This window comes from Gallinula chloropus (assembly GCF_964237585.1).
Source record: "Gallinula chloropus genome assembly, chromosome: 3".
NCBI classification, from domain to species: Eukaryota; Metazoa; Chordata; class Aves; order Gruiformes; family Rallidae; genus Gallinula; species Gallinula chloropus.
This window is the reverse complement of record NC_140087.1, coordinates 70,573,508-70,644,913: the sequence shown is the minus strand read 5'-3', so window position 1 is coordinate 70,644,913 and position 71,406 is coordinate 70,573,508. Positions and strand designations below refer to the sequence as shown.

The following is a 71,406-nucleotide window of genomic DNA, read 5'->3' as shown; positions in this document are numbered from 1 at the left end:
TCTTAGCCAAAACCCAACTTGAGACACTTGGGTCACCAGGGCAGACTGGTCTGGACACAGAGTAAACCACTGAGTGATGGGAAGTCTCTTGAACTTGCAAGTAAGCCTCACTAATCTCAGAGCATTGAAGTGCCCAAGCAGCTTCCAAAGCACCTGTTTGCTTGGACAGCACCCAGCGAACAGGAATCTGCCCTTCTGGATACCCATGCCAACACCTCACACCTTCCCCCCCTTGCCCCCACCCAGCCACTTCTGCATTAGCACTCCTGAGTCTGCACACCGAGCTATCTCAGTCTGAGAATCTGAGATCTCATTTCCTGCTGCCAGTCAAGCTACACACGAGAACAGGCTCCTGCTCCAGCCTCTGTTGCTAGGAGGGAGGAGGCATGTGGCAGCCCAGCACCAGAGCAGTGCCGACCCTTGCAGCAAAGCTCTGCACCTCATGTTGTTCCAGGGCTGCAGCACCAGAACAAAAAGATAAGTTCAACTGCATTTTGGAGATAATTTTGGCAGCACTCTGCATGCTACAGCTGCTGTACATCAGCAGTGCAACTCAGCAGGACGCTCAGTTTGTGGAAGAGCTGGAGACCACACCATATTTCTTTGGGCAGGAGGTACCTGTGGCACAGCCAGCAGTTATGTACCCTGGTGCAAGGAGTATGAAGACACTTGCATTTCCACCCTCACCAAGGTTCAGAGAGGGTACCCTTACCTCTGCCCTTCCACCCATGGCTTGCCACAAGGATGCACATAGTCTGCAGCAGCACCAGGACCCAAGCACTGTCAGTAGGATATACTTTGATCCTGCTAGGAATGATGGCTACACCAAAGGTACAGGAAGAACTGTTGGTGCAGTGTTTGCAGTTCTGTGTGGCTGAATTGCAGCATGAACAGGAGATGTTGCTGTCACTTGCAGGGACATCCTGCTAGCGCAACAGCTTCAAACCCCAGCTCACCCAGAAGAGAACTGCTAGGTGACAAGAAACAACTGCTACATCAGATCCCCTGGTTGGTAACCAGAAGACTGAAGAGACAGCAATTCTTTAAGCAATTTTATCAGAGTGCACATTTCACATTACAGCAGCATTTAGAGCATCCCGAATGAGACAGTTGTAAAAAGGCATGTTCCCCTCCAGGTTGTAGATGAGGATAGTCAAGCACTGGGCTTTTCTCTGAAGGCCCACTGTAACTGAGCAGGCTGCCAGAGCATCCCTGCATCTGTCAGCCTCAGAACGGCACACTGCTCACAGGTACATCAGTTGGCAAGCAGGATCTCATCTGCTTTGACCTTTGTGGTTCCGGTTAGACAAAAGCAGGTTTCCCCCACCCAGGAGCATTAACCACAAAGCATCAGGGTCCTCATACCAATTATGATGGTACCCACCACCTTGCAAAGCCCTGGCACAAGCCCCAAAGTGAAAACATCATCCCATCAACTCAATCTTCAGCCTAGCAACTATTAGCCACACCACTACCCTCACCCCCCTGCTCCCCCCCCATCAGCATTCATAGAATGGTTTGGGTTGGAAGGGACCTTAAAGATCATCGAGTTCCAACCCCCCTGCCATGGCCAGGGACACCTCTCACTAGACCAGGCTGCTCAAGGGGCCATCCAACCTGGCCTTAAACACTGCCAGGGAGGGGGCAGCCACTACCTCCCTGAGCAACCTGTTCCAGTGTCCACCTTGTTCTATGCGTTCGACCCTTGTTATGAAGAGTTTCTTCCTAATATCCAATCTAAATTCACCCCCTTCCAATTTAAAACCATTTCCCCTCATCCTATCACTCCATGCCCTTCAAAAACATCCCTTCCCAGCAGGCGCCCTTCAGGTACTGGAAAGCTACTATGAGATCTCCCCAGAGCCTTCTCTTCTCCAGGCTGAACCACACCAGCTCTCTCAGCCTGTCCTTGTAGGAGAGGTGCTCCAGCCCTCTAATCATCGTCATGGCTCTTGTCTGGACCTGTTCCAACAGCTCCATGTCTTCTGATGTTGGGGACTCCAGAACAGGACACAACATTGTCTTCTACTGTTCAGCTGCATTTCTCCCTCTTATCTAAATCTTTGTGGCAACCAAGTGACCAACCTGAGAAAGCCACTGGGTTATGACTTAATGCAAAGTCAGGCAAGGTAAGTTGGGGAAGGGGAAGGGGGTACTCAGGAAAGCATCTCATTACAAAGGTACCACACAACAGGAGGGCTCTTTCCTGACAGCAGTGCAGCTCCCACCATCCATACCCTTCTCAAGTGCACAGGAGTGAGCACAGCCACCGTAACACCAACACTGAGGTATGAGCTACTTGCTATCAGTCACTCCAAGCATAAGCAAGCCAGTAACCATTGTCTTCGAGCTCTGCGGCTTCTACTTGGCCAAACACAGCTTGAGACACACAGTGTATTACTGGAAGTAGTCGGTGGTTCTTAAGCATCACCTCATTATCTAAACTTGGGACAGGAAAAAAAGTACCCCTGACATTACACGGTTTAGAAGGTTGCAATGGAAAAAGGAGTGCGGTTCAGGAGGTTACATAAGCTGATAATGTCAGGAAAATAGCCTCCTGTGCAAGAAAAATAGCAGTATAATAATTAAACTAACCTTTGGCTGCTGTAATTTTAAGCACATTAGGTCAAATTGGAGCAATTTCTTTGAAAACAGCCTGCCAGATTTTTTTTTTTCCAGAAACTAAGCAGTAGTCATTTCCTTACAAACAAATATCCCCAAAATGTGGTGCACAGCTTTTTTTAATAAAAAAAACCTAGCACAATCTTATCTCAAACAGCTGCAGGACAGGCCGAACCCAAGAAGGTCAGGATTTTTTCCACTAAGTCATGCTTTTTAATCATCAAGGCAGCATGAAGCAAGATGTTGCAACTGCACTTTCAAGGGGTGTGGACAGTCAATGGAAAAAGTACACAAAGACAGATTTCCTTGCATGTGATGAGCGGGGTGAAGCAGCAGCCAAGCACAGGAACCAAAGGAAAAAAGGGCTTTCAGATGAAGACACCATCCATACATCTGGAGAGGGCAGGTAGAAGAGTTACCCTGACCTGATTCCCCACCCACTGGAAAACAAGCTGTGCTGCCAAGCTTCAGCTCTCAGTGGTCCTACACTGCCACTGCCACACAGTGTTTGTTGGTACCATATGCCTAATCCTGGTCCCACTCCAGATTTAGACAATGGGAAATAAACAATTCTAAAGCTTGCAGCAAGGTCTCTGCTGGGAACACAGCAGCTCAGCTCCAACCTGCAAGTTCTGCACCCTTTTGCACATCAGCTGGGACAGTTTGCATTGCAAAGCCTGCCTACAAGCCTTTCTGCTCCAGTACCCAGCTCAGGTGTGGTGGAGGAAGGCTTGGCATCTCCCCACCACCCAAAGAGTACAGCAGCAATGGTTTAACCTCTCCCCATTTACCAGAGGAGCCACCTCACACGATGCTGAAGCAGATGCCTGTTTCTGGCTGGTCGCTCCATTGGGGACAAATGGAAACAAATGGCTGGTGGTAAAGGCTACCTAAGAAAGCAAGTTTAGCAGTAATTCAAAGGCATCTTCCTCCCACTTACATGACATGTGAGGGGCTGCAACTGTTTCTTCTGATGAGATCCCCCCCCACTTCTGTAGCTGAGACCCAACTCCTGCCCAAGGGCCCACAGAGGACACCTGTATTGCTTCTTAAGAATGCTATTCAACACAGTTTTTCTTTCACAGAAAGACTTAGCATTCACAGGCCTCTCCAGCTTACATTTTGGGAACCACTCTCCTCACAGACCGATCTAGATCATACACACGCCAATCAAACTCTTGCCTTGCAGCTAGAAAGGGCAGCAAAAAGCAAAAATTGAAATAAAAGCTTGGAATTCTTTTCTAAAGATCATGTTTGACCCTGTTTTGGATGACCTAAGTTCTACTATCCTTGAGTGAGTCCTGGCAACAAGAATGGAAAGGTTTCGTCGCCCTGGGAAGGCTCATACCTTCTCAGCATTCACAGGGATGAAACAGCAGAAGCAGGAGAGATGTCAGATAATTAAGAGGATTAGCTCAGAGCTACCATAATCCAAGTGACACCTGTAAATTTAAAACAGCCTCCACATGTACGCTCCTTACCAACACCCATAGTTAAAACATGCCCCCCCTCCACTCCCATGGGGCTGAAAACTACATCAGTTATCATACAGGGAGACTAAGGTAATGAGATCTTTCCAAATTAAGTTACTCTTTTGGGGAAGAGCTCTGCTTCACTGTAATACTGCACAAGACTGGAAAGTCTGCATGGGGAGGCACACCACTTCAGGTGTAGGATACACCCCGATGTACACATATCCCTCATCTTCCCAGCACCAAAAAGCTAAGCTTCACAGGTCTTCATGGTACCAAGTCAGTATTCCAAATCAGCACTCAAGTTCTTGAAATGAAGCATCACTGCCATTGAGAAGCACGGCAGGCTCACCGCAGGGAATGTTTACAGCAGCTCTCAGTGCTCTCTTTGGAAGATCTTTTTCTTCAGCTGTAACAAGCACTGCTAATACCTACATTTACTCATACAGTAGCTGTGACTCAAACTGAGCTCCATCTAGCATGCACATAGCAGCAGCCTGTGACTCAGGTTTACGAACTACCACATCTCCACACAGACACATTGCCCCATCTTGGGGGACAGCAGCTGGGAAACTTCATTCATTATAGCAATTTTCCAGAGTAACACCACATCAAGTAGGGGGGGGGAAAACATGTACCACAATGTTCCAATTAGCTGCTGTCTTCAGTTTACATTACAGCAGAATGCTTCTTTGTGCCACATAGATGCTAATATGACTGGTTCTGGCTCTTTTTATCCCATACCCTGCTCGTGTCTTCAGTCAAGGCCCCAAACTCTGGAACACACGTTGACTCAGCCTACTAATCTTGTCCAGTAGTCATGCATTGGATCTGCTGCGTAAACAAGTTATCCTCAATTTGCTTGCTAGCACCACCTTTTTGCAGCCTTCTACTGTAGAGAGCACCAGCTCTAATACAGGAGTTCTGCACAAATCCAGGTTGCACAAACAGATGAAGTGGCTTACAAGTAAAAAGGCCAATAACAGAGAAAGCTTAATTTCCATCCTTTGCCATCACCCCCAGGTCAGTAACACATTGGTCCCAGTTTAGCTGGGGAGATGCAACAGATGCAACCCAAACCCCTCAGTACCAGGCACCACAGCTCCTTGAAAAAGTCAGTGCTTCACCAGTGCTGGTGAAGAGGTATCACTGACCAAAAATGACACCCCCAACAAGACAGATGAACCAGGCTTTTGCCTTAGGCACTGGATGAAGATTTAAGCCTATTTACCTAGATTCAGTCTGACGTGATTCACAACTAGTTGTGGGTGTGATTAACCTAGACAGATCCCGTATGATGCAATCATGACTTAAAGAGCTCAAGCTCCCCATGACAACCAAAACCCAGCTGATGGCATGAAGCAAGCTCAGCCTCTACATGCCAATCTCCTAAAAAGGGAGCCTAAGGTCCCATAAGGACCAGCAAGCCAGCAGCAAAGCAGCTGTGTCCTGACTTGAGCATGCATTTGCCCAAAACCACTTTGGGCTAAGAGTTTTCAGCTGCACTCAGAACCTGCTCTACTTCCAAGAAGCAAGGCAGGATTCTGGTCAAGGTACTGTTTTGACAATAGCTCTGCAAAGCTATTAATTCAGATTAATTTTAAGTGGCATCATCCACACTGCTGCAAGATGGCACTGGAGGACAAGCTGTCAGAGTGCTGATGAGACTTTTCAGAGAACAGGTAATCCAGGGGCTGGAAAATAGTAAATGGTACATTAGCTCTGAATGGCAATGAAAAGGGCCTGGCTCAGAGACTGCCAGGCAGGAAGCACATGAAGACCTCCACAGGCAGATCTGTTCATAGCAGGGGCATCTTGAGCCATCAGCTGCATTTCAACAAGTTTTTTGTTTAGTAAGTCCCATGGGAATTATGGGACATCTATTAAAGATCCAGAAATAGCTCTTCACTGCAGGCACAAGACCCAGCATGACATCATCTCTTCAGCCGCATCTTCTGTTTTGTCTGTGCCACCCAGTTCTGAGACTCATGCCCCAATTCCAGCATTTGTTTCTGCCCAGGCCCTTTCAAGCTGTTGGCTGAAGCACCTTTGGGGTGCTCAGAGCAGCCCAGCTCAAGTACAGCAATAAACCCTGCTTTACACAAAGAAGTTTTGAAGTTAGCACATCGGCTTACCAGCATCCCGCACCTTAACTGGAAAAAGGCATCTCTCTGCTGAGAACACATTTTGCAAGTGAAACTGTACTAATTACTAAGCCTACACAGACAACTCTGTTCTCAGTGACATGACTTCTGCAGCCTGAGTTTCCACATCATCACTTCTGAAAGCTGTGATGGCCAGCCCATCAGAGGCCATGAGGCTTCGCTGGGGGGTCCACCCCTTCAGCTGATGGCTAGACAGACTCTCCAGAGCAAGAGGCAGAGACAAGGCAGGGGAGGAAGCAGAAAGACAGTCTACAAGCCAGGTCCCCTCCATAACCAGCAAGACACACAGGAGCCCTGAAGTTGTGTGACAGAGGAATCAGACTGCTGAAGTTCATATTCTGAGGTTGTTTCCTCAATTTGCTTCTAAGTAAAGGCAGAAATACTTAGAAACAACACTGTTAGCTGGACAAGTCTGACTGCAGCAGATACTGATGTGCTTTACAGCTCCAACAAAACTGCTGTACCATCTTCTCTGGTCCAGTTTCACATTTGCACATGGCAGCAGAAGCTGTCTCCACCTGAACCACTAGGATCCTGTGGGCCAGCTCCCAGGCATTCCTGGCTGTACACAGCCCAAAGAGGGACATTTTGAGGTCACCTCTGCAGGAAAATAAGTACACATTCTACTCCTACAACAAGAGAAACTTCTCTAACTAGAAGTTTGCCTTTCCCAGTTCCAACTCCAGTTTTGTGTGTCCCATAGCCAGCCAAGGGCTGTCACACACAACACAGCCACTCTGCTCCACAGATGAGGGGAGGAAGATGTTGCAGCTTAGAACAAGCAGCTTCAGTGTAGGAGCAGTCATGGTCCATTAGCCCTGTCTGGTTTTAAGTTATTGCACTACAGCCCTCAGACTAGCATACAATTTTCCATGTACCAAACTCTCTCAATCAGCAAGATGAAGCACAAAGCGCCAAAGTCGGAGGTAGAACAAAGAGTTCACGGTGCAGTTTGCATCAGATGTGTCCTCACAGCTCTTAACTTGAATTTTCAACCCTTTAAGAATGCTTTTCAGATAACCTTGGTGTCTGCTGTGACATTCTCAGTCTAGCAGCTGGAGGAGGAAGGCTGCCTCTCCCCAACCCTCTTCACACTAACCAGGTTTAGAAGACGACCTCACACACAGCCCACACGCTACATCTGCCTCATCAGGACCTTCCATTCCAACATCGCAGCCCTTTCTGCCATCAGCTTGGCTTACAACAAAGCTAAGTGCCAGCAGGCAGTTCCTACCTCTTGCAGGCATTTAGAAAAAAAGCCATCTATGACTAGACCACTACAGAGGAGAGATCCAGGATGCATAAGCCCTGCATAGATATGAGTCGTCAGCATTTATGACTCACCTTCAGGTTCAGATGATCCACTCAAAACTGAACAGGCCTGTTCCACTGTTGGCCCAAGCAGACCTACCAAGGTCATTAGCACTTGGGGAAAAACCTCACCAAAGCAGTCATTAAAACAAGCAGGGCACCTAGATTCTGCCCCCACTGGGAAAGTTGGACGGCATTTGACCTCACTGGGTTAAGCCTCTTCATATGGTGACCCATAAAGACAGCTGAGCATCCTAGGCAGGCTAGTTCAATTGCTTCAGATCATTCCCACTGATGCACACTTCCTCTATAGGAGAGGGGAAGAGAGACTACATGCTTTCCGCTAACTAAAGTGCTGAAGCACAGCTATTTCCATGCACACCAGCAATAAACCAAACAACTTGTACTATCCAGATCCAGCATTCTGACTGAAAAGAGAGCAATGCATCCCCTTCTCCTCCCACTGCTTTGGCTGCTGCTGGACACCTTAGCTATGGCCCAAAGTTCAGTTGATTTCACACTTCAGTGCACTGTTACAACCTTGTGGCTCATTTTTCAGATGCAAACATGCAAGCATAAGCCAGCACACCTTATTTGAATGCACACTTAGAGCAAGTGCCTCTGTGCAGGTTGTGTAACATCTGCAAAGGAAGAAGCCTGCATCAGGACCTGCCATTAAGAGTCAGTTGATGCAAAGACCAGATGCAAGTCATCCGCATGCACTCAGGACCCATGCTAAATCTCATCAAGAAGTCTCCTGGAAGAGCAGGAAAACATGGATCTGATGCACCACTCCCTGTTTGATTAACTGTAAGCTAGGAAATGAAATGGATTTTGAGACCAAAGAACTAAGGCTACACTAGTTTTGAAGACCACCTCCTCATCGCAGTCACTGATGTTGAGATTAGCAGCTAATTAAATTAATCACAACATTCACAGTGAATGCAGGTCTTGCTTTCAGGGATCTCCAGTAGCATTTTAAGGCCTGTTTAGGCTGTGCCCAGCCTCACTGCATCTCACCGTTTACCCACTCCAAAAGCCTATCAGTCAGGAAAGCCAAGAAACAGATCAAAACCCTTATGCACCATACACACACTTTCCCCCTGCTCCAGGCAGATTATGTGTATGCTGCATTACAGGCATCCCAAAACCCTTTTGGTCCAGTGAATGGGGAGAATGCCTCTCTAACCAAGCTCCCCACCTCCCACTGAACCCGCATGAATGCCAAGCAAGCTGGAGGGGCGGGGGAGGGTCCATCACTTCAGAAACAACCGAGTCTTTTGCCAATCTGGTCTGATACTGAGTGGTATCTTAGACAACCGGCTCCTGCCAAGCAAACATTCCAGTCTGTTGACTAGTTCTCACTATAGCAAGACCTGCTATTAGGTCAGGCTATGGAAAGATACATTAGACCAAGTTTGCAGTCCAGCCCAGGCAATTCCATAGGGAATTACTGCCTGAGCAGCTGGCAAAGCACTTACCTGATACGACAGGCTGTCCTTGCGGGGGCTTAGCCCAATCTCATCCATAGCTGGAGTGTTCATCATCACTTCAGTCATCTCAGCTGATCTCAGATAATCAGGGCTAGAAACAAACGACACCATTCAAACCATCTGAGTGGCTCCAGAAGGGCCGAGCAAGATTTAAGTAGCATCGGGAGGCAGAAGCACGCAGAGGAGGCTGTGGACGGTCTATTTCTGGTCCCTTCCTTCCTGCCCCTCCCCCTTGGAAGAGGGCAGAAGGAACTAGAGAGCCAGCGCTACGCCCCCTGCCCCCCAGGAGCGGCCCCCCCCGTCCCCGTCCCCAAGAGCACAGCTCCAAAACACCTCGGGAGGCCGTGGCGGCAGCTCCTGGCTCCTCACTCCCCTTCCTCCCGCTCTGCGCCCTAAGGGGGGAACGTAAAAAACCACCGTACGCAACCGAAAGCAAGCGCTGGGCTGTTTTGTTAAGGGTCTTTTGCTTGGTTTGGGTTTTGTTTTGGGTTTTTTTTTTTTTTTGACAAGCTGGCGTGCTTCAGCTCCCGCTGACGGATTTTACAGCCTCGGGGACCTGCACAGCAGCGGAGCGCACGGCGCCAACTCCAGCTCGGCTCTTACAGCCTTAATGGCATTTCCAGCCCGGGAAAGCGAAGCGAACTCCCCCAGCGCGCAGCTCTTCTCCTTCGCATCATCCCGCCGCGGCGCTCGGCCCGGCCCGGTGTGCGCGCCCCTTCCAGCCGCTCCTCTCCCCGCCCTCCGAAAATCACGTCCCGGGGCTCCACGCCGCCCCGCTGCATCGCCTCCTCCCGGGCGCAGCCAGGGCGGCCGAAGCCCCCGCAGACAAACACGCGGGGGGTGCTCCGCTTCGAGCACATCCCCACCCAACCACCCACCCCCCAGCCACAGCAGCAGCCCGATGGCTCGGAACCTTCGCCCCGCCCGCTATGCCAGCCCCCCCCCCTTCCCCTTCGGACGCGTGAAGCCCCCCCACTCACCAGGGCAGGGGACACAGCACAGACATGAAGTCCCGGCGGATGCTGCCCCGCGCCCTCAGGGGTGGGGGAGCGGGAGGGGCACCCAGGCGCTGCCCCGCGAGCAAAGCGGCACCGACGGACGCCGCGGGACGACGCGATACGATGCGCAGAGCCGCCCGGCACCGCGAAACACCCCCAGCTCCTACAGCCGCCGCCTCCCGTCTGAGCCGGGCAGCTGCGGCCACGCCGCCTTAAATGGCCCCGGGGGGCGGGACCCCGGCGAGTCCGCGCCCCCTGCCTTGACGTCAACATTTTCATGAATGGCTTCGGCTCGCCCCGCCGGGGAGGGGGAGGAAGAAAGCGGGGGGAGGGAGGGGGAGCGGCAGCGGCAGCATGCAGCGGCAGCGGTACCCGTCGCGGCTCCTGTGAGCGCCTCCTGTGCCCAGCACCTCTCGCTGGAGCAGCAGCAGAGTGAGAAGCTTCCCCGGGCCGAGCTATATTTAGCACGGCGATGTGAATCAATAACGGGAAGACGCAGGAGGGGATGGAGGCGAATCCATTTGCTGCCCGGGAAAAGCAAGCACCGTGGGCAGCTGGAGGTGAAGCGCGTTTCCTGCCTTCCCTTCCCAGTGTGAGAGTGCGAAACACATCTCTGGGTGAAAAGACCTGGGCACCCCCAAACCCAGCTGGAGCCTTGGCTGTGCACATCGATCTGCTCACAGTACTCATGCAGCCCCCTGAGGAACGGGCCATGCCCCAAGGCAGGTGCCTCCAGAGGTCGGTTCTTGGCCTCAGGGTGGGCCAGGCCCTCCAAGGCTGCTGAGAGAGGCTCGATGGTTTTGGGGACAGTTTGGCCCCCCCTGCTCCCCCAGTGTGTGATACCTTGCCCTGTGCTGGCAGGTAAAGTTTCATGCAGGGACTGGTGGTGTTCCTGAGACTTTGCCAGCAGAGTGGATAACCAAGCACACGGCGACAAGCGCTCCTCACGTCACTGTGTCTCACCTTCAAGTGCAGAGCGTACAGCTGCTTCAGATCTTCACCTATGTGCCTACACATGGGCTTATCCATGCTAATTGCCTCAGCATTTAAGTGCTTACGAGGGCAAGTGCAGTGTTTCCGAAGGGAAGCTTTGCCCTCCTCTCCACCCAGCCAGCCCCCAGACTGGATATAAGTGTGTACATACATACGTGTATGTGTTTCTTCAGACCGGATAATTTAATCTTCTTAGATTCATATTATATAATGGGAGCGCATGTGGGTGTTTTACATCAGGCTTCAGCAAGCTGCTGCTCTGTGCCAGATTAAAATGAATCACAAGGAGCTGATCAAGCCCCTGCAGACATGTGGAAATTCAGGTGGGTCCAGGTGAGCTTCCTGCGAAGGACCACCAGTAACCTTCTGCAAGTGTAATGGGAGGCAGGCAGCAGAGTGGATGTGGCGCACACAGTCCCCCCCCTTGCCCCTATCAAGTGTCCTGGCAATGTTTGGAGCCAGGGAGAGGAGTAAAAAGACAATCAAGTCTGAAAAGTGTTGTGGGAAGGGCTCCTCTGTGTTTCACTGGCCTGGTGGCCAGGACCCCCTCCCTCGTGTACCTTGGGATGCATCATGCTCGCACTTACTGGCTTTGCTAATTTCTGCCCCAGATAACTCAAAGATTCGACTTTTTAAAGTCTTTTTTTTCAAGTTGAGTGGTCTAAGTCAGCACCCGATGGTACGTACAAGGACTGGGAGACCACTCTGGGAGGAGGAGAGGGGCAGGGTGCTTCAAGGGATGTCAATCCATATTAGGAAGGCTCTTAAAACAAACTTTACAGCCTGCCCTGAAAGCCCTCATCTCCCACTGTGTCCAGCTGAAATGTGGGATGCGAGATGGGGCCACAGCTCAATTCCCTGGCATGTTCCATCAGAAACAGGCTTGCCTGTCTCCTGCAGACATACATGTACTTGCCATCAATTTCTTGGTCTGGCCCATAAAAAAAAATAAAAGCCAACAAAATCTCCACATCTTTCTTGCACCAGGCACACCGAGTTGTGTCTCTAAACACCCTCCTCTACATGGCAGAGCTGAAGGTCCAGGGTTTTCACCTCCTTGGAAAAGATGTTCCTTTAAACATCTACATCTCAATACACCCAAGTTGCCGAAGGAGACTTAGGGACAGGACCAGGGCTCGCACTCCCCTCCAGCCAACCTTCAGGGCTCCCACAACTATAGCAGAGACAGAGCAGCTCAGATCATCTCTTTACCCGTGTCCTCGGGACCCCTGGTTTGCCACCTCAGCTGGCACCGGCAGACAGTTTTGTAGTTCCACCTAGATAACAGCCTTCTTGGGGGAAAAAAACCCCACACAAAACAACAAACAAAACTCTCCAGGCGTGTACGTGCTGAGGGCACAGATTACTTCCCAGCAACTTGCTGAGAACATCGGCCCCGTCCCTGGCCAATTCCCATTGGGAGGCCCGGGGATCGGTGCTTTTATTGCTCGCTTTGGCTCTAAGCCACCTTGAGATTTATTCGTGTGATTAACCATAAGTGCATTAATAGTCCTTTTGAAAGAAAAGGCCCACCTCACATGATTTCTATCAACTGTGCTTGGGTGCTTTGCTGGATCAGGTGCAGCTTAAACACACACACACACCCCACACACACCCCGTAACACACACCAAGAAGTGTAATGTTTCTTGGGAGAGGTGTGTACCTGGAACTCCACACCTTTGGCCCTTCCCTTGGCGGAAGTCTTTGTGAAGGTATTCAGGTATCCTAGGGATGGGAGATATTTTTTAAGCCTGGGGAGGTATTCTTCATGCAGGGGAGTTGTTCTGGAAGGAACAACTTCTTCATCGCTTGCGCCAGCCAGGTATGAAAAGCTGGGTCTGCAGAGGTGGAGCAGGGTGAGTTGTTACTCCCTGTCTGCACCACCCACCTTCCTAAGAACAAGCTTTCCCTTGCAGGTCAGCTTATCCATCCATGCCTGGGCTGAAAAGCAAGGGATCCCCGTTAACTCTTGAGCTGCTTGGAAATCTATGTGCCCAAGCAACTGCTTTTCATTACATCACACACCCTAAAAGGCCAGAATCTCACTCCTCTCATGGGCAAAGCAAGAGGGGTTTCCTGCCACCTGTGGCTCCGTGGCTGTGGAGCAATACAGCAGAGAAGAGACTAAAATGGGATCAGATCAAAGTATTTCATTGCAATTGAGAATGAATCACTGAGCTCTTCCTCTGCTCTCCAGCAATGGGAGCACTTAAAAAATGTCATATTGTTTTGGCCTTTTGTTTTCAGCCAGTTCTAGTAGATGGAACCCAGCCTGCCCTGATTTCCACCTCTTCCCTCATCTCATGTGCTCACCAGACCCCTGTTTCACCGCTGCCTGTTTTTGCATTAACCACTTGGGACAACCTGGTCACCTGGGGGTAGAGGCAGCAGTGCTTGGACTCTCAGCTGCGGCAAACTCATTTCCAGGGTACTGAGCTGATTGAAACCAGATGAGCTCTCATGGCTGTTGGGGGTTTTTTTCTCCTTTCAGTTAATTTTATAAATCTCTATAATATTTTGGGACAGTATAAACCAATGGAAGGCCAACGAACGGTAACAGCCGTTCACTCTTACACTAGAAATCAGCACTGATTTAGCAGGAGCTAAATCTTTAGCCAGTGGAGAACAGACCCATCACTATCCCTGCTGCAGGTACTTGTGCGTAGCCAGAACCAAGGAGAAATAAAACTACTGGGGTGGGGGTGGTGTCATTTCCCCAGGTTTTCCCCTAAGCTGCTTGCAACATTGCATTTGCTTTCAACCTTGCAAATATAACCATTCCACACACCTAGATTTAGATCCACTGGCTGCCAATGGGGCCAGCAGCATGGTAGCCATGGGGTTGAGCATCCCTGCAGCAGAGCTGGCATCCCAGACCCACCGCAGTCTTAGGCGCTGCCACCTCCCTTTTGCCCAGGGGGTAAGTAAGACTGTGCAAAGCAACGTGACCGGCACAGGGTCACCCCTGCGGTCACCTCCATTCAGGAGCAGAGCTTGCTGGCTCCTGTCTCCCAGCCAGCGTCGCAAATCCTAGGGGGGAATTTTCCTAGTGAAAAAATAAACTCTTCCCACTCGGAATTTAAAAACAAACCCATGGAAACATTGCTCTCCATCTGAATGTTTTGCAAAAAGTTATTTTAACAAATTTAAATTTGGGGCTCGGTTTGACCGGCTGGTGCCCTTTGAAATAGTTGAATCCAGGCCATGGCCGCAACCATGTCCAAGTCAGACCTTGAGCTCCCGCTTGCCTGACACCCCTGCCAGCGCTTGGGACATTAAAGCCCCTCTCCTTAGCCAAAAGGGTGGTCAGCAGACACAGGAGCTTTCAAGCAGCATGCAGGAGCTTGCTTTGCTCCCCTGCGTTTTGCATGCCCGGTGACGCTACAGACAGGTTGGAACCACCGCTACCCGCAGCTTGCCACCTTGGTAGGATCACCAGAGACTGTCCCAGATGCCTCTGCCCAGCAAAATCTTCCTAAGATGTGGTGACTACCACTCAAACAAGCTCTGGGCTGTCCCTGCATGGCCCTACCTGCGCCTGACCCAGCACGAACCCTCTCCGCTCTGCGCTTGTGGCGCGCGGTCTATTTATTTCCTTGGAAAAAAAAATAGGCTCTCACAGTGTCATTCTTTCCAGCCGCTTTCCACACAGCATCGCATTTCGCAGTGACTTCCAGATGGTGCTTGAGGAAAAAAAAAGCGCCGCTTGACGCGCAGCCGTCCCGCCCTGCAGGCCTGGCCGCAAGGCCCGATGCAGAGCTGAGAAGAAAAACGGGGCTTGTGCCCCGTGTCAAGAAGCCAGGAGGATGGATACAGCTGGCAGAATGGAGGAGGTTGATTTTGTGGAGCCGGATGGGCCGCCAAGGGCCCAGGAATTGGATCTGAGTTTGCAATATTGCCTCTGGTTTTATTTTACGTTGACCCCCAGAAAGGAAGGGGCCATGGTGAGAGCAGACCCCACAGCCCTCTGGTGAGGCCGGGCCCTGGTCGCTAGGCAGGTTTCCATCCAGCTCTGCAGGCCCAATTCAGCAAAGCCTTTAAGCTTGTCCTGGTAATTAAGTTTGTGTTTAAGGGTTTTACTGAACTGGGGCCTTTTCTGGCACAGTGACAGCTGCTGTAGATAACCAGGAGGAGAGCAGAGGGGATGGCGATGAAAGTAGGGGAAAGACGGTGGACACCACCACACTTCTGGTTTAAGAAACTCAAGATATCACGACCCTGCTTTCTGCGTGTTTTTCCTCATTTTTCTTCTCGATTGCTAAAGACAGCACAGCTTGTTAGCCCCATGTCCATTCTGGCCAATGTTTCACCCTAACACCTGGTCCTGGCTGTGCCCCCACATGGTCTACAGGCTTCCCGAACACATCTATCGATACCTCAGGACTCATCTCTGTTATGGGGACAAAGGGAAGGTGACACCTGCAAAGCTCTTCCCAGACTTTCTGTGCTGACACAGTGTAAAAATCACAGAGGACGGGAGGAGGGGCAAAGGAAGGGGGTATAAAATCAGTCTGGGGCTTCATTTTCTGTGCTGTTAAAAACAAGCAATTGCTTGGTGGCTGTTTTTTTCTTGGAGTCAACTGCCAAGAGATTGCAGCAACAGCCTCTTTTCTCTTCCCTGGCACACTGCTCCCACCAGAAGGGCAAAGTTTCACAGCTATTTTGCAATAAGATAAAGTCCACTGAGCAGCAGAGCACTGGGCTCAAAACCCTGGGAGTGGGGGGTTGATGGAGACCTCACATGGCTTAGATGTCCCACTAGCACCTCCTTCAGGTTCCTGCAAAAGGACATGTCATCTCCAAGCCTTCTGCTGAACCCTGACTAGCCCTGTGTGGAGATCTGCTCTGAAACACCGTGGTTGAGCAGCAGAGCCTCCCATTCAGGGAAGGAGAAGGTCTCCTTGCTGGAATGCTCTGGAGATTCACTGAGCACCCAGTGTCCACAAAGAAGCCATCAGGAGATGCGGGCCCTCAGAGCAGCTCCAGATCATGCCAATATGAAAGGACACGTTAAGAACAAAGAGTCTGTGTTAATATTTATATTGTGTCAGGGGAAATGAAATGCATTTTGGCTGGAATCGGTGTACGGAAAATATTTTCATTTAAAAAATTGAATCCTTTACTGAATCACTGCACTTTGCCTTCTCACCAAGGCAGGCTTTCATTCATTAGCAGGTTTATTATTTGTTTTTTAACAGGGTGTCCCACTGATGTTTCTTTACCTTCTTTAATCTGTTGGTGAGATGAGTAGTTCCCTGAGAAGCGCTGACCCTAGAGGCTACACCAGGCCTCCCCACCTTCTGGCAGGCCACTTGTTAGCACCGGGGAGACCGTGAGGGCCTCAGAAACACAGAGGCGAGCCCACTGCCCAAGAGAGAGATGCAATGTGTAAATCCATGCATCAAGGAAGGCAAGAAAACACAGAAGCTGTCTGGGGACAATTTACTGCCCTGCTAGCCCTACTGCCATAATTAAAGCAGTGCAGCTCTCTTCTGTGGCTGCTGCTCTAATAGCACAAAGCAGCTTTTACACCACTAATGCTATTTTTGCACAGAAAGAGGACTAGTGTTATCAATGTCAGGCACATCTGTCCCAATACAACTGAGCCAATGCTCTAGCTTTAGCTGCTTTAAGTGCAGGTAAACCATCAAGTCCCCACCTTGAAGCGTGGGAGAGGCCGATGCAGTGGGTGCAAGGCAGCCCCCAGGAGTTCCTCCAGCAAGGTCAGCTTCACAAAGAAGAGTTGAAAGGAATAAGGAGAGAAAATTAGCACTGCAGGTTTAATGAAGTTAGGAGTATAGTTGCTCACCCAGCACTCAGCGCCAGTCTCCGCTGGGCAGACTAGGAAGAGCCGCAACCACAGTGCAGGTGAGTGGCATAGGATGGGATGCGCCAGGAGATCTGACTCCTTGCAGGCATCCAGCTCCTCTGGATTCATGGTATATCCAGGCTCAGGGAGAGGATCCAAGGCAGAGAGAGGCTCTGACTGCATGGGTCTAGGTGATGCTTGTTTCCCTGCGCTCACATACACGCATGTGCAAGGGCCAGCGTGGTCCCATATGGTCATGAGCCTTCCCATCCTGGTCTTAATGAAAGGTTCTTACTGGTGCCTACTAAATCAAACCGTGATGCTCAGCACCGACCTCAAGTCTGACCTGAAAAGACCGACATCTGTCAAGGAGCAAGAAGTAATCCTATAAAATCCTCAGCTTCCTACTTAAGAGCAGAGGCTAGTTATCCTTTTGCCTTCTGCCCCGAGAGCTCGCTAAGACAGGGATCGATGCAGTAATTGCCTCTTTGGGGACTCAAGGAGTGAATAGCTCAAGTAGCTCAGTGCTGCAGTCCTGCGCCTGCTCAGCAGCAGCTCTTCCCTCCCTTTCCAAAGGCTGTAACCTGGCCCCAATAAAGATGTGGGCTCCTCATGCTGGTGAGGCATCTTCCTCATCACTCACTGCCCAGAATAATGATGTCACAGGTCAGTTCCTCCCTGCCCTTGCCCACCACACTCCTGCCATTCTCAAAGCAGCAGGGAAAGGACCCTGGCCACAGCTCCTCACATCCAGTATAGTTACAGACACAGGTGTGGGACAGTCTTCACCACATAATGAACCCCAACAAGGGTCACTGTGGTTAGTTTTGCATGGCCCTGGGTACTTCCCATGGCAGGAAGCATCCGGACAGCTACTGTCGTCTGGCAGCTACATCATCTGGTCAGTCTGCAGGGGAAGACATGGGATTTATCTTAAATCTGTCACTTCTGTTGAAAAATTATGTTCAACCAGCTCAGTCATGCCACCACAGAAGAGACAAGTTCTCTGCTCACCTCTCTCTACTGACCTCTGTGCAGTTGCACGGTGGGGGAAACCCACCCCCTTTGCCTTGCTGTGGGCACTGCTCCCAGCTTCTGAGGGTACCCAGGACAGGCAGTGGTCCCCTGGCCCACCCCACACCTGTAGGTGGGGACAGCCCCCCTCCCTGGTGCTGAAACCTGGGCACTGAAGCTCCTGCAGATAGAGAATCGGGGAAAGATTACCTCCAGAGCTGCACCAGCAGCATGAGCTGATGCTCGCCCAGGGCTTTGAGTCATTTTGGAGTGACGTCAGGCACACCAAAGCTGCCTCTGCAGCTCTGGTGAGCAGGGCCCCAGCCTGGAAAGCGGCTGGCTGCTGAGGTCTGGATCCATGGCTCTCTTCCGCCTCCTCCTCCTCCTCCTCCTTGCGTGCCCGTCGCCTGCACTCGCCGGCGTGTGCGGGACACGCTCTCTGCCGGGAACGCGTGGCCCTGCAGCATCTCCTCGCCACTGCTTCTGCGGGAAGCAGCTGCAGCCTGGCCCTGGCTGCCAGGGCGGTGTGTGCACCCATGGGTGGTACTTGCACCCGTTTATCTTTGCGTGCAGGACAGGTAAGTCCCGCCCTATGCAGAGCTGCTCGGCATTTCGCAGCTACAGAGAATGCCTGAGCACCGGTTTTGTGGAGGGGGGCTCCCATTTAGCAGGCAGATGGTGCCAGAGGGTTTGTGGGTGGGAAGGTGTCTCTCCAAACACAGCCTCAGCCACCACCAGCTTTGTCTTGCAGTCAGGGTGTTTCTGCAATACGGAGAAATATCACGATGGCATCCTCCCCCCACCCCCCCACTCCCCCCCAAAAAAGGAGCATTCGACAGCTGAGGAAGCAGGTTGTGAGCACAGTCACAACTGATGCTATGAGAAGTAGCACTCATCCCACAAGCAGCCTCACAAAATGCTCCGTGAACCCCACACAAGCACATTGCCAACACCTCTGCGATGCACAGACAACCATGTGGGCGGGTTTGCTGATCAGGCCATGCTAGCTGGGCTCCATAGCAGTTTGACAGGTGTGGGGAAGGACAAGGATGGCCTTCTCCACTTGAAATTAAAGGCTACACAAGCAGGCAGGAGGCCTTGCAGTTGCCCCTGCCTGGGCTGTGGGAGGTGGCTAGAGCTAGCATTGGGTGGCAGACGTGCCTGGACCTTTAGAGAATCTTGGTTTGTATGGAGGAAGAATCATCCTCCACACCCAGGCATGGACCACAGAGCCTCACCACTGCAGGACATATGGGGCCAAGCTGGTTCACAGGTGGAGCCAGTAGATGCACTGGAGTACATTGGGCACAGTCAAAACCTGCAGCTCAGCTGCAGTGCCTGGAAGCGAGGAGTTGGATAGGGGCTTGACCAGGGATGATCTTTCTCATAGCAGTAACAGCTACTGCACCACCACCAAAACCAGCACCTTGATTGGAACATGATGTTCCCTGAGCTGGCAAAAATCACACTGGGCTTGCAAGGGTGGGGGGCTGGCTGTCTGAACACAGAGGTACAGGGGAGTCAGGTGCCCATGTCCATGTCTGCGAGGAAACTCCATTCCCTTATCAGTGCTTGGGTTGACCCAGCTTTGCTAGGACCTGCATCTTGAGAGCTATCACCCTGATGGTGAGCCTGGTGCAGAGCCAGATAACCTGACTCTGCAGCAGTGAGCACTGCCCGAGCTGATGCTGCCAGACACCACGGTAAGCCCCACTCCCTGCAGGGAGCCCTCGGACCAGCAGAGAGACCCATTGTTAGGGAGTTGGGAAGGAGGACGGTACCATGTCAGCGCTGGCCAAGCCTTGCTGCAGGACTGCATCAGTAGAAAATGATTACTCATGCCCCACCTAAAGGCCTGTGATTTAATCCTGGGGGACCAACAAGGAGAGATCCAAGATAAACAACATGTGTGCATTCACAAATAGGAAATGGAGTTGCTTTCATGTCCTGAGCCTGTTGATTAAGCGGGGTTATTGTTTGGCTTGGCGCTCACTGCTCGGTAACTTGGAAAGAGGGTAACTAAAAGGGATCATTTGGTTACACTCCCTAAATTCAAGTATCTCTAAATAGTGTGCGGGTTTGCGTTTTGCCTGCAGAAGACTGATGGGAAAAGGTAGCAGAAGAGTGCAGATGGCTATCAGAAAGGAACCTGTGTTTAGTCTGCTTGTGCCAGATGGGAATGGAAAGTTCGCTCCCTTGCCAAGTGTTTAAAAAAGGAAGTAGGATGTGATATTCTGCCTCCCACTCCTTTCTCTCCCCTGAAACCAGCCCGCTGCTCCACTTCCATTTGTTGTAAAAAGAAAAAAAAAAGACCACAGCTTGGCCCACATAAAGCTTTGGAGATGGTTAGAGACACACTGCGTTCCTTTTTAATGTGTTTATTACGTGGAGATGGATGGAACAATGTATTTTTATACACAGCTGGGTCCAGCACTGTGCAGCACCTTTCAGTCTTTCACAGCCATCTGTGTAACAGAAATGAAACCACAAAGTCTCCAAAGCACAGAGGTCCTCTGCTGTCTTCTCTCTATCTCTGGTAAGGAAGAGATGAAGTTCTACCTCAGGTCCAGGCTCGTGACAGACACATTGGCTGATAAACCTACCTGTGAGATGGACCAAAACTTCTCATCTGGAACTCCTGTGATTTCCCCTGGTTAATAAATCCAGGTCTGCCCTAAGCAGTGGCTGCCTGGGGGACTTGTGGAAGTGGTGGAGACTGAGGTCCTGTGGGGATGAGACTGGATTCAGGCATTGTTTTAGGGAGTCCTGAGGGTTAACCCTAACACTGCCCCTTTTGCATCAGTGCTGTAGCAGCCTTGGTGTCATGGTGCATCAGTGAACTCTCAGACTAAAATGTGTCATGGTTGTTGATGATGTGGATCCCAGAATCACAAAGCAGCTTTGGGCAGAAGGGACTTGGTCCAGGGTCTCCTGCTCAGCTCCTGCTCAGAACCAGGGTGACCTGCTAAGCTGGAGCAGGTTGCTGAGGGCTGGTCCAGCTGAGCTAGAAGCACTTCCCAGAGCAGAGATCCCACCGCCTCCCCAGGCGCCAGTTGCAGGCCCTCACCCTTCCCCTTTTCCCTTCTCTCTAAGCAGAATTTCCCTCACTGTGACTGGTGCTCGTTGCCTCTTGTTATGTGCCTCCAAGAAGGGTCCGGCTCCATCTTCTCACCAACCCCCTGTAGGCGGTGGATGACAGTAGTTAGGCTCCAGCCCCACTTTGCTTCTTCCTCTCCAGAAGAGACCAACCCACCTCCAAGTAACTTAACCCAGCGTCCTAAGGACAATAATACCCACCCAGCTGGTCTCAAGCACGGACGTTTCATCAGCGTCCTACAGCTGTAACTTCTGTAGGCCAGCTCTAATCACTGATTTCCCCAGATAAGTAAAGAATATTTCTATGGAACCTCTTCCTAGAGGTGAACAGCCTCGTGTGCTCCAGCCCCACTTTGTGTGCCCCCTCCCCCCTCCCCCCCCCCAAGAAATGAAGCCAGGAGGGAGCAGAGCAGACAGTGGGGACATCAGGAGAAAAGCAAGCACAGCTTCTATCTTATCTTCCCATACAGTCTCCAGGCCACCCCACAGACACGGCTGCCTCATTCACAACGTCTCAGGGTGCTGGGCCTGGGCACGTTCCCCCCCCACCACAAAGGGCCCTGAGAGGGAGGGGAGCAAAGCACAGCACTTGCCGGGCTGAGGACGCTGCAGCTGCCAGGCACTGACCACACAGACATCCTCAGCCCCAAAAGGACACGACTCTTTGGAAGGGCGACGGGGCACCCTGCTGCGAGGCGGAGGGCTGAGCGTGGTGGCTGGGGTGCGGGCAGGAGGGCAAGCGGCACAGTCCCCTGGTGCAGCCTGGTCCCCAGCCCCTGTGTGGGAAGCTGCCAGGCAGCTGCTGGGCTCGAAGGAGCCAGAGACTTAATGAGCAGTTTCAGGAAGGCTCTTGGCTTTTCTGCAAAGCTCTTTGCTATCTTCAGGACTAATTACTAAATGTTACAGAAGCTGAGATCTGCATGAAACGAAGCCCTTCGTTACAGCCACGCTGTGGGTAGCAGGGTGATACATGGCAGGTACCTGCTTTGACTGGGAGGGGTAGGGGTGGTATTCCTCTATTTTTCTCATGGGGGAAGAAAGAAGAAGGGCTCACTCTCATGCTGGAGAGAGGTGCTGGTGCTTTTCTTGCCAGGGGATGGGGTGCCCTGCTTCTGCTCTGGGAGGATGCAAGGCTCCCCATTGCAGGGTGCAAGGGAGGGGGCAGAAATAAGCCTGCCCTAGACACGTGTGACAACCTGCCTCAGACAGGCAGAAAATCCAGGCAGAGACTGGTGAGACCAGTTTAGTAGAGACAGGGTCCCAGGAGAGGAGCGGAGGAGGAAAGACAGGGCATGAGAGAGATGAACGTGAGCTGGCTGGTGGCTCACACATGACTGGCAAGAAATGAGAGCCGTGGAGTTAGGACAGGACTGGGTTCAAATGGGGGCAGCTGGGGGTGAGATGCTTGTGTAGTGCCGGCCTTTTCTGCAAAAGAGGTGCCATGGGGAGTTGCCATCCAAAGGGCAGCCTGACTTTCAGCAGAGGCAGGGCACAGGCCTGCGCAAGAGACAGTTTTTCTAAGCAAGGCTCCCCAGATCGTGGATGCCTCAAAGCTGCTGGGGGGTCACATCTGCCCCCAGCAAAGGGCATTCTGGCAGGGTTTCCCTCCCCAGCCACACACCTCACTCTCAGGTACAGAAAGGTGAAATCTTTCCCATTGCTCTGGGCTCCTGAAAGGCAAAATCCTGGTTGAGCAGATCTCGTGACAAGCTGTTTGATAAGCCAAGTTAGAAACATGGAAAGGACCAGCAGCCAAGTGGGGTAGATTTGAGCACGTGTGTGGGGGCTGAGTGCATCCCTGCAGCAGGGTTGCTGCTGGCTGCACTTAGGCAGGGAGGGGATTTAGCCCTAAGAGTCTTAGTGACGCATCTTGGGAGACTTAGGCTGAGCCTGGCTTGCAGAGATGTGACCTGTGCTGCATTTCCCGTGGCCACCTGCCAGCCTGCATTATGCGAGCTGTCATCCGCTCCCATACCCAACACGTGAGCACAGTGGCACAGGGGCTTGGGAGACAAGGAGAGGGGAAACCCAACCCAACTTCTTACTGGGTCCAGCCTTGCACCTGCTCTGAAGCTGCTGAGACAGAACATGGGACCAATCCCAAAGGACAAAACCCACTGCTTATAGCTGGCAGGGAGCCAGCGACCAGTTTGCTGTTGCTTCAACTGGGGAGAGGATTTGGCTCAGGGACCCCTCATCTTCCAGTCACCGATGGGAGAGTTGTTCTTGTGACCTTGGGGCAGTCAGCATTTGAGATGGGGGAGAGACAGGTCTGCAGGTGCTGAGCAATGGCTCCTGCTTGACCCATACTCATAAGAATTACAGTATGAGTCACTGCAAACAAAGCAGCAAAGACCAAGCAGGACTTAATAACATGTTATTAATGATAATCCCATCCATAAGTGTAGTCTTATAGCTGGGAAAACTGAGAAAAGGAAAGTAAATGTCTTATTTTGACTTGCAAAAAGGCAACCCCATGGCCGGCAGCAGCATTCAGAGCAAGGAGCACCCAGAGGGTGCACCAAGGTGGTTCTCCTACGCGGATTTACTCACATGGAGTCTGGCCTCCCTAAGAGCTGACCTGACTTTGGTGACCACACTGAGCTGAGATGAAAGTTGAAATAAGGCCGACTGTAATCCCCAAGAAACCAGGCCACTCTCAGGACTCAGGACAATCAGGTCCCATTAAAAAGCATCTGCCAGTCTCATGTCCCGAGGGTTTCATTATCTTTCTTAGCTAGAAGTCATCTGCGAGGACTGATCTCCTGCGGTCTTTGGAAGGAGAGCGAAAGCTGCTGCGTGGCAGTGTCAGCACCAGGCAGTTTTAGGTGTGGTGGCTTTCGTTTCCCAAATTTATCAGCTCCCAAAGGCGACAGGATGGCGCCCCTGGCAGGCGGCGTGTTTGGCTGCTGCACCCAGACACATGGAAGCTTAGGGAGAGAAATCTGACAATCTGGGAAGTGGGAACTGAAGTGCTTGGTAGGCGACAGGGCACAGCTAATAAGCAGCAAAGAGGGCACCAGGAAAATGCCTGCTGTTGTTTGCTTCTTTCTATGGTATCCATTTGTCTTCTGACTACTGCAAAGTCTCCGAGCCATAATTAGGAATGAAGTCGTTGCAAGAGTCCCCAGATCTAATTGAGCTCTTTAGAGACCAAACCATTTCTGACAACCTTTTGCAAGGACAAAACGCCATGTACTCTCCCTTTGTGCAGCTGAGAATATGCTGCCCTGCAGCCTGATGAGTCCCGCTGCCGCGCACGCGTGACAGGCAGCACCTCAGAGAGCCGCTCCTTGCTCCAGCGGGCAGGTGGCTTAGCAGCTCCAACCCCAGCCCATGGAAACGGGTAGGAAATTTAAGATCCCTTAGGCAGGAGTCCTGGGATGCAGCGCTCTGGTCTGGCTGCAGGGGAGATGGATAGTGGAGAGGAACCAGAGCAGACTGCGAGGAAGATGTTTTCATTTCCAGTACATCTGGCTTTCAGAAGGCAATGAGTGAGATCCCCAGCCCAGTCCTTAACTGTAGGGCACCTGATTGGACCCTTCTTTTCTTTTTTCTTTTAATTGACAGGGACACTAACTGCCTGGCCTCTGGGCAGGCCAGGAGAAAAGGCTCACATGGCAATTGTGGAAGCATGCGAGGCCAGATCCAGATATTGGCTCACGTTCTGGACTCCTTGCTCCTCTTGCCTTGTGAACAGCTAGGCCTGGGTGGCAGCCGAGGATTTCCAAGGGGAGAACTCTCCTAGCTGTCTAGAAATCGTCCATTCACCTGTCTGACTGTCTGTCTGGGGCAAGAGCACACCTTGCAGGAGTCACAAGCTGAACGTGGGTGACACTTGGGCATCCCTAGCTCACTGGCATGATGGGACCAACCATTTATCCACCAAAAAAACGGTTGGTTTGGACTAAAGAAGGATGTTTGCCAGTGCAAACCAGTGGATGGATACAGCAGTGCTGCAGACAGCAGTGAGGACGCCCTCCTGCCTGGCTTCAGGCAGCGTCTTTTGGGGAAGATTTTTCATTGTGCTGTGAAAATTAAACCACAGAGACAATCGCTTCAGATTGATCTAAAATGAACCCAATTGACCTTCTTTCTGATTTGATTAATAAGATGAAGAATTTATTATTTGCATGCTTTTATTAATAAGCCGTCAAGGAAAAGCCTTGAACTGTGGGTGAAGTATGGTGGGAGCCTCCTGGAGAAGGGAAAGATGTCCCAGCCTGACCCGTGGCTACAGCACCATGAGCTCAGCAGAGTTCCTCAAGGCTCACCAAGGCATCGCTTCATCCGACACCCGATCCCTGCATGTCGCAGCTGGATGGCACCCTTCATGGCTTAGGGGCGCTGCCAGGAGCATCCACCTGATCCAAAAAGTCCTGGCTGCAGCAGAGTGCACGAGAAAGAGCAAAGCCAGCCTGGAGCACTTGGAGAGGCAATGGAAAGAAGAAAGACTCACAGCATATTTTTACTATCGTAGTTATTTTAAAATGCTGAAATGTTTCTAAAATACAAAAGCCCACTCTGTATAACTGGCCAGACCAACACAATAATGCCATAGGAACTCATCTGGCCTCTTTTATGCCCTCTTGCCCTCCATCCTCAGCAGATAGAGCCCAAAGAGGTCACGATTTACAAAAGCAAAGGGACTTGGCAGAAGCTGCAGCCGCAGAGACATGTTGTGCAGCAGCAACTTGTTTCTGTGGGGGAAGAATGGGGCAGAAGGGGTGTGATTAAGTGATAACCTTTATGCCTCTAATCCTCATTTCACCCGTCTCACCTTGAATCCATTCCCTACAGGCAAATTTACCTGCCCTCACTCACCCAGGCGGCACAACGGTGATCAAGGCACAAGAGCCCTCAGACTGCAAGGGCGGCCTGAGGAGCAGCAACAGTGCATCTAAATCCAACAGTGGCCTTACCCCAGCGCCAGTGACTTCAGGTGCTGTTTTAAACGAGCAGAGGTTCGGTATGCTGGTTGTTCCTCTCTCCTGTTAGGAACAAAAACCCTAAAGAGAACCTTTTTTGTATGCTTTAGCTGGAAAAGGAGTCCAGTTGGGTGTGTTTTGCAGATAAGGTCACTGATCTACCCGGGTTTGGCTGGGTTTTTTTTGTTGGTTTGCGCCCGAGGGAGGGGGGGTTGGGGGAATAGCCGCGGGCGGTGCGGAGCCTCTGCGGTGTGGTTTGCAGACAGCAGAGGGGGGTATCGGGCTGCTTTTCCTCGCCGCCCGTGAGCAGCCCGGGCCGCATCGCATCCCGGGGGCTGCCCGGCATCCCGGGGCTCTGCGGGATTTGGCGTCCCGGCACTTTCCGTACCCGTGAGAGGGAGGGGAGCGGTCCCGAGGGTCCGGCTTCACCGGGGGGGGGTTAGTCCCCGTAAATCTGGTGTCCCTCCCGGGGGGGTACTTGCTGGCTCATTTCAGCCAAACCATACAGAAGGCTTGAAGTCTCTATTCCCGTAGGATGATTAGCAAAGGGAATGGTGGAAAAGCCCCCCGACCCAGCTAGTGACACAGGTGCAGGCACAGCAGGCACCTGGCAGGGTGGGCATGGATGTTCCTGGCCGCCGGAGAAGTTCTGAGCAGGGCAGCATCGCTGCTGGCAGAGGAGAGCTCAGCCATGGGATGGAACCCCATGAGAGTCCCAGCATCCTTAGTGCTGCTGCCCAAAGGATTCTTATATAAATACCTGTGAGGTATGAATTACCTGTTCATTACACGTTGGTTTTACTGCTCCTCCCTTCCCTGCTTTGTTGGTGTGTTTACTGCTTTATAAAGTCGGACCGAGTAGTTTTGGTTTAAGAATAAAGCCAGCCTCATCTGCAAAACAAGATGTTCCAAAATAAGATCTAATTTTCCTTTGCAGGAACCTAAGGCAAAAGTAAATTGATATCCACTCAAAAGGCAAACGCAAACAAGGACTTATTATTTTTCATTAAAACACCTTGAAAAGGCTCCAGAGCCCTAAAAGCAAAAGTTTGGGGCTATATAAAAGAATTATGTTTCTGAGAATGTATCAGTTCAATAATTAAAGCAGCATCTATGAAATATAAATGTGAGATATTAATAAATTAAATTAAAGCCACTGAAAGCCAATTATCTTGTAAAAGATCTCCGATAGCTAAACTAATGAGATATAGAAAGATTAATTTAGATCCCCGTTTTAGGAGGTGATTATAAATTGCTATAATGCCACATCCAGTTACTAGGTTGTTATTGAAACTTGTGAAATACATTTGGAAGGGCTTTTAAATATTTAGAATGAAGTGGAAATTAGAAAGGAGTTAGAAATAATTAAAAATTAGCTGTCTTGTCACATTGCAGCTTTAATCCTATTATATCTTCTAGTTTACCGAGCTTCAGATGTCTCTCATTGTGTTGATCTGCAGGGATGCTGGGGTTTAGGAGGAGGGATTTATGTGTTTTAATAATTACAGAACTTCAAATATTTGTCCTTGCTTCACTTATTTGGGCAGTTGTTTCTTTGTAGGATTGGCACATTTGCTGCCAGTGTTGCCTGAGAGATTTCTTTGTCAGGTCAGGACATTACATGTGGTCCCATCGAGTCCCCAGAGCTCCTGGTGAAAATGCTGAGGAGCATCAGTCACGGTCTTTTTGGTCAGGGAGAAGCATGTGGCCTTTGCTCCTTTATTCCTATGGCTCTTGTTAAAAAAGCACATGGATCTTGGGGAAATGAGGATAATGGTGGTCCAATGTATGCCTACAGCTCACGAAATACAGTCTCGCTGCTGCCAGCATTTGACCATGGAGGTTCACCAGCCTTGTTCTGGTTGGGACTTGGCATGAAGGGCGGCAATGCATGAGCTCTGCAGCTGTAGCAGCACCTGACTAATGACCTGGAACCCTCACCCACCAGAAACAGGCCACAGGCTGTGTACGAATTCACACAAATTAACACTGAGGTGCTCCAGCCTTGCTTTGGTTGGGACTTCCATGAGCTCTGTAGCTGTAACAGCAGCTGCCTAGTGACCCAGGGACCTCACTCTCCCACCCACACTCAGATTTGCCTGGTCCAAGGGGTGCTGAGAGGCCCCCAGCAGCATGGCTTGGCGGTATTTCTGCAGCTGCAGGCACAGCAATTGGTTCCTGAGGCAGGGGGAGAATCAGGGCGTGGGGGTGCAGGCAGGGGAGGGCAGCAGGGCCTTGAAACCTCCAGCGGCCCTGGCACTGTGGATGACTCCCCTGTGGGCAGCTGCTGCATCGAGGGAGGAACGTGACCTTGGGGCCGGGAAGCACCGCTCGCGAGCAGCACGGAGGGTGAGGAGCAGGCCTGCTCTAGGAGGGAGCACAGCTCTGCCGGGAGGGTCAGTGTGGATGTTCGCGGCTCTGGGGACCGAGGAGCACGGCGGGGAGAGCCTTGGAAACAGGGTGAAAGCGGCCCCAGGGGACTGGCAGAAGAGGAGGCAGAAAGTCCACCACCACCACCCTGGAGAGGCGTCAGCAGGGCTGTGCTGTTGGTACCACACTGCTGGGGGTGAAGGACTCGGTGGCCAGGACGGGTGCAGCCCTCTGCAGGCAGCGAGCTGGTGAGTGTGACCCTGGGAAAGCTGCAGCAGCAGCTAAGAGCGGGCGGGTTTGGTACGGGTACGGGACTCTTTCTTCTCCATTATTCTCAGTAATACTGTCTAGCACTGGAAGTGGATTGATAAGGACTCTCAGAGCAGACTGTCAAACCCTGTAATTACTCTTCCCTAGCCCACATAAAGGCACAAGCTGTGGTGTATCCAGCTAGAGGAGAAGGCAGCAGCCCTCCTGGGAACCCTTACCCTTACAGCGTTTTTGTGAGGAGCCCTTCTGGGAGAGCCTTTTTCAGGTGCCATCCTGTAGTGGTCACGTACAACCAACAACAAAGCTACCCCTCTTCCCATAGCCCCAGCAAGTATCTTGTTTAATGCATAGCACCCAGCTTTGGTGGGCACCCCTTTAAAGGCTCGTTGAAAAAACCTTGAAGCAGGAAATCCAGCAGGAGAGAAAGCCTTCTGCTTTCTGCCTAGGGAGAGAAATGCTCAAGAGATGCCTCTAACCATCCCTGGAGGGGGGAACAAAAGCCCTCTGCCTTGTCTGTGAGAAGACCTCTATTAGAAATTCCTGCCTGAGGGGATTTCTAGGTTGAGAAAACCTTCTGGAAGGAAGAAGTATACTAGCAGCCCAAACTTGTCTGAGCCTCTGCTATCTTCTCTCAGCCTGTTTGAGTTGCAATTTGGAAGCCAGCCTTTCTGTAAAGTCTGAAATACCTTTAAGGGAGCCAAAAAGATGTCAGAGCTGGCAAATTGGGTTATGCAGTGGGGACCAAACCCCTGGGGTCCAAACTCTTGCAAAAGTATCCAGCAGGCAGACCTTGAGTTTGCCAAATTAAGAGAGACGGCGAAGTCTAAACTCTTCTCTCGCAAATCCTTAAAATGTGCTGGAGTGTGGGCTGTGTGGTTAGTGGCCAAAAGTTTAGTTGAAGAAAACCAGGCAGCCCAGGTAGAAATTCAGAACCTACGGGAGCAAAATGACAAACTGAAAGCAGAAATAAAGGCTCAGCAACTTAAACCAGAGGAGGGTAAAACTCAAGAAGGAGTTGCGACTCTGGAGCAAGTGAGAAGTGTTCTCCAGTACCAAGAGGTGTGTCAACAAAAAAAGGCCATTTGGAATGAAAATCAGGTGCTGAAGGAAAAGCTAGCTGTCAGTACGAAAGCTGTAGAGGAGATGCAAGGAGTGGTTAGAGAATTAGTGCAAAAAATACAGATCCTAAGAGAGAAGGGAGCAGACCACCGAGCTTGCGAGGCCAAGATAGAAAAGTTAAAAGCAGCATTAGGGGCGAAGCACTGCGCCACCAGGGCCCTCACAAAACCACCCTGCCAAGGAGAGGTTGAGCAGCAGGACAGAAGAAGACAGTTTAATCGAGGCAGCATCCCCTCCGTAGAGGAGAGCAAGCCTGCAAGCTCTCCTTCACGAGTCTTTGAGACGCCAGCAAGGTTTAAAGTAAACCCTGTTTCACTTGCCAGTGCTCAGGGGGCTGTGAAAATGGGAGGTGGAGGAACAGAGGGGGAAAACAAGGGAAATGTGCAGCCCCAGGGAGATCAAGTCATTAAGGGGGAAACCACCACTGCTGCCCCAGCTCCACACCGGTTCAAACCGGGGAGCACTCCGGGAAGGAGCAAGCAGTCGGCAGGGAGTGCCTGTACAAGGGAGGATGGAGAGAGATCTGGGGGAGGAAAGGGCAGCAAAGGAAGGGAAAACCCCAGGGAGAGGGGGAATGCGGAGGTGCAGCAGACTGCTGCCTCCGACGGTGCGACCCCCCGGATTCCCTCCCTGGGAAAGGGGAAGAAGGGAAGGTGGCAGGGCCAGAGGCAGTGGCAGCACAGCGCAGCCCCCCGAGCTGCGGTACAAAACACTGTGGCCAGGAGGGAGTTAAGCACGATGCGAGTGGACATATGGAGGCAGCTTCGGAAGCACGGGGAGGATATGTCCCGCTGGGATAATGCTCCCACCAGGGTTCTGCTGGATCGCCTGCTGGAAATCAGTGGGAAAAGAGAGGGAAATGGGCCTGAGAACCCAGCCCTCCCCGTCATAGTCTAGGGCAGCCAGTCCCTCCCCTCCCCCGGGTCCGTGGTCAGACCAGAAACAGACTGCTGGGGAAAACCTCCATGCTGGGAGCACTGGGGGACCCACCTGTGTCACATGAAAAACTGAGCTACCCCGTGCAGGTTGCGGGCAACGCAAATTAAGATGTCTCCTCTGATGGAGAAAACACAGGAGGAGTGAAGCATTAAGGAGTTTTTTTTTGTTTGTTTTGTTTCCTTATTTTTACACGAGAAGCAAAGAGGGAGAAGTTGACTGTTCCAGCACAAGCAGCCAGGGCTGCAGTGAGCAGAGGATGCTTTAGCTCTACCACAACCCCCCTGGTGCTTGTTTTGCTGCAAGGAGTTGGGGCAGGGATACCGCATGCTGCTCAGGCTGGGTTAGTAGAGGCTGTTTTGGGAAAAAAGCAGGAGTCTTTAAGGCCTGATAAGCACTGGAGCAAGTTCCAGCTGTGACAGCGTGCCCAGCATTTGTGAGCGGTGATGTGCAGCAACTGGACGGAGAGCGAGCTATAGGTGTGATGGACTGTGCAAGGAACGGTACAGGTGGTTCCAAAGAATGTTTATCAATACGGTGATGGGTGCTTTATATATATAAATATATATATAAAAAACCCATATATATATATAAACCTGTCTCAAGCAGAGTACAAACCCTGAGGATGCAGCAAGGAGAAAAGAATCACATCTGTTTCTAGGTCTTCTGTAAGCTATCCAGAATGGTTTGGACCATAAAAAAAGGGGGGTACATGGACGGACGTGGAGCACACCATTAAAAAAGGTACTATCTGCCTGTTATCAGAGTTAAAGCAGCAAAATCAAGAGGCACGAGAAGGGCAAATTCAAAAGACACCAACTAGAATGAAACAGTTAAGCCTTTGCATTAATGCTGTTAATCTCAGAGGTGTGTTTTCACGTGAGCGAGTGGAAGTACCTATGGGAAAGAAATTTAGGAGCAGTGTCCAAAAAATAAGAAAAAGAAAGATTGAAACAGGAATGCTAGCTAAGTGCTTCCCATACATGAAAAGTTTAAAGATGGAAATATGGCAGATTAAGTATGTGTATGTAAAGGTTGGGGCGGGGGGAATTAATGATAAAATATTCTTATCGACTCTGGACAAAGTTCACTTTGAGAGCAAAAGGTTAAGCCTGTCATATATGATTCTAGCTGGTGTGTTAACACCAGAAATTGTTCTGGGTGAGCAGAAGGTAACATGAAAAAAAATTAAAAAGACTAACCACAGTAAAGAGTATGCATTAATGTAATGGATTTCTAATTAAACTATAAAGTTCTTTGTTACAGAGAAGAGACAGAACCAACCGAAAACAAATGCGACGGAGAATCGGTGAGCAGCAGTTTCAGAACACAAGCTAATGAATTGTATAAAATATACAAAGATGCAGTTTGCTAGATTCCTCTCTGGGTGTAAATGATCTACCTTGATTAAGCAAGGTAGCTATTAATAATAATCCTTGATGCTTTTCTCTCCCATAAGTAGCACAGAAGAATCAACAATCCACACTATGGATGTTATTAGTTCTGTGGTGCTTAACATTTTCTTTCCTGCTTTTATTTTGCTTTATTATCATATATAAATAGATGAAGGGGAAAATATAATATTTTAATTTTTTTTTTCACTTCACTTGCTGTTGCTGAAAGTCAAGCAAGAGAAAAGTATAGGCAAGCTGTGGTGACAAGGAAAAGAAAAACTGATCTGTTTTAAAGGAGTCACCATCTCCAAACAAGAGAAACCCTGTTTGCCTTTATGAGAACGGACGAACCTCCTTCTATCAATAGTGATCACCATGAACAGATCACCAGCATACAATGAGATGCCTGTATATGTAACACAGAAATATGTAGCTGCATCTGCAAAATATTATGGTATTTTGAGTACTACAATATGAAATATGGGCAAATTCAATGTAGAAATTTCTGATAAGTTACATTTTTTTAAAATACACCACTAGTGTAGCTTTACATTAGGAAAACTGCATAGCGTGGTTTTGAGTATAATTTAGAGTACCTATGTATGAACTGATGGTGATGGGATAGGTAGGAAACTATAGAGGCTCCCCAGTGATGGGGGTATCAACATACTACGTGTGTGCTACGTAATCATGTACCTGTCTGATGAAAAAGATTTATTTTGTTACGGAGGACACAGTAAGATGATTTTAGAAACTTAGAGCAGGAGGGTTTCTGAGATGAGAGCTGTACACCAGTAATGATGGGCAGCTCCCAGCCCCACCTCTGGAAGGACACCAGCAAGCAGGGGGCCCTTATGTGTGAAAATTGTATAGAAGAAGACATCGTTTTTCAATCCGTTAAGAACAGAGTTTAGCCAGAGGTGAATACAAAATGTGTCCTTTGGTTTCTGGTGGGCCTACGTGGACTCCAGCTATGTTTGCATGTATACCCAGCATCCAGAAGTCACCTCTACGTGCCTAAAGTTCTTTGATAACACATGTGCACATAACATAACTTTAGCAGTATGATTTTAATTACACAATGCTTTTAGAAGTGTCACTAAAATCACTAGAAACTTTTTAACTGTGTACTAAATGAAACCTAATAACATTTGGTTTAGTTTTTGAGTTGTTGTTGCAGGTAACAGAGCATCCAGCTGTAATGTTTGCATTCCCACAGGCAGTAAAACAAGCCACCAAAGCATGGTTTGCAGTATGTGACAAACATGAGCACGTTGTTCTTACTACCACCTCGACAAAAGGTGCTGAGCTTCATGCTTCGTGTAAAACCCTGCTCGGCAGGACTCCCATCAGCTACTGTTACCTAGGCTGTACAGCCCAGAAGTGTATTCCCAGGTATTGTAAGAGCTCGGTTATTTGCACATTTTCCTGGCTATAAAACCAAATATCTAAGCAAACCCAGCAAAAGCTACACAGCAAAGCCAAGACCTTCAGGTCCCACTCTGACTCACATGAGGCAAGACCAGATAGGAAAAAGCAAATGCCTCCAAGAAGATCAATTGCTCGGTCCTGGCAAGGAGCCTTGAGCCACAGGAGGATTTGCAACATCCTTGCTGGACTCATGTGTGACAGCCTATGTCCATGGACTGTCAGCAGAGGATCTATATGCTCATGGCCCACAAAATATGGTCTTGCCGCTGCCAGAAACAGGCCACAGGCTACATAAACTAAGATTGAGGTGCACCAGCCTTGCTTTGGTTGGGACTTCCATGAGCTCTGTAGCTGTAACAGCAGCTGTCTAGTGACCCGGAGCCCTCACTCTCCCACCTGCACTCAGATTTGCCTGGTCCAAGGGGTGCTGAGAGGCCCCCAGCAGCATGGCTTGGCTGTATTTCTGCAGCTGCAGGCACAGCAATCGGTTCCTGAGGCAGGGGGAGAATCAGGGCGTGGGGGTGCAGGCAGGGGAGGGCAGCAGGGCCTTGAAACCTCCAGCGGCCCTGGCACTGTGGATGACTCCCCTGTGGGCAGCTGCTGCATCGAGGGAGGAACGTGACCTTGGGGCTGGGAAGCACCACTCGCGAGCAGCACGGAGGGTGAGGAGCAGGCCTGCTCTAGGAGGGAGCACAGCTCTGCCGGGAGGGTCAGTGTGGATGTTCGCGGCTCTGGGGACCGAGGAGCATCACGGCGGGGAGAGCCTTGGAAACAGGGTGAAAGCGGCCCCAGGGGGACTGGCAGAAGAGGAGGCAGAAAGTCCACCACCACCACCCTGGAGAGGTGTCAGCAGGACTGCACCGTTGGCACCACACTGCTGGGGGTGAAGGACTTTGTGTGTCTTACAATACCTGCAGCCCTCACACCTTCTCCTACGGGACAGCCGGCACCCCTGAATCCAGTGCCTGGGCAGCAGAGGGGTGAGGACAACCTGTGGAAAGCTGCAGTGACTAAAAGGCTCTGTGTGTCTGTTAGGTTTTGCTTTGGTGTGTTAAGGGTTTTTTTTCTTTTATCTCCTTCTCTCTATAATATTCTACCTTATTGTTAGCATCATTGTAAGTGGATTGATGTGGACTCCTTGAGCACACTGTTAAAGCCTTTATGTAGACCAACAATAAATTGTATGCCTTCTCATGCAAGTTGTGTTTCTCTTACCAAGATAAACAGCACAAGCTGTGGTAAAGCCTTCTGTGAAGGCAATATTTACTAACCTAGATAGAAAGATGAGCATCCAATGGTAACCTCAGAAAACCTGTGTCTGGTTGAGCACCACCCTTTGCTGTCTTTCCAGGCTACAACACCCAGCTTGGGCCTTCTCAGCCTTTCCCTGCAGCGCTGCTACTCCTTCAGAATGTGACAAAGTGAGCCTTCTCACAGTACACATGAAGTAAGTGAAATGCCTGACTTTCAAAGCACAGCCTCACAGGCATTTGAAAATGGTGGGCACAAGCCCTGCTTCTGACATCAGCAGCCCCACTACAGTGTTGTATCTCAGATGTTCAAACATAGTGCAAGTGGCTAGCTCCTCCCTCATCCCATTGTGGAATAACCAGAGTACAAGTGTGGGTCTGGTCAGAAGAGCAGCATTTATTTGTGACAGCCACAGGAGAGAAGACCGAGCAGCAGAGGAACAGGCTCTGCCAGTGTGAAGGCCAAGCAGATACAGGCTTTGTATTCCCTCAGAAAGGCTATGCAAAAACACAGAGAGCAGGCTGCCAGGTGTACACATCTGTTGCACACACAAGGCTACAGGGCCACTCACAGACAGTCTGGATGCTGCTCTCTTCCATGTGGGAACTAGTTTATCACAAAGGTTACTCAGTGAGTACTCTTTCAGGAGACAGAGTGAATGTTCAGTCAAGAGGCCTACTTACACCCTAGCACTTCCAAAGGCTGTTTGTGACGTGCAGGGAGACTGACCATTACAGGGGAACAGAGAGCTGCTATCAGCTATGATGGTGAGGGGAGCGGTCCTTCCATCCCAGAATTGTCTCATCGAGATGACAGGAGACGCAGGCTTCACACTGTGACACTCAGATGCTGTATCACATATCTGATACTCGCAGGCATAAATACCCTCTAACAAAATTCCTGACTTCCCACTGCATTCCTAGTCTCTGCTGCTGGTGTCACCAGCCCTCAGAAGAGAAGAGTCACCCCAGGGGCTGGAGCACTGTGTGATACAGGTGGTACAGCTGGCACAGCACCATGAACCTCACCCTACCAACCACGGGCGGACACTGTTCCTTTTTTGCTTGCCAAGAAAGGGATTTGAAAAGATTTGCTTTACCTTGGTGACTGACTTTTGCATGCCTTCTCACTCAGGGTCCCACACACAGTTTTCATCAGCTCCTCATGAGTGTAGTTTCATCACAGGTTAATGTCCTGGTGGTGGATGGAGAGGTGACCAAGGCAGGCAAGCTCCCTTCCACAGACAGGAGGCTACAGTTCAGGGGAAGGGGAGGGGGGAGATTTTAATATAAAACATTACAAAAACAAGAAGAAATTGCCCTTTGCATAAGAACATCTCTAAATACTCCTGTACCAAGACAAGGCACCAAAACCAGCAAGGTCAGTATTTATGAAAACAGCTAGTCTGAGAACAGGAAAAACTGATTTTCAGAGCAAGCAGGTGCCCATACTCTCACTTCCCTCTGTGAGAGAAGATGCTACACCCCTGCAAACCTGGCCCTCAAGTCCCCATATCAGACACCGTAACAGCAGCACCTACTGTGTGCAACTGTGTGGGAACCAGCCAGGACGAGCCCAGCGAGCCCAGCACAGCCATGGCACTGGCAGGTGTATATAGGAGCCACAGTGGTTCCTCTTTCTCCTTCAAGGCTGCACATAATCCCATCCCCCTTCTCCGGCACAGTTAGTTGGTTCAGCCCTCAGACAACGATCTCCTAACAGCACTGCAGAGCCTTTATTTCTCTTTAAGGGGGCTTTAAACTCCCCTTAACACACACCCTAACTACAGCAGTTTGTGTTGATACTTTCTTTTATCATCCAAATTCCTCTGCTTGCTGGGTTGCTTTCCCGGCCTTGGGATTACACTTCCTGGCACGTCTTAAAAGCATTGAGTGTATCACACCGCCCTGCACACCTGACCCGTGAAACATTAGCACTCTGCCTTTCTTCTCGCTCATTATCTCAGACGGCCTTTGACTAAAAGAGTCTGGAGCCCTGTTTTCTAAACTTTCAAACCCTGGCTTTAGCTCAACATAATACCAGGTACAAATCACCAAACTGGCAGTTATTTCTGAAATTTGTTGAAGTGTGCAGGCATTTGCAATAAAGCTTCTGATTCAAAGCTTTCAGGAGTCAAGGTATCTATTAAAAGAACGGCACAATTATACGGTTGTCTGTTAGGCCCGACAGATAAATGATTTCAGTGCCTTCTGCCTAATTACAGTGCACCAGTGCAAGAGTGCCTAGAAGCAGACAAGGGGGGAAAAAAAAGGTTACTTACATGCAGTGCTGTTTGTTTCCTTTCTTCTTTTCCTTGGCCTTCGACTTGTTCTTTTCCTTTCGAGGTCTGAATAGAAAGGGAGGGAGAAAATGATGACTTCCACAGAAATAAATGCTGCAGGATTTATAGTGCAGCTGCTGGGTTGATTGTTCCCCATCACCTCCCCAGCCCACTAAAGCGCTCTGAGATAGCAGAGTGAAAAGCGTTGCAGAAAATTGTTTCTTCAATAAAAATCCTCCGTGCAGTTCACAGCTCTAAGCAAGCTCAGTGTGTGCAAGGGCATGCTGCCTTCACACAGGCAGGCCCTACACTGCCTGGTGTTGCTAGTCACATCACAGAGTCACGTCCAAAATGTTCTCCGCTACATCTCAGCTATTTCAGGTGCTTCAAATCTCACAGAGAAGCAGCTTTTTCCCATACAGGACCATACTTCTACATTTTTCCAGGTAAAATATCATCTGGTGACCTTATTCCCACATACCCCATCTCTAGATACATTCATTCCTGGAGCACTGGAGACTACAGGGAGGCTAGAAGTTAGCATAATGTAGGATAAAGGCAAAATGGGAACTGGCAGGTGTCTACATAAAGCCCTCTGGTACGATTCCTGCCATTTTCCATCTCTACAGAGGCAAGGGATGTGTAAATGCCCAGCTGCAGGTAACTCCTTGCAGGAATGTTTTTAGCATTAAGAAACTTAATGAGCGACTCAACAAGTGGTTCTGTTCATTATATTACAATTTAACAAATCCAGTAAACCCATGAGTTTGGCTGGGAAAAGAATACAACAACAGTAGCAAGGAAACTGTTGAAGCATTTCATAACTGCTGTTGCACTTGTGTGTGTGTGTGTCCCTTATCTGGTATTCCCCCTTCCCTCCCCCTATTTTGGGTTATTTTTGGGTAGTCCTTCAACATACTTCAAATTCTGGTAGGAATGTCTACTTTTAGCCCACACCACAGATGTCTCAAAGGCAGTAACTGACTCAAGTTAGTCTTGTGATGGGAACTGTGTTGTAGCTTTATGTTGCCATGGCTTCTCTAGTTGACAAAATAATACTTTTGGCAGACAACTTCTAGGTCTTTCTCAGCCCTCGTTTCACACAGGATGGATATAACTTGAAGGACAAAAAGTAAAATGACCTTGAAGGAAAGGAGTTGGAGGAGGAGTCTGGTGGCAGAACTGGGCATAGACCCGAGGCCTCTTCATTTCCAGGGCCGTGGCAGCTGCCCTCCTGACTCCACCTGACGCAAGTAGGATTTTCAACACCAAAATTAGGTGAATGCTAGTAAATGCTGATTCACTCAGTCTGTGAGGACATGCTGGGTTCACTGAAGCTTTACTGAGGTGTGTTCTGTGGTCCTCAACAGAATTTCTGGTGGGGGTGATGCTTCCAGCAGCTCCCCCTCCCCACAGTGCAATGCTTATGGTCTGCAAAGGGGACCTGGTTTTATACCAGAACCCACCCACATGTTTTGTGGCAAGGAGTTCAGTCCAGTGCTTATAGAAAGCTACAGTGACCACCAGCCATTAACTTCTGCTTCTTCCTCCTGGGGAGGGAGGAACTAGTTGGACACCAGTGTTTAGCACTGCAGTGCAGCCCTCTGCAGAGACAGAGACATTGTCTAAATTGGTTTCTGCCAGATGTAGGTGTTAAGTCACGTTTTCCTTCTGCACGGGCTGCGAATCCCAACTACACCAGCCAGAGGCTGGCTGCAGACCTGCCTCTATTCTCCTCCATAAAGCATCTTATTAAAAAACCCCAATCAGACAACAAAACCCAAAACATAATAATAACAATACAAATACTAATACTACTAAAGAATCAGTCAAAACATACCAGCAACTGCTTCCCTCTGCATTTGCATCTCAGCCTCATTATGTCACCTGAACAATAGGAATTCTCTTGGTCTATTTTAAGGCAGCAGCTTCCTTGGAAAGCTCCAAATCTGACATCCTTGGTGTGGAACCCTGGGGAAATAAAGTTGCTTTAGATTTCCTATAAATACCCTTTCAACCAACATGAGACTAACAACATCTGTTGCAAAACTTGATGCTGCATGAAACAGTGCCAAAGCACAGCTTTGAGAGGAACCTGACCTAAGTTTTCTTTTGGAAGGAAACAAATACAAACTTGGGGTCTAACCTGAGAACTTGAAATGACACAGATGTATTTTACCCCAAAGACTGTAGTCAGGTATCATATGTCCTTCAACTGAATCACAAACACTCATCCCCCTGCAACCCCATTGAGCTCTGGTTCAGCCAGGAACACTGGAATGCTCTGATCACAAATGACAACTGCAGCCTGAAGTCTGCAGTCTGAAGTTAATCTGTGAGAACAAATCAAGTCATCATTAGCAGCTCTGACCCACCAGAAAAATCAAATGAGAATTTTTTCAGGGGAAAAGCTTTTAAGGACACGTGTTTGTCTTGAGGCCCTGGTACACTTGTCAGAGAAAGGTTCTTCCCAGTAAGGCCACCCCTCAGCTAAAAGTTAGGCAAGGAGACCTGGCAAAGGCTAAGAAATCAGGCAGGACCACATCTCTAGGCTGTGGTGATTCGGTGAATGTCCCAGGTGATAACTAACTTGCAAGCTGCCAAATTTTGCTTCAGGTTTCACTCCCCAATATTTCCACATCTTGAAATTTTCAGAGTCCTTTGTGCTGTCAAAGAAGAGCTCCTCATTAAAATATGAGGTCAATAACAGATGGCATGTGATACATACCCAGCCATTAATGTTTTCCAAGCACAAGCATTGGCTATTCCATTGGTCACATCGCACCGTTACAGCTGCTGAAGGGGGAGTGAGATGCTGATGCCCTCAGATGAGTCAGCACTGGGCTGGATTCAGAGCACCCTAAGGGGTCAGCTCACACATGATGTTGGAAGGAGCCCAGCAGTGTTCTCTTAACAACAGAAACCTTTAAATGGAGCTGACCTGTGGAACACTGGTGCTTTGCAGAGAAGCTGCATTTATCCCACATGGACACACAAATGAAGCAACACTGGACAGTGGTTGGCATTCCTATTTGGAATCTGCTCACATCAGATATCAGAGGAGATATCAAAATACCCCTATCAAAGAGAGTATGGAAGGCAGTGCAGCATCTATGGATACATATTGCCAGGTTCAGCTGCAGCGTTTTCTTTTTCTATTCTTTCTTAGGCTGACAACAGAAAATAATGATATCTCTATGCAGGGGTCCCTGTCACTGCTTATTTCCTCTCCCTTAAATTGATTTTGTCACCTCTATCCCATACCAACAGCTGCAGCCAGGGCAGCTTGGGATTTTGTTAAAGGTAAGCTGGAGATAGGAACCAGATACACTTGAAACATTGAGGCAGCAGCCTAGTCAGAATCACTGTGCTTGCTGAGGAAGTGATGGAAATGGTCCTATATTAATCTTACAGACTTCCAGAATCAGTTTCAAAGCAGAGAGGTGGAATGTCTGTTGTGGATCCTTGTTCTAGTCTCTGGCATGCTCCACACCAATCCTACCTGCAACCTAGAAAAAAAATGGGAATCAGTAAGAGCTCTGAATACCACCTGATCTAAGAAACAACATGAATTTGGGGAAGTAGAAAGAGGAGACAGAGAGCAGCCAAGGCCAAACAAAGAAAGCCTATGACTGGATTGGAGAAGGGTGGAGTCTAGTCAGAGTACAGGGGAACAACAAGACGCAAAAGGTCTTCAGGAAAGAGGATGGTGGTTTGGTGGGAAGTCACAACGAGAAGTGATCAGCTTGTGGTGAACAGATGGAGACAGGGCTGAGGACAGAGAAGAAAAGAAGATGGCAGATCACCAAATCTGTTTATCTAAGAAAACCTAAAAGGAATCACTCTGGTGACTGAAAAATGACACCGTTTCATTGCTTGCTGTCCTTTTAATTCAGCATCAGCCTTGATAGAAGGCACAACTGAGTTAATCTTTGGGATAATATAACCTTACTGGCCATTACCCTCAGGTTACACATCCTCAGTGTGCCTTCAAGCCAGCACCTCCCTGCCACCAGCAATCCAAAGTTGATGGACAAAGGTTTTTACTCGGGGTCAACGCATTCCCAGAGTCACAAGCTGTAAGACCTCAGAAGTCTGGTGTAGACTCGGGGTGAATAATCTGAAGTCTCTGAGCATCAATACGCAGAAGTGAGTGGTCATTCTCAGCCTGTTTTGTAAGAGGCCTCGGGTCAAAGCCCTAGAGAATAATGCTGGGTAATATCATTCTCACTTGTCAAACAAACACATGCAGCACGTGGCATACAGCAAGGAAAACTCTGATTTACTACAGTTGTTCCAAAATGGAACACAGCTGTTTGTGAGCTTGGTAGTAGGAAAGGACACCACTTCCTCCTAATACTGCAGTGCAAAGCCTAAGCTGTGAGCTGTTAGAACATGCATTTCACCTGAGCTCCCAGTTCTTGGACCTCAAACCAGGATCTTATTTTGTACAGCCTAGAAGAAGAAAAAGAAATGGTTTAGTGTTCTTATAAACTGTTCCAGTCTGGTGCAGATGGGGAAATTTATGGCTAACAGCAGAGTCACAGGGAACAGCTACAGTGGTATTCTTTAGGGAAAAGGCAAGCGCTGTGCTTCAGGAGACTGGTGATCTCAGCATGTGCACACGATATCAAGTGAAACCAAAACCCACCAGTTACTATGATTTAATTTCTACTCTATATAGTTCCTCTCTTTATATGTACACATACTCTGCATATATACACAGAAGTATATATATTTCTACTCAGACCAAGCCTGTAGGTAACAAGTAGCTCAAAGTCAGCTGATGACAAGAGGAAAAAACAGCGTAAAATAGAGAAGAATCAGCTCCAGAGTCTTTCAAACGCTGATTATTTGGCAGCTAGTCAGTGCTAGAAAAGGTTACTGATCTAAGCCATTTCATTTCTAAGGCAATACTGTAAACAATTCTGCAGTGTTAAAAGATGGACAAAATCATGCATGTCTGCTAGATTTTATACAGCTACCCGTTTAAGAGAAGAAAAAACCAGATGCATGCACACATCCAGAAAAGAAACATCAAAGCACAATAAATGAAAGGTAATTTTCCATTCCTCTGTCCAAACTGATGCACTTCTTGGCAGCTGGGCTCTCCTGTATTTCCTGGCAAACTGCAGCGTCTGTATAAAAAGTGACACCTAAATTAAGGCTGCTTGGCACTCTCGAACACACAGCTCTGTTTTCAGCTGGTTATAATTTTATTTATTAAGCATTAAACAGTTGGGTTGAAGTTTTCCATGCTGGAGGTCTGCTTCAGGACAGGTTATTTTGTCCTTAAGTAGTTCATCTAGAAATTGTCAGGCATTTCTGAAAACAAGGCTCAGGGGATGTGTATCATTTTGCCTGTTTAAAACAAAGTGTCCAATTTGTTAAAGAAATTTGGTGACACTGTACTTTGGAACTGGGCCTTGAAAATTGGTAGGGTTGTCACACCCCTGCATGCCTTCTGCCCATTGCCTGTGTGTCTGTAGGGGGATGTGCCAGTGTTGCAGATCAGTTCCTAATCCCTGCTGGGTGCCAGCCTCATGCAGAAGAAATAAGCAGAATCTTCTCCATACCTGCCTCTCCCAAGCCACCAGAGCAGGAGCTGAGAACAGTCAGGTCACTTCATTTGTGTCTGTCTTCTTTCTGCCTTCCTGGCAGCATAGAAGGGACAAGGATAGAAACTTGATTTCAGAGGCAATGCCAGCAGCACAAGCAAGCCTTGGCTGCTCTTTGTGTCCCCCTGAGCAGCCTGCTAGTAGGGGTGCATGTGCTGCTTGTGTGACAGCCTGATGAATCAGACCAGCAACAGCTTTTCTCTCTCCCTGCACCAGTTCACCACATGGACACGCCACCAGCATTGCTGTCACAGTGGTGTGACAGGGGTGAGGAGTAGCCCACAGCAAAGAGCTGAGCCCCAAACCAGAGAACAGAAGCTTCTGATGCTATACTGGGAGGAACAAGGTCACCCGCTGAAAGCTCAGCAGGGATGCACAGAGCAGGGCAAGGAGAGGTAGGAATGAAGAGCAGTGTGGGGAGATGACAAGAGGCAGAAGCACACACTGCAGAAGGAGGAACAAAGCACAGCAGGGCTGCAGAGAACAGGCAGAGATGGGGTAGAAAAGAAAACAGGTAAAGGAGCCAGCAATAAGTATCACCTTCCCCAAGGCACCTGGAGACGATATCTAAGCACCAACATTGCCAGCAAGTAACAGCAAAACCTCTGGCGAAGTGTCCTTCTCTCCTTTGCCTTCCCCTCTCTCCCTATCGCAGATTTCCACCAGCTTCTCCTTCAGCCTTTTGACATAAAAATACCAATGCTGCTGAAGTGAGTTTTATGGGGAAAATAGCTTTCATGCTTATTTTTGGTTTCATACAAACATCAGAATTTTTTGTCCTAAATCTGCACTGGACTGGGTGTTAAAAGCTGTTGTTTTTCTTTGCCTTAGGTTTGTTTTGATAGGCAGCCAAAGTTTCCAGAAGCCCTGAGCTTACCTGCAGCTTGATAGAACAAATGAAGTGGGGTGAGATAGAGAGTAATCCACCTCCAACTGCTCCTCCCTTTCCCAGAAATTTGGCATATGAATCATGGATCATTTCTCTTCTTGACAGGGAATGTGCATGGAGCAGGAACTTTCCCAACTCAGGAGGCTAGAAGCAAGAGAGCCAGTTAGGCAGTCTGGGTAGGAAATACAGAGTGATTTTCATCTTCCCATCTCTTCCTCCAAAGTCTTACCTGGGGCAGGAAATTTACCAACTCCAGGCATCAAGAGGGTAAAAAAACCCCAAACAACCCTGAACAAACAAAACCAAACACCCAACAACATGCCCCCCCCCCCCCCCCCCATACGCCCTCCCCTAACCAGAACCAGCATGCAAAATAAAAGTAAATTCCCTATCCCATGCTGAGGCCTTACATCAAATGAAAATCTCTAAAGCTTAGCTCTGACATCTGCTCAGTCTTTGATGAAAAGCTTCCTGCAGCTGTTGGTTAAGTAGCAGTCAGCCTTGGAGCTTAAGCAGTAACAGTTACTGCACCAAATGGGGTTCCCAGTTCAAACCCTGGTCACGAGGAAGGTAGGAATTACAAATGCTTAATCCGAGTTTCTTCTACTTTTGCCACTTAAACCCACGTAAGACAGTTCATATCCAAACTACCTTTAGAAACAAAATTATTAGAGTCCAGACATAGGAACGGTGCAACAGAGGTTGTAAGTGCCAGTTCAATGTATACCTGTAAAAGGGTGATGTCAGTGCCAGCCTTACCCTTTTTATCACACACCACTTTCAGCCTGAGGGACAAGATAACCATGTGCTACCCATTGACCCATTGGAAACCTGGCATTTTTAAAGTGTTCTACTTTTGTGACCTAAATCATGTCTCTCTAATGCACCTTCTGCTACAGTAAGAAATCACGCTGAGAAACTTCATCCCAAGAGCGGAGGCTGATTGAACACATCACCAAGCTCATTCCACCTCAGCAAGGAGACAGGGAATAGACAATCCATCGATCCCTTCTGAGCTGGAATGACTAATCAATCACGCTGGCACAGTGATACTAGAAGTGACCCTCTAATATTGCCAAAAGCAGGCACTTAAAATCCTTTGATTGTGCTAATTCTGTAGGGAAGGCGCAGCAATCACTACTTCACACAGTTATTCACTTTGGTTTTTTGGGTTTTTTTAATGCTTTTCATCACAAACATCTGTGGGTGTTAATTGAGCCAAGGTAGGTTTTACTTTCCTGCTAATCCCCAAAGGACAAAGATTGCCCTAAGGAGGCCTAAACAACTTGAACAAGTGGAGGGCATGGGCAGCTGCACTGTGTGGACTAAAGCACATGGATTTCCAGACCAAACCTAAGAAAAAGAGGTAGGATGGGGAGAAAGATCTGCTGGCCAAATACCAGCCACAGCATAGCCACAGAGGCTGTTTCTGAACCCTGTGGGATGCACCCAAGTTTTCACCACCTCCCTCAGAGGACACCCCCCCCCCTTCCTGATGGTCTACCCCTGAAAACTAACAGACATCCTCTTTTTCCTTCTGTACTTACCATGTAGCTGCACTTAGACTAATATTCCTCAAACTCTTCCATGGACAGAGGATTGTCCTTCTCAGGTGGTCTAAAAGCACAGATGAAAGTCACCAGGCAGTTTTTTGGCTAAGCACCCTTGTATGAGCTAGCCATTCTGCTCTGTGTTCCCCTAGTAGGAAAGGAGTCTCCCTATTTCAGGAACTGCATCTATTGCAACATCTGCCATTAGTCGGCAAACAACTATGGCATGCAGACTGCTGCAATTCAGTGAACTTTCTGCTTTAAACAATTGCAAATGTTTACGACAGTCAAATCAAATGCTTCCAAAAGGCCAAAGCAAAATCCTGTATCTAAACATCCCTGAGGGAAACAGCACTGGATCCTGATGTCAGGCAAGAATGCACCTCTTATGGGCAGTCAAAATGTATGGTCTCAACACCCTTCTCTTTCCCACCCACCTAACAGACACTTAGGAAACACAAATTAATGCTGTAGCTTTTTGTTGTTCCTTCTATTTTAACTTCTCTAAGAAATGGAAGTGTCTGATAGTGTGTTAAACACTTCAGATAATGAGAACAAAAACAGAGCCTACTTTGAAGGACAAATACTTTCCATCTGCCTTCACCCAAACACAGTGAGGCCAGAAACTTAGCCCTGGGGCTGCACTTCCCCTTATGGGTGTCCTGCAGCGATGACACTCAATGCGGTTTCTCAAATGAAGCAGAAGTACACTCAGTCTCTTCCTCTATTTATCAGGGGACCTTAGATCCTCTACATTGCCCAAATGATTTCCACTTTCCCTGAACCCACACAAGTCATAAAGAAAAAAGTGCAAGCTTTACTTCTAAGATTTATCCCCTCTACTGCTTCTGAGCAAACGTCTGCCTCATAAGACTTAAACTCCCTCCCCTCCCATAAACACACAAATGTTTTCCTTCCTCTTTTATCTAGGTTTCTCTTCCATATCTGGGTTTCTCTTTTTTTGTTTAAAAAAAAAGAGTAGATGAGGTACTTAGGGATATGGTTTAGCATAGGGTGGGAATGGTTGGATTTGATGGTCTTTTCCAACCTTGTAATTCTGTGGTAAGCTGCCTCTCATTGCAGAGAGATTCTGGCCATTTCTTAGACAAGTGCCAGGGTTTATTTTTGCAGTAACAAGTCAAACAGGAACACAGCCACCCCTTCCAACCGGGCAGCAGAGAGCAGCCTGTACCAACCTGTAGGTATTCCAAGTTCTTAAGAGATAAATGCCACAGTTAAGAGGCACCGACTGCTGTCTCCCAGTCACGTCCCTTTTAAAAGGAGCTGTAATGCCAACTTAAGCAACCTACAATAACATCAGATGGAAAGAGATGTAGCACAGCAATAGAAGTGTCCTGAGAACATCTCTACCCAGAGCAGGATGTCCAGTCATGAGTACCATTCCCATAGAAACTCCACCTAGATTTGAGGATGAGAGAGACGGGGTGTCACTAACACTGCCAGAAGGGCAGGAGGCTGCCAGCAGTCTTGCTATTATCAAACAAATCCATTAAAAACAATCCTGTTAGTAAACAAACTGAAGATGGGAAGGCAAAGGTGAGATTTCTTCCTTTGTAATTTCCCACACCTACCAGAAATCCTTAGGGCAGAGAGAGGTGACGAGGGACTTAACAACGAGACCAAGAGCAGCTCCACACTGTCTTTGCTACAAAACATTCGAGACAGACAGGAGGAGCGCACGTTCGTTAGCCACAGTATTTCAGACTTCCTGAAAGAAGAAAAAGGCTTACACAGTGAATTCATCAATCAGGTCAGACTCTTCCACACAGAGATCTTTTTAAGTTATCGGGTACTTTTAGCTCCAGCTTACAGAGAGGAGTCTCAAAATTGCTTAATTCTGTAAAGCCCTACAAAACCAGGTCCCAGATTAGAAAGTGAACCTAATCAGTGCCCCAATCAAAGACAGTCTGAAGGATTTTGTACTTGTTAAGTATCAGGGAGCCCTCAAGATCCACAGGACACCAAGCCTCACTACATATTTTTCTTTACTGGTGATTGCTTTCTTGAAGAAGTGAAGGCAGGCCCCAGATGGAAACACAACACACTATTTCTGGCATTTGCACAACCGTACTGCAACACCACAGCTTAGGTTTCTCTTCTAAAATAGGGCTGATTAATCAGCTAGCCTTTTCCCACATCAGTGCCATAACCTTCCCAGTCACCTCGTCCTCCTAACTGCAGCTTCACCGTTTCCTTAACTGTTAATCCATTATTTGGGGACTTCATTCCCTGCAGCTCTGGCAGAAATGCAAAGAACCAGTCTGCCCTGTAAGAGCAAGCCTGTGACAGTAACATCCCAGAGCTCAGTGTAACGCCACCTTCTCCAACAGAGCCACAACACACAGATGCTATTTCAAAAGTTCTTCTGAATATCCACAGAAAGTCTAACTAGAATTCTTTTTTAGTCCACAAACACACCATCCAACCTTTGCATCTTTCCAAAGCTGTGTTTTGCTGAAACAGCAGTCAGATGTATGAAGTATTTCAGTTTTGGGGGTACCTACACTGCAACTACAGGATGAGACCATAGCACAGGTAATGTAACAGTACCTCTTGTACCAGTCATAGCACCGTTGCCAGCCCAAGCTGCAGTTTAAGCCCACAAATCCAGATATCTCCACACGTGCACAGTGGAGCCTCTGGTGCACTGTCATTTCCTTGCTACCTTCTTTGCCTGAGACAGCACACACACACTATCACACGCCAGCCCAAGCTTGTTGTCAGGACACATTTTGCTGTGCCAGATATGCCTCCTATGGGAATCCAAGGCTACTGCACGACTACAGAGTAACATTTAATGCTAAACAGCATTGTCCCCTCTGTCCCTAGTCAAACTGTAACCAATCCTGTCCTTCCCTACAGATAAGTTATCTGTATTCACACACAAAGCATCTCAAGGAGCAGTCAAAATTTATGAGGCTAAACTCTCCCACGGAGCCATCGAGATGATGTGGGAGGGAACAAACAGCACTTAGACAAAGAGAGCAACGCAGCCTACTGTTTAAAAGCTACAGTGGACTTGCTGAAGTTTCACAGGCTTGTAATGAATTCACCTCAGTGTTTTTCAATTCATAGACTTTGGGGAAAGTAATCTTCAACATCTCAGACTAACTTGCTACCAAAATTAGGAAGTCTTAATACAAGTTAAAATGAGCTCCTCAGGCTCCACTGCAGCAATATAATTATCTTCTCACCTCAGTTCTTCAGCTACAGCTTCTGAAGTTGATCAGCTGTTAGCAGAAGGCTCCCCCGTAATGTTTTCACATGAAGAAAAAAGGTCACAGCATTCCAGATATACAAATTCCCAATTCCTATATTCCTGAGCCATTTCAGAAGCTAAAACTTCAGATTTATTACAGAAGCTGGAGCTTTGCTTAGCCTGCTGTCTTTTCAAAGACAGGGAAAGATTTTTGGCACCCAGAATCCCATTAAATGACAAATTTCCTGGTTTTATTTTCTCTTCAACAGGACTAAATCAAAGGTCTTCATGTGTCCAAGTGGTATGCATGAAGCTTTACTTTGCACCTTCCAAAAATCAACAGTATTCTCTTCTGCCACCTATTCAGAGGGAGATGCTTGACAGCTTGTCACTGTGCTGTAGAACCACAACAATTTACTCAATATAGGGCACAGAAGAAAGGTTACAGCATTCAGCTGACAGACTTCATGAAAATTACTAAAAAGAACAGCAAATGATCAATTCAGGACAAAACATACTTTATTGTACTGTAATGTCAGAAGTACAAGAAAAGTACTGCAGAGAACCATGCTAATGGCGCTTTTAGGGTCTGTGAAGGACAGAAGTACAAGATAATGGGGTACTACTGTACTCAGTGCAAAAACTGATTCATTTGAGGCACAAGTACACTATTGTTTAAGCAGCTTGATTCAAGCACAGCTCTGGTATGTGATCTACTCTGTTTTCTTTCTATGTGGCAATTCTATAATAAAAGCTACTTTTACATGAAACAGGCAGTAGATTCAAGTCAGGGGTGTCCAAATTGCCACTTGGCAACCAAAAAAAATTTAAGAAAAATATTCTGCATACTCTGCACAAACTTGAGAAAAACACCCTCCACATTTTAGTTTCAGATATGGAGCTGTGGCTAGTGAAGGAAAGTTATTCTGAAAGGTCAGAGCCACGATCGGGCAGGTGAGGGGTTTTCCCCACTCCCGTCTTGTACGTCAGCGAGTAACTTATTTCACATTGACCACAACTTGTCCAATAAGAAAAAAAAAACAACCAAAACCAACTTGCATCTCTGATAAAGAATCATACATATCTAACATTCAAATAAATTTCAGCCCTTAAGATCGTAACTTATGGCTTAAGACACAATGAAAGTGTTCGGGCACCCTTGAGTTAAGTTAATGAAGAGCGTTTTTGCTAAAAAGGCAAGCAATATCGCTGTTTTAAACAGAGCTGACCTCTACAAGAAGAAAGCAGGAATCAAAGTCACTAGTTACCACTAGGCTGACAAGTACTGCTGCCCAGAGAGATAAAAACGTAACATCACAATGAAAAGGTTCAACAAAGTTGAAAGATAAAGGTTTCAACACCAGAAGCAGCATTTGAAAACAAGCTGTTTAAGTTAATCTTTTCAAGAGCTGCAGATTGCCTAACTCTAGGCATGAACAAACATGCTGGCAATCTTCTCCTTTTACACAGCAGCTGTGTTTAACATAGGAAGTTCTGGGTTTAAAGAAAGCTACTTGAAGAAGAATTAAGATCTGAAATTCCCTGTCTACTTAATGAGATTAGTAGAGTAATGAAAAAAAATTACAACTGAAACAGTAGTTTCTCAGTGGATCCCTATCATTACAAACACAGCTTGACTTGTAAGCAACGCAAGACTAAACAGACAACTATTATTTTATATTATTATGCTTATAAGTTACATCAGTTAAAGTTAAAAAAAAAAAGCCAAGCAGTCTTGCCCTATTTCAAGAATAGTTTCCAATCAACACCAGTTTACATGGTGAATGGGACTTCACAAATAAACAAGGAATGGTGACATCTTTGGGTCAAGAATGACAAGAAATAATGGGCTCTGTGCTACCAATCAACCTCAACAAGAATATGGCACAAGGGCCAGCCCAAGCTGTACCAACACTGAACCTTTAGCACTCGGCACAAATTCGGATCTCTTTACTTTAGCTAGCAAATCAGGTGAAAAGACTGGGTAAAAAAAACCAACCTAACTAAAAACTTCAGCCAAAAACTGGAATATACTTTTTAAAAAAACATCTGTAGTTTTAAAATAACTTTATGCTGACATCAGTTTGTGCAAACTAAAAAGAAACCTGATTTCTCTCTAACAAAAGACAAATCCCTCAAACATTTTCCTTTTAGCCCACTGTATCTGTAGATACAATCTCAAATCTAACAGATGTAAATGCAAGAGAGAAAAAGTTACAGCATCTGCACAACAAGGAGGGAAAGTAAAATATAAAAGGAATAAAGAAAGGAAGGTTCCATCTGAAATACTCTCACAATCTTTCCCACTCTGTAGTCCATGAATCCGACTCTGATGCTAAGGTGACAGTGTATGTAAGCAGATTTTTTTGTTGATTTTATTATTTTTGAGTTTCAATTGAAGAGAACCTGCAAGAAGACTCAAGTCTCTTCAGGAATTGTCGGATGGAACATGCTCCTCAAATCCTTCGCTCTCTCGGACCAACGCTCTTTCCAGGATAACACGGCCTTCCTTGTAGCGCTGGCTGTCTTCAGTGGCAAATTCATAGATCCACCCCAATTTGCTGTTGCAGTTTTTGCAGCTCACGTCTCGAACCATGTGGCGGCCAGTGAGCATGACCCGATCCTGAACTTCACTGTACTGCAGATTTACCACCTGGTACAGACATACAGGGGACAGGGAAGAGAAAGGATTAGTCTGCCTAGAGCAAAGCTTGCTCACAATGTGCATGACTGTCAACATGTTAAAAGTGAAGAGCCTGTGAGTAAAGTGAGGAGCCTGTAAGGAGAGTAAAGGCACTGCACTGGAACTGAAAACTGCAGTGTAAGAAGTCAACATCCCTTGAAAATCTCCTGCTTGAGATGGTAGCACTGTAAAGATGTGCTTCACAGGGATGGCAGACCCTCACTGCTTACCCGAGACACATCAAATGCCATCACAAGATACACGAGAGAGCAGAGTACTCCATTCAACTTTGGGTGAGAACTTCACAGTTAACGGCTTCTCTCAACTAATTGGCATGAATCCACTTACAATACGTATAACACATTTCTGCAACCCATGTCAGCACTTATTCCCAGAAATCAGAATCAAAATATTAAAAGAGGTACTTAAAAAATTTCAGGAGTGCTTTTGCCATAATCATCTAAGAAAAAGGAAGGCTCAGTGGCAAGGAAAGTAGGCATTAAACATTCACCTTTTCCTGCGTGCTATCTCAGCAGCTTAAAATATACTTTTAACTTGTTTTGGCAGCAACACCACAGAAGAAGAATTTGTAAATCTGGTTGAATTAAAAGCTGATGTCAGGACTATATCTAAACTACTAATATGTGGTAGTATTCTAAAAGACAGGAGCTGCATGCCTTCCCAGCTTTCCACCTGACTGTGCTTGCTCTCAGTGCTGATGTAATGCTTCTGACTGCAGAAATGTAAAACCCAACTGCTGTAATTAAACCCCACTACATAACATACGACAAAATTGAACCCCAGGATCCAGGGGATGAGAAAGAAATCAGAGGCACCGCTCTTGTAGAGCTATGCACCCCAACACTTGTACATACATACTACTGATAGGATTCTGCATACCAGAGATCCCAAGGCCAAGCACAGTTAAGACGTTACTACTAATGCCTCTATCAACTCTGCTGCTGGCCAGATGGCTTCCAAGAGAAAACCCAAACCAGAACACAGCAATGACTGTGTGACCAGGAACTGTGCGAGAAAGCAACGAACAATCGCTGTTTTTTCAATGAGTCTGATGCACAACTCTACGGAAGGGTTCATAAATAATGCTACACTGCAGAGTTATCACTTTCATATTTCAATTGTTGAATTAAATATTTTGGTCAATAAAAAAAAATAAACTAAACCTGCCTGTAAAAAACCCTGTGGTTACCTAAAACTGCCAAACTACTGTTAACCTGAATGCTTTTTAGAAATTAAGAGACTGTTATCTTGGCTTTTTTTTTAATGAAGTACAAATGCCTCTGAAGCTCTTTGATAAAAGATACTCTCACAGTGAATTTGAGGTTCATATTACAGAAGTTTCCAAAGTTAAAACTCCATGCTTTTTGGCATGATGCCTCCATATACACAACCCCCTTTATAGCCTTTTTGTATTGCAGATAAACTGATTTGGACAGCTTGCCATCAATAGTAAATGCCTAATTTGACTTCAAAGACAGCTGAAGAGAGTAAAATAAAATTTTTTAAAAAGTAAAATAGCAATTGCATACCACTTTAACCAAGAAGTTGCATAGTTTTAATGACAGATTCACATAAAACAAACTAATTTTTCAAAAGCCAATACTAGTTCCTTCTCAGCTTCTTACCAACCTTATTAAAAAGAAAGGCTCTTCCTGTGGCCCCTGTAAAACGAGTGGAGATGAGCTCAGAACGATTGGTCAGGATCGTGTCACAGTTTGCACAGGAGAACAGGCGAGTGCCACCGATGTGATCCAGAAAAATTCTTCCCATTTTTAGAGCTTATGCACGTTTATATTCGAGAACTGAAAGCAAACAGAAAGATCATGTACATGTAAAAAAAAAATAAAATTTTACTTTTCAGCAAAAAATTTCCAACCCTATGTATCCAGCAGAATATTTTGCAAACAATACTGTAGATGTTCTTTCCTTCATAGATGAATTACCAAACTTAAACAGACTGCATTCATCCTTTCTCATCAGGTTAAGATGAGTTCTTTCTTTACTGAGAAGTACACTGAGTCACCACGACAATTACAGCTCAATTCTCCCAAGTCATCCCCCCCCCCCCCTTTTAAAATATATCTATTTATTTTGTCACTTCCCCTCAGCTTTGCACAATTTATGACACGCAGCCACACACCACCACCATCCAGGATGCTTTAGTCATCTTGTATAGCAGACTGGGCTGCTGTATTTGACTTGACACTGGTTTCATGTACATAACGAAACAGGAAAGGTTTGGATGCTATTTCACATAATAAGCAACTCACCTACTCTTTGCACCAGACATCTTTATACACAAACATCTGAAGCTATCTAATCACAATGCAAAATCCTATGTCACGTACCTGAGCTATTTCCAAAGCATGATCACAAAAACACCAAAGCAGTTCCAATGAGCAGAAAAAAAGAGAGCCTAGAAAGCTAATAGCAGTGGATCTGCAGTACCTGATAAAGAAACCTCTTCACTGCCTGGGAAAACTGAAGTTTTTTCACCAACTAATATAATTACTCAAAGTTAATGAGTAAGTAGGCACAGAATGTATCAGACAGTTGAAAACTTAAATCACGAAGGATGAGATAATATGACAAAGGAATTAAATGATGATATTATTTCCATTTCAACCACAGAAAAGTTTTATGACTAAACATCTACAGTTAAACAAGTTAAATATATCTCCATTTATTCTTCAGATGTGGAATCAGAAGAGAGTATTGTCTCTGCTTTTTTCATGCTCAGCAATGCCAAGTAAATCTGACACACTGCAATATTTAAGTTGTGTGGGTTTTACCTTCAGAGCAGGAGATAGTGTGCTTCATAAAGAAATTAATCAAATTTTGTCCTACTCAAGTTGAATTGTCTGTCAGATACCTTTAAGAAGCACAAATACCTAAATTAAACCCATTTCAAGTTTCAGGGGATCAGTTTCTTAAAGCTGACTCTGACATGCACGAAGCAAATGGATTAAAACATGTACCTGCACACACAAAGTTTAAAATATCATTTTTATACGTAAAAATAGCAAGTCACTGAAATTACTTTCCTTTATTTCCAGATGATTTAAACACTTTGTTTTCTTACAAAGTGTGGCAATGAAAAGGGTTCCTAGTCTTGAACAGTGATTTACTTTAGCACAAGTTCCTTACACTCAGATTTTTCTAATCTGTATCCAATCTGAAGGATACACGAAAATCCAAAGCAATGGGATGACTCTTCCTTAAAGGTGATGTAATACCCCTCCCTGTCTCAAAAGGATAAATAACGCAGGCCTTGAGTTTGACAAAATTATGTCAAAGCTGAGTGTAGGGGGGGATGATACATCTTCCCTCAGTTTCTCTGAGCGTCATACCTTTCTAATATGCCTTTATCTTTTCTAGCAAGCAAAGGCAAAAGACAAAAAATAAAATGTGAATAGTGATGGCACGAAGGAAAATCAACAGACAATAAGTGTGAATAAACAAGTATCAGTCAAAGTCTCCAACCAGAAGAAACCACAAATACAAGCAATAAAAGCAATTGTGACAGATATGCCCATAAGGCGCTTGGCCTAGCTCCATATGCCACCCTTGCTAACTTTGGATAGTATTATTTTTGTGTTGATTGTATTGTGGATTAAAAACAATTAACCGATGGTAAGTTATTGTAAGTGCAGAATCAACATCCAAAGGGCTGCTTCTTTCAGGGTAAACACAATGCTTCCCCCATCAGTATTTTTAGACACTAATATAAAACAAATCAACCCCCACCCCTCTCTTGCCAAGAGCAATGCAAACTCTAAGCTTGTTAAGTGACAAGACCCATTATACAGACTGACCTGGCAACACATGCCATTTTACAACACACACATGTGAACACTTACACGCAAATACACCACCTACCTAAAAACGTAACTCACGTTACTGCACCCAGGAAAGCAGTAACCCAAAGTCACTAAAACCAAAAGGTAAACATTTCAGAAGAGAGCACGAGTGTATTTCTTACAACCAAGTTAGAAGTCAAGGTGACATACAAATGTATTACGTCTGGACATGGCACTATACATGGATTGAGGTCTTGAGTCCTGAAGATAGTGAACACTAAAATAAACGTATAAACAAATTGTTCAAAGACTTAAGGCTGAAAGAAACCTGCCTAGCAATACAAGGTCTAAACCCTTACATTACCTATATCATCCCCAAAAACTGAAGTAACCTCATCAAGTATCTAAATGAGAAAGAAACTTCCTGTAAGACTTAGCTCCCAAAAGAAAGACAAAGTGGGCCATCTGATGCAGCACAAAGCTGTGAGAAATCAGGCTAAAGTTACAGCAGAATCTAATAAACCAACTGGTACAGGAACAACTTCCTTCAGAACACTGTGCATAAGAAAACGTGTATTCTTGAAATAAATATTTAAAAATTTAGAAAGTTAAATTCTACAATCTGCGTAACAGTCAAAACAGTCCACATTCCTAACAAGTTTAAGAAACTGCTAAAACAATGTAATCATACTAGAATGCATAACATTTCAAATAACCTCTACGCTTAACTGCCCCCAGTAGCTTTTAGTCAAAATAGATATCAGCCTATAAATATAATTAGCTCTTGGTTTTCATTGTGAGGGTCCAGCTGAGGCGTTATAAAACCAGTCCCCTTTCATCAGTCTTTATATTACGACTCACAGTAGGAAAATGAAGACATTAGATGACTGCTAGTAAGGCAGCCTTCAAACGTTGCATTTGATTGCTAACAAGGAATTTTTGCTTTTTTCCTTTCACATAAGGAAGTTAATTTCAGCTTGGGATCATTTCACATCCCCACCCCTCCCTAGCCCCCAAGCTAAAAAACATAATCTTCACTTTTAAGACCAATTCAGAAGGTACTTGCTGTGGATCAAAACTGTTCTCTCTCTCCCATTGTCAGGATCCTGAATCCTGTAGGGCATATGCGTTGTACACTGGAAAAAGCAGGAGCACAACAGAACAAGGGAAAGCAATTTTCCATTGCTCTCAGGCTCGTATCCCTTCCATACAGAAGTTGTGTGAACAAAGTCACCCAAGATAACTGATTTTTTTCCTATAGTTTTCATTTCCCATGTAAAAGGTGTGGGTGTCTATTTATGTTCGCACATACATAAATGAAAAGCCACTTATAGGCAGTTTTTATAGCCAGTGGGAGGGCTTTCTTAAACGAAGAAAAGCCAGAGACTTGTGAAACAGTAAGGCATTTCTGAAGCTTAAGATCCTCCAATTAGGGGGAGGAAAATACAAGAAGTGCACTTACCCGTTCATCCACTCTCTACACTCAGAAGCAGTGAAAACAACTTCCATTGGTTCAGGGAGCCAGGCAAGTTCTATTGCTATTCACAGCCCCTCAAAGTGACACTATCGGATCACACCAATTCCATCATGCTACTAGCAGAATTTTCAGAAGCAGGAGACAGGAATTTTGATTATTCACAAAACCAAAGGCTGAGGAACAAAGAGGGATTTTTTTTTTTGGTCCATGATTTCACCTTTACCATCAGCTAAGCATTCTTTATTGGGTATGTGTCAGTGATTAAATCCTAGCAATCCTGCCCTCGTACAAATTGCCAAACACAAGTCACAGTATAAAATTAATGGTTCCAGTGTAAAAAAAGGCAAGGGTTTTTCTACTTTCAGTAATGGGATTGAAGGTACCTACCACCTGTTGTCAAATCTACACAGTTCAAAGACACAGGTGCTTTTATGGACTGAGGGCAGATGCCACTATGTCATTAGTCGGCACTCTGACCACTGCTATTAACCGGCATAATTGAGAAGACCTTTGTCATAACAATCAATGCCAGCTTGTACAGCTTACTCACAGTGCATTATTTTGACAGTACAAACCCTGATACAACTTCTTAGTCATACTGTGAAACATTTCCTGCCTGCATGCTTCTCCCAGTGAGTACACAGTGAGACAGGAAACACAAGCACTGTGGCTGTGTGTTATACAGTATGTATGTCCAGATCAGCATAGTCCCAAACTTCCACCTGTGCTTCAGCGCTGATTTTGGCAACACTGAGCAACAGCAGTCAAAGAGCTGACATTCAACAGCTTAAATCTGACCACTATCTGCAGACAGGACTGAAGCTACCCGAAGCACTACTTGGTTGGTATTTGTACCACCTAATCTGCCTACCTTCACAATCAATCAATAACAAAAGAAGTAACAAGAATTACTATTTATTAACGTTTTTAAAACTAACAGTCAGTGTTTCCTTGTCCCAGAGTGCATCTCTTGAAGACACAGGACCATCAACGTTTGGGAGAGCCAGCAGGCACTCTCTATATACACACTGGACTGTGGGTATTTCAGGAACTTCAGTGTTGCTTCAGCACCATCTACTGCATCTCAGATCTACAACAGAAAACAGATGCTAGTTAAAGGATACAAAGCTATGACAGCCTCTCTTTTGCCATTTCACTGACAAAAACCATTTTCCTTTGTACAGTGACCCAAGAAGCACACTCTGCCTTTGAAAAAGGGCTGTGCATTTCCCCAAGCACAATAAAACATTCTCAGGATGTACTTACTCTGGAACTGGACTTAAACTCCATCTTCACATCTCAGGAACCCGGCTTAAGCTTCCTCTTCTCATTTCAACGGCCAAGAGAGAAAAAAGAACACTTAGCAGAGCTACGATAAACTGTGCACTAAAGGAGGTAAGCAAAGAAATAAAACTTGCTCTTTACCTTCCCAGGTTTCTGCTGCTCGCAAATTGAGGTGCATCTGAACATACACAGCCAGTCAGTCTCTTAGGAGGTCTGAGATTCGGCCATCTGCCACTGACTTCTGCAGCTGCTGAAGTAAGCTGGGCCTGGCCTCCGCCTTCATGCAAGAACTTGTTATCAGAAAGCAGCACACGCAGCCAAATGCAAAGGAAGAAAGCGAAGTGGGACAGTATGCAGTGCTCATTAGAACTGCACAAGGAAGCTAATACAGTGAAACGACTGAAGAGGCTTTGGCAAAGTAATGAAAGCTGTGCCCAGGTGCAGCGCCCAGCACACACCTCCAACAGGGTGCCTCACAGGATGAAACTGCGCTTGTGCAAGCTGCACCAGTCTCATTTGCTGTTGCAAACTGGCTTTATTTCCACGTAAGGCAAAAGCTTTGCACTGAGATACTGGTATTGAAATAGGTTAACACAACATTATACTGGTGTGTGCAATAATTCAGGGTAGTGTGTTTCATCCTCACAGAGAGCAAAGGCATACAGATGGGGACTTGTTTCTAATACAGCCCCCATATCTCAGCATCTCCCATACAGTAACTTACATTCGCACAATACTCTTGCTAGCTAACACAGAGAAGTATTAGTTTACAAATGGTATCAGGTTCATATTAATTTTCTTTCCCACTACTACACAAAGAATCCAAAAGCAGCAACTACTCCTGTCTCCTTGTTTCTTTATCCCCTTTCCTTCCTAACATCTTTTTCCTCTCTTAAGCCTTCAAATGTTTTTAAGAAAGCTGTATTTCCTGGGTTTGTAATAAATTTATTCTTACACTAATTCGGCAGGAAAAACAATTTTTGCCTGTTAACCCATTCTGCAACTTTCAGAAAGCTCTAGGGATTCTGCCTTCATTGATTATAGTGCTGAAGCGATACAACTCTTTACCTGAAGGCACCACAGGCTTCATTAACCTTTTTTGTTCCACATGATTTAAGAAAACTAATGAAATAGTGAAATAGTGAAAAGACTACATACAAATTACACCCACTGGCAGAAAGGTCGCCAGCATGCTTAGTGTATCAGACCAAGAAATTCTTCTATCAAATAGGGAAATTCCTAAATGTAGATAAAGGCTCCAAAATTAACAGGAGACTTACTACCAGATGTCTACAGTGCACAGGCACTTCTTCTTTACATTTAACAATACATTTATAAGTTAAAATTTGCTTAAGGGAATTATGTGTTTTGGCGAGACCTGAGCAACTCAAGATTTCAACATAGGTCAAATGATAGTAAACAAACATGACAAACTTGGACAACACTGCTTCAAGCTCCTGATGACTACAAGCAGAGGGAATGCTAAATATATATATACACACACATATATTTGTACATGTGTGCAACTCTCAGTCTGTCAGCTGACAAGTAAAAAAAAAAAATCACATCTGTTCTCAACGTCTTCTCTACTGGGCTCTACTGGGCTCTGAGGTGCAATTTCTTTTGTCCTCACACACTTGGCAGTCACGTCTGAAACTCATTTATCATTATTAAAATCTATATATAAACTATCAGATCTGCATTCTATAAATTAAGTGCTTCCACAGCTACAGAAATGAAAGTAACAGATGACAGAAGCCTCAAAATGCTATTTATAAAGACTAACATTAGAAAAAGAGAGTAACGCTTAAAAATGGACAGCATCATTGTCACAAACATTACTTGAAGGCAGCTATCTGGAATGAAGCTATACATAACAGCATCATGCACAGCTGTTGTATAGCTCTGCATATATAGCTGAACCAGCCACAAGAAAGAATTTTTACAGCCATGGAGCAAGTTCCATCACTTTCTGCTACCAGCCACAAAACTTAGTTACAATAATGGTTAATCTATTACCAATAGTTGTTGACATCAAGAATTGCTCTGCCACACCTAGCACACTTTGAGAAGAGCCATGCCCTGTGTTTGTGTCACAAGACTTGCTTTGTTATTCCTTCAGTCTAATACCATGTATGTTGTTCAAAGAAAATCAAGAAAAACAATTGATGAAATCACTGTATTAGTCTAAAGACAGTCTGTATTCTTAAAGAAACACGTTGGAATAATCTAATCTGCAACTGTTTGCACAGTTACAGCTAAGGTCCGTACACGGAGTAAGGAACCCACAGACGACAGCCTGCACTCCTTTTTGCTTCGACCAAAACCTTTCCCAGAGCGAAAAAGAGACAGCCAAGTCGCTCACTTTCCTGGGGATTCACACTTTCACGGGCAAAACCCAACCTAGGAGCTGTCAGGCTAACTGGCTCGCTGCTGAAAGAGCCAGAGCACCTCCATAAGCAGACAGCAACCCCACTCGGTTTCTAACAGCCGGCTCCCCGTCAGAGCCGCCTGTCAGGCAGGGACACGGGGCTTACTCCGGGCTGCTTCGGCGATGAGTAAGTCTTCAAGGGGCGGTGAACAAGCAGCACCTTCTAATTGGCAAGGGAGAAGAGAGATGCGTCAAGTGCCGCTGCTGTGTGGCACCGCGGCTGCCCCAACCGGGCCGGCAGCTCCACGCTAACGACGGGGCAAGGCGGCGAGAGGGCTAAGGGGAGCTCTGACCCGCGGGCGGCGGGACCCGCGACGGCCTCCGCCGCACGGCGGTTAACCCCCGCGCAACCCGGCACGGCAACGCCTGCCCGCGCCGCGCCCCGAGGCGCCCGGGGCGGAAGCGACGCGGAGACTCGAACGCCGGCCGCTGCCATCGGCCGGGGTCCGGTGTCACCGAGGGGGGGGGGGGGGGGGGGGGGGGCGAAAGGCGGCCATCTCCGCCCCCAGCCCACGCGTGCGCGCTGGGGCCGCGCGCGCCGCGGCCGTTACCCCCGCGCCGCTGCTCCACACAAAGCCCCGCGCGGGGGCGGGCCCCAGCTGAGCGCCGTCACGGGGGCGCGCGCAGCCAACCGCCGCCGGCTCGGCCCCCGGCGCCGCCGCCGGGCGCTGCCGGCAGCGCAGGCAGCTTGACAACAAACAGGAGGAAACAGCTGACGGGAGGCCCCGCCGCCGCCGCCGCCGTGAGGGGCGCCCGGGCTGACCACCACCCCACCCGGGCGGCCCCGCCACCCTCGCTACTGTTCCTCTCCGGGCGTGTGAGGCGGTGGGGGACCTGGCGGAAGGGCCCGGGTAGAGCTCCTGGTCCTCTCCGCCCGGGGCCCCGTACAGGGACCGGCCCCAGAAGTTGCCGCTGCCCCGCAAGAAAGGGGAGCCGGCGGTGTTGGGACCGAGGGAGGAAGTTGTGGGCGCAGCGAGGCGAGGGTGCTCGGTGCCGGCCCTGGGCGGAGGGCTGGGCAGGAAGGCTGGGCGGCGCTGGGAGACGCTGACAGAGGAGGGGACGAAGCAGGGCAAGGCCGGTGCTTTGTCGCGGCGCCGGGCCGCAGCGGAGCTGGCGGGGTCGGCGCTGCCCCCCTCCGCGCCGCCGAGCCGGAGCGGGTCGCCCGGGGCCCCGCGGCGGCCCGAGAGACACAGTGCCGCGGCCCGGAGCGGAGGCCGCCGCTTCCCTCCCCCGCCGCCGACGGCCCTCCCCGGCCTCCCTGAGCAGATACAGGCCGCAAGGCGGCCCCCCGCCCGGTTACCTGGCGCAGGGGAGCAGCAGCGGCGGCGACGGCTCCGTGCCCGGTATCTTCCCCCGCCCTCCACAGTCCCGACGCTCCGGCTCGACAAGCAGCTCCGCCCCTTCGCGGCCCCGCCCCCGTCAATCAGCGCTGCAGAGGCTCCGCCCCTGTCGCCCCAGGGCCCGCCCCGCCCCGCGGTCGCCTCACGGTCGGTTCACGGCCGCTGCCGGCGGGACGGTGGTGGCGTTACTTGTCAGCGCTGCAGCGCTGAGCGGCGAGGAGTTGGGCCCTGGCTTTTCCCTCTCCCAGTCATCTGTTACCCGCCGCCCCGACCCTGGGGCTCTCTGTTTCCCCATCTGTCTCCCAGGCCCCCTTACCTCAGTAGCCCTGGGAGGAGTGCTGTCAGAGTGGCCCACGTCTTGCTGCGGGGGCCAAAAGCCCCGCATGCCGACCGGCCTTCCCTTGCCCCGAGAGCACACTGCCATAGGCCTGGAGGGAAGAAGGGGAGCCCTGTCCCCAGGCCTGCTCTCCTCCCACGGCCCCTGCATGCCCAGGGGTTTGGCGTGTCCCAGCATCACCATAGCAGGGCTCCTTGTGAGGGTATGAGGCGACCACATCACCACAGCAGAGCTGTGACTGACAATGCTTGCAGTGTTTTGGGCCACGCAAGTTGAAATCTTCGTGTGACATTAAATATTGCCTGTGATGGTGATGAATGATCAGGGAAGAAAAGCAGCAAAGTCTTTGTGGCCCTTGGCTATTGGTTGCAGGCGTTATCAGTTCCCTGCCAGTTTTAATGGCTCAGTGCTCGCACGCAGATTGCAACCTTGGCAAACAAATAGTGGCCTTGGCCAAAATGCAATGAAAAAAGCCCTTCTGAGTTGTTGGTTATGAAAAAAAACAGGAAAACGTGTGGGGTTTTTTTCTTTATGTGGGGCAAGCCATGTCATTTTAAGGATTTCTGTTCTAACAATATCACATCCATGTTAGAGAAAGTACATTTACCATGTGCAGTGATTCCTGGGTCTATCTGTGTAGTATCACCAGAGGAGCTGCAGTAATTGCAGGAATGAAAGACTCCGCAGGGCTCTTCCATCATTTCAAAGGCAAAGGGACATCTCTGGGAACACAGATCAGACAGCACATACTTAAATGCCCAGCTCTTCTTCAGCTTGCATCTTCTACCAGTTACTGATAAAAATTGCAAGGTGGGGGAGAATACAACCACCTGCATGAGAGCAGACAGTGATGGGCCAACACTGATACACGAAGAACTGCTCTTTGCTTTGGGTATCCCTCCAACAACTGAAATGTCTTTGGTATGGTCAGCTCTGGCCTGATACTGAAGGGAGGTGAGCATTGATGTTTCTCATTGGCCTGTCATCAAACCTCTCTTTAGACCATGCAAGGGAGGTGAAAAGTGTCGGAGCAGTCTGTAAGACAGCAGTCACCTCTTAGTTAAGGGCACGGGGACAGTAGCAGTACTCAGAATATTAGAAAGAATCCATAAAGACCATGCCAAGGGTCTCATTTACTACCAGCAAATGGAAGAAATAAGCGGTCTAATATGCCCTGTTTGTTAACAGATTGAAAACACTGTTGTGCCTTGCTGTGTAAGATATGAGCTTTGTCCCTGGTGGGTCTGCTGAATCTCATCACGCGAGCGATAAGAAGGTCCATGTCTTAATCATCTTTGCAAAACTCCCACAGAGATCACCGCAAACAAAGCCAAAACAAGAGGAAGAAGAGAGGCAAGGCAATGGTGGTTTGGTTGGCATCAATGACTGGGTGTTACCCAAGTACCTGTGAGCTCTCTGCTTTTCTCTTCTGCTGAGGCATCTGTACATCCCGTGGCAAGTCAGTTCTTTTTGTCTCATTTCCTTCTCTCTAAAATGGGGAGAGCGATGATACCTGCCTTGCTAGGCAGTTGCATGTTTGTCTAAGTACTGTTCTCCAGCCTGGGCTTATGAACATTGCAGTTGGCATAATAATATTACCATGAAAATAAAGCAAAGCCCAAACCTATGAATAGTATTAAATTCTCAGCAATAAGAAAGGTGGCAGTACCAATCAGAAAGGAACCAAACTGACCATGAGACAAGCAAAGAATGGATTAGCCTGTGCTTGACAGATGGTGCCAGGGACTGATGTTTTTATTTCCCTTGCAGAGGAGCTTAGAGGAAGTGGGATGGGGGAGGGGGAGGTAGGGCACATTTATTGGAACAAAGCAGCAAGCTGTAGTAGCTCTGCTGAAAAACATCAAAAATACCAAAAAATACCAAAACCAATTTCTAATTAGTTTGTAGGGGCCTTGCTACATATCAGCTACAGAGTGAAAAACAGGAACAGCAGTATTGCACCACATGGCACTTTTAATTTTTAAAGCAGCCTGAATATATTAATTAAGCCTCCCCTGAAGTAGGGAAATGCAGTGCTGTCAGCAGTTTGTTCCTTTACTTCTTAGGCTGGGATTTGGGAAGACCCTGGGCCTTTTCTACAGCTGACTCATATCACTATAGCTCAGGTGACCCCGGCGGAGCCACTCCCATGTAGCACAAGTGAGCAGAAGAGGCTGTGTTACACTTGGAACTTAAATACACCAAAGAGGGGTAGATTTATGTTCCCAACAGCCTTATTAAGGCCTACCTTTAATATTCATCCTATCTAAACTCACTCTCCAGCATTGTGAGCCAATTAATTACAGTCTCAGAAAGAATTGTGCAGTGAAACTCTGACACCAACATATTGATATAAATAAAAGCTCTGACAAAACTTCAGTGGAATTTAGCAGGTCCTGGGTACATCCCATTGAATTAGTGTCAGGGCTCGGGGAGGGGGCTGGTGCTTGTGCACATCTTTTCTCTTTGAAGAGAAAATATTACAGCTTAGTGGGTTTTATTCCTACTGAGTCTCCAGAACCACTATTCGTTTTCCAGTGTGCTTGTGGATCCCTGTGTGGCAAAGCTGAGCCTACCAAAGCAGGCGTGCCTGAGGTGGGGCAGTGATCTAGTGGGATTTTCCACTGCTGTTTGTCTTGCGCCCAGGATTTCTGGCAGCAGAGAGGAGGCAGCTGAAATACAGGGCTGGCCTTGCTTGCTGCTGAGATGCTTGACTCCTAGATGTCCCCTCTGTGCCTTCTCTGCTTTGCCTCACATCAAAGGCTGGGTTCATCCCACTAGTTGTTATTTGACAGTGGCTACTGATAGCTTGTGTTTTTCAATGGGGACAGTACAGCTTGCAGCTTCATTCTCTTAAAATAAACCTATTTCTATACATTAAAAAAATAATTTGCCTTTCATTTTCCCTCACAAACCGAAACCTATTGCTTTTGGCTGACCTGAAAGCTAACATGGGCACAAGTGCCATTTACAGATACATTTTCAGATGGCAATGTTTTGCCAGGGAAAATTATTTATACAGTTAATCTGAAGATCAGAAGATGAAGATCAGTCATGAGGAGGTCCCACTGTGCCCCCTCCATAACAGCAGAGCAGGCCTCATTACCCTGTCACCACACCTAGTAGGCCAGTTGGCCAGATCTTAAAAGGTGTTTAAGCGTAAAACTCTAAAGCACCCAGGAGCTGTATGAAAGCATGAACTTTATGTCCAGAGAGGGACTCAGCATTTGTGTGCCATTATTAAGATGTCAGGAACAGAGACAGTAGGCAGGCCCAGTGCCAGGGAACGCATAATGCTGTCCTGTGGAAATGAAGAGTCATCATGGACAGCACAGCTCAGGGAGGCCGGCAGAGGGACACTAATCACCCTGAAGCCAGTCACTGCTGCAGTGAGCAGGACTCACTGCCGTGCCCCTGCAAAGACAGGAGGTTGCTGAGAAGGATGGGTGGTGATACACACATATTAAAGATGGGACAGGGAACTTGCAGGTCTTTTGCAGTGCTAGGCCTTCCATGGTGGGGGACAGTTGCTGCAAAAAGAAGAGCTTTCAGGCTGTGGTGTCCTGCAGAGGGCCAGGGTGTTTTATTATTCTTTCTGTATGTAGACTCCCATAACCACCTTCTCTTGCCAAGGGATGGGGTTACTTCCTCCCACCTCCCTGAAAAATAAGGAACCTGACCCAGCTCAAAAGATCACAAGAGGCTTGGGGGTACAGGCTACCTGCATGGCAGCTGATTGCTTGCACTTTCCTCTGCTGCTGTCTCACAAATCGCTGTACAGAGGCAATGCTCTGCAAGATCTTACGAGTTACCAATATTTTCTTTGAGGGAGATTTTATCAGGTGTCCAGCAAATGGATGATAGCCACCTGATTATGCCACTTCCTCCACACAAAGTCTTTGTGTGATGCACATGTGTGTAATTGGAGAGAAGATACAACGGGGTGGTGCTCCTTTGATGCAACTGAACAGGGCAGGCAATGATCCAGCTACCAGCTGTAGATGACTTCAAGCGAGCTTTCTTCTTCAGCTGAGGAGGTAAAGCTGGAACCATTCATTTGGCACAGAAAAATGTCTCAACAGCTGTCTACCAGGAGAGAGAGAGAAAAACATTTTAGGGGAAGGCAGCTACTCTAATGCACGTGGACTTCATCAAACAGCCTGGGCTGCCCCTATTGTTTGTGAGCACTGGATGAGAACAAAGGCAGATTGGGCTAGAAAGGGCCCCACACAGAGACAGAGCACATACAGAATAGGACACTTTAAAGGCTGCATTGGGTCACCGTTTTTTGATGTAATCAGAGGAATCTACTAGCTTGGGAATATATATGTACAAACACCTGAGGCTTGAATATGTCCCCCTAACTGTTTCTTTTTGGTTACATCTGTGGAAGGATGGAACTGGTCCATTACAATTCTCATTTCATAGGAAAGTGAGTAAAAAAAAAAATCTTTGTAGGGTTGTCAGACCTGTGGGTGGGGTTTCCCACCTACAGTCAACACAACAGTTCCTTGAAGGTCCTGGAGCTGATGCAGTATTTTAATAGCACCAGCCCCTGCTCAGGAGGCATGCTTTTGGGTTTCAAAGGTGAACCTATTTAAAGAAAAAGAGCCAGGCTTACAATGCTCTTTGTTGATGGCTGTGTACCCAGAGACCTTTATCAAAGATGCTAAATTCAGAGGAAGCAGAGAGCAAAAGGCAAGCAGAGCCTGTGGGAAGGAACAACTGGCCCACATAGAAAGGGGAGACAGGACATGCAAGGGAAGGCAAAGGACATGGAAGCCTACCCAGTGAGTAGCTTCACTCATACCACCAAAAAAGGTGGGGGAGAGGCTTGTTTTGTAAACTTCTTGATAACTTAATAATACCTGGTCATAGACAAATACTCCTGTGGAGGCAGGGTGCACCTAAAACTGGGAGAGCTCAGCAGATTTGTGTCCATGTTTAAAACCAGTCTCCAGGGTAGAGAAACCTTGAGAAGGCAAGCTTAAAATCTGGTTTCTGTCAAGCAGCAATGACATGTGGGTGGCACCACCTTAAGGCACAGTGTGTTTCAATAATTGAAGCATGTGAGAGCACCTGATGAAACAGAAAATGCCGAGGTCCCCTTCTGCAAATGCTTTAGAGGTCTGTGAGAGGGCTGTCAACTCAGAGACCAGCTGTACAGCTGAGTACAAAACATTCCTGCCTCTGGGAAAAACAAGGAGAGACGACACATGGTTTATTCCAGAGCATTACTGAGACCACCATAGAAGTAAGAAAGGATTTCTTCCCTTTCCAGATACAATGGTAGCAAAAAGCTGGAAGCTATCTGCAGGTCCTGCACCTGAACATATAGTGATGAGACTTTGTACGTACACAATACCATGCACACAAAGATTTTAAAGTGCTTTACTAAGCTGAGCAAGCAGCACCATTCTTGCTGCAGAGAGAAAAATTAGGGAATGGCAGGGTTAGACTAGGAGCACGAGGCAAAGAACCTGCCATTTGTTGTGCTCCAGGCCCCAGTTTGGCTGAGAGCTCAAGGGAAGGGTGCTTGGAGGTGTCTATATGGTCAGATGCTTACATGGCAAACAGTGTGGCCTTACACAGGACAAGCTCAGAATTAGAGTAACAAGGGGCTTTCTGCTAAAGGTAGCCTGAGTCACTCAAAAGCCAGTGAAATAAGTGAAAACAAGAGTAAGGAGTACTCCAGGTTTAAACTCAGATGGGCTCACAGAACTATAATACAGCACGAGTGTGAGCAACCCACACCATGCCTGATTCAGTTCTCTTGTTTCACTGGGACTACACACACAGACTGCTCACATTTGGCAGAGGTGAGCGAGCCTGCTTCCTAGATTTGCAACACCTGACACAAGAAGGACAGTTTCCTTCACAGATGATTATGCACTGTCCTGCCGGACATTCTTGTCTCTATATTGGAGAGACATGGATTCAACAGATGGACCACTCAGTGGGTTGACTGGACGATCACACTCAAAGAGTTGTGGTCAACAGCTCAATATCTGTACTGAGACCAGTGATGAGTGGCATCCCTCATGGGTTAGTACTGGGACCGGCATTGTTTAGCACCTTTGGGCAGAGAATGGGTTGAGAGCAGCCGTGAGGAGAAGGACCGGGGGTGGTGATTGATGAAAAGCTCAGTGTGACCCAACAATGAATGCTTGCAGCCCTGAAAACTAACCATGTCCTGGGCTGCATCAGGCAGTGTGACCAGTGGGTCAAGGAGGTGATTCTGCCCCTCTGCTCTGGTGAGACCCCTCCTGGAGTACTGCATCCAGTCCTGGGAGCCCCAGTACAGGAAAGACATGGACCTGTTGGAGTGAGTCCAGAGGAGGGCCATGAAGATGATCAAAGAGCTGGAGCACCTCTCCTATGAAAATAGGCTGAGAGTGTCAGGCTCATTCAGTTTGGAGAAGAGTGGGGTCTGGGGAGACCTTATAAACAGCTTTCCAGTACCTAAAGAGGGCCTATGGGAAATCTGGAAAGAGACTTTTTACAAGGCGACGTAGTGACAGAACAAGGGGTAATGGGTTTCACCTAAAAAAGGGTAGATTTAGATTAGTCATTAGGAAGAAATTCTTCACTCTAAGGGTGGTGAGGGACTAGAACAGGCTGCCCAGAGAAGCTGTGGCTACCCCTTCCCTGTCAGGGTTCAAGGCCAGGCTGGATGGGGCTTTGGGCAACCTGGTCTAGTGGAGTGTGTCCCTGCCCATGGCAGAGGGTTGGAACTAGATGGACTGTGAGGTTCCTTCCAACCCAGACCGTTCTGTGAGTCTATGACTGGTATATCAGAGACAGGCAATGAGCCATCAACAGTACCTCAGCAGGGAGCTAAGCTGCAGGAATGACAACTTGGTGTGGGACTTGAAAATCCAACAAAGCACATGGTGGAGAGCACAGTAATCTAGGTCCTGGAAGAGAAAGGCTTTAGGGGAAGGGTTGGACACACCATGCATTTTGAGGAGCCACAAGTGGGAACAAAGCAAGCAAAAACAGTAATTTGCCAATAAAGCATGGAAAAGTATTCCATCATTATTACAGTTGTTGCATCATTATTAGTCAAGCTTCTAGGCATCTGCTAATGTGACAGCTAATTATTATTATTACAGTGTTTAGACAGATTTTTAAAAGGCATCATGTAGGTGCCTCACTCCCATTTGTTTCAGAGAGATTTAGGCAACAGGGACTGAACTAATCGTCCAGCCTCAGACTGGAACGTGGGAGACTAGATGATGTGATGACTCCTTTGTGAATCTCTAACCAGCAAAAAGCAGATACACTTTTAAAATCAAATAGCCTGTTAAAATCTACATTGGTTTGAAACGACTCATTAGACTGAGCTGACTGACCAATGTGATGCTGCATCTTAGCCCCTGAAAACCAGCGTGAAGAACAATTTTCACCTCATAGGGAGTTCTGAGCAGGGAAGACTGTGGTGTACCTGCAAAGTATGCCCTGCCTCCTCCCATCGTGTTCAGATACATCCACCACACAGCCCTGAAGAGAAGGGAACAGCAGTGAGACGAGACCAGCACAGCAGGACAGGGTCTAATTGAACAGAAACATGCTGTGGGAAGGACTGCAAGCCTGGGAAACAGCCTGCTACCTTCAGCAGGGGAGCCGGGTGTTGGGCTCGCTCAGGCTCCCTGTCAGGCACAGAGCCATTGAAGAGCTGTTCTCATGGGCTGCGCCAGCCTTGTCTCCGGTGAGCCATCCGGATAGCTTAGTTATAGACCAGTCAGTAATGCTGATGCAACAGGTGTGGAGGAGCTCTGGGAGCATGTATGTGGTCCTCTGGATGTCCCTGTGGTTAAGTAGAGCTTAAGGCACCAAGGGGCTCACAATTCACACCACGTGGAGAGATGACAGGAATGCCCAGCCCTTGCTTACTTACGCCATCAGCCACCCCCCACCTTGACTAACTCAACAGCATTAAAAGAAGCAAACTCCAGAGGGATGAGTAGATAGATATGAAGAAACCTGTAGCAGGTAACAGAAAGAACACCTATAAACCTATTCCTATGATAAAAAGGAGGAGCTGCAAACTGTAAGTAGACCTATTCCTCATTGGATCCAGTTTTGCAAGTATGCATAGGCAGCTTTGCATGAGTGAAACACCAGAAGTAACTGGAGCTTCTTGGAAGGGGTGCTAGACTAAATGGCTTCTCCCAAAAACTTAAAGGAGGACAGGCTTAACTCCAGAATATTTTCCAGGGAATAGCAGTGGCCTGCAAGTCAGAAGCCAAAGGCAATCCCAGCACAAGTGGTGCCCTCAGTGATGGAGCACAGCCCCACAATACGTAAGCACAGCAGGCAGGGACAGATGCTGGTAGCTGGGTCCATCATCAGCCCCAGACACTGCAAGCAATGAACCAGGTCCAGGGTCCATGCAGGAACAAAAAGAAAGAGAACTGGGTCCAGAGACAAGATGGAACATACACACCTGAGGGTCCCATCCAGGACAAAAACTGCCTACAGTGGAGATCAATGGTCCACCCCAGAGGCAAGGCCAGAGGCAGAACTGCAGACAGGCACACTCACAGCTCAAGTAGGAGCTGAGCATGTGCTCAGTTCAGAGCTTACGTGGAGCCCTGGAGCCCATAAAGAGGGGGGGTGAGAGCCCCATGTGAGTCTGACCAGTAAAATTACGGCCTATTAGTGCCTGCAGGGCCATGACTATATTTTAGAGAATAAATGGCACCACTGAGTGAGGAAGTGGGTGATAGGAACAGGCTAGCCTGAGCTTCTCACAGTATGGCCTGTATGGTGGTGTTTCCTAACTCTTGTTTTTTAAAAATTCAGCTATTATAATTGCTGTGGGTTTGTGTGGCAAAGGTCTGGTGGAGGAGGGGTGCAGGGGTAGTTTCTGTAAGAAGCTGCTGGAAGCTTCCCCCAGGTGGATGGACGCCCCACTGACCAAGGCCGAGCCCATCAGCAATGGTCACAGCACCTCTGTGAACTATGTTTAAGAGAAAAAACTGCAAGCATTGGCTTTTTGCCACCAGAGAAGGGAGTGAGAAAATGTAAGGAACTCTGCAGACACCAAGATCAATGAAGAAGCAGGAGGAGGTGCTGCAGACGCTGGACAGAAAGATGCCCCTGCAGCCCATGGAGAAGGCCATGGTGGAGCAGCTTGTTCCCCTGCAGCCCATGGAAGATGACAGGAGCACAGACCCCACCTGCAGCCCGTGGAGAGACCCCATGCTGGAATGGGTGGAGACATGGAAGACGGTGTGACCCGTGTTGGAGCAAGCCCCTGGCAGGACCTGCAGCTTGTGGGGAGAGAGGCCCACGCTGGAGTAGGTTTGCTGGGGGAGCGACTTGTGCCTTTGTGGGGGAGTCGCACTTCTCGTTACCCAACTCTGGATTCACTGGGTGTGTCTCTGTGCAGTGTAATAAATTAGATGCTTTTTTTTCCTTTTTGTTCCATGTTGAGTCTGTTTTGCCCGTGACACTGATTGCAGAATGATCCCTGTCCTTATCGCGACTCCTGAGCCTCTCAATATATATTCTCTCCCCTGTCCAGCTGAAAAGGGGAGTGACAGAGCGGCTTTGGTGGGCATCTGGCCTCCAGCCAGGGGCAAACCACCACAATAGTTTAGTTTGCTCTTGCTCCCTGGAAATGTACTGACCTCGGTCTGGTGGATCTCCTGTTTGATTCTGATCAGTTAGCAAGAGAAATGTGTCTGATCTGATTCCAATTCCTTGCAGATCTTTAAAAAAAATAATCATACATTCTTGGCTGTTTTTAATTCACTTTGTGGAGATGTAATTTTAGACAGGTGAAAACAAAGTA

General features: G+C 47.8%; 2 protein-coding genes across 3 annotated transcripts in view; both read right to left on the bottom strand.

The window, feature by feature from the left end:
* The window catches only part of LBH (LBH regulator of WNT signaling pathway), a 12,730-nt gene extending 2,499 nt beyond the window's left edge, over positions 1–10,231 (bottom strand). The window contains exons 1-2 of the mRNA XM_084262174.1: positions 10,044–10,231; positions 9,052–9,154 (exon numbers count right to left, since the gene is read on the bottom strand). Of these exons, the coding sequence (XP_084118300.1) occupies positions 9,052–9,154; positions 10,044–10,069 (129 nt within the window). The 5' untranslated portion in view covers positions 10,070–10,231. The remainder of the gene's footprint in view (positions 1–9,051; positions 9,155–10,043) is intronic.
* Positions 10,232–50,335: 40,104 nt separating this feature from the next.
* YPEL5 (yippee like 5) lies at positions 50,336–61,276 on the bottom strand. 2 transcript variants are annotated; one of them, XM_084262033.1, is made up of 3 exons: positions 61,228–61,276; positions 52,565–52,737; positions 50,336–50,884 (listed from the first exon to the last, which is right to left on the bottom strand). In XM_084262033.1, exons 2-3 carry the CDS (start codon positions 52,703–52,705, stop codon positions 50,660–50,662), a joined length of 366 nt encoding a protein of 121 aa, XP_084118159.1. In that variant the 5' UTR covers positions 52,706–52,737; positions 61,228–61,276; the 3' UTR covers positions 50,336–50,659. The 2 variants fall into 2 exon arrangements, with proteins under 2 accessions (XP_084118159.1, XP_084118160.1); XM_084262034.1 differs by lacking the exon at positions 61,228–61,276 and having other exon boundaries at positions 52,565–52,799.
* Positions 61,277–71,406: the final 10,130 nt, after the last annotated feature.

What these genes read in the sequence shown, in the direction of transcription:
- YPEL5 (XM_084262033.1), bottom strand. Translation starts at nt 52,705, where the DNA reads ATGGGAAGAATTTTTCTGGATCACATCGGTGGCACTCGCCTGTTCTCC. An exon ending in GAGCCTTTCTTTTTAATAAG is followed by an intron (nt 50,885 to 52,564) that starts GTTGGTAAGAAG and finishes TGTCTGTACCAG; the next exon opens with GTGGTAAATCTGCAGTACAG.